Below are 64044 nucleotides of genomic sequence, written 5' to 3' on the forward strand. Positions count from 1 at the left end.
GGGAGTGAATCATCAGACGGAAGATCTTCCTCTCTGTCTCTCCTCCTCTCTGTATATCTGACTTAGTAATAAAAAATAAATAAATAAATCTTAAAAAAAAAAAAACTCTTTGATTCACTAGTTGAATCAAAAAGATGCTGTTTGGGGACCCAGCATAGTGATGCAGTGGATTAAAGCACTGCCTGCAGCACTGAGGTCCCATATAGGCATAGGTTCAAGCCTTGGCTGCTCTACTTCTGATCCAGCTCCCTGCTAATGTGCCTGGAAAGAAGCAGTTAATGGTCCCAAAAGTTTGGCATCTGCCACCCACAGAGGAGACCTGGATGGAGTTTTAGGCTCCCAGCTTCAACCTGGCACTGTCCCAATGTGTTGCTACCATTTGGAGAGTTAAACAATAAATGAAGCTCTCTCTCTCTCTCTCTCTCTTTCACTCTACCTTTCGAAGAAACAAATAAGGATTTTTTAAAAGGTGGTGTTTGGAGGGAGAAAAACAAACTGATAGTAGGATGAAGATCACCAACAGAAGAATAAGGGGGAGGGGAATAAGAAGGAGGCAGGTGTGTGATGCAGCATATTAAGTGGTTGCTTGGGACACCTGCATCAGAATACTGGTTCTTGTCCCAGCTACTCCACTTCTGACCCAGCTTCCTAACAACGCACCTGGGAGGCAGCAGGTACATGGATTCCTACCACCAGGATGGTGCGCTAGACTCCTGGTTTGGCCTGGTCCAGTCCAGGCTGCTGTGGGACACTGGAGAGCAAACCTGAAGATGAAAAACCTCTCTGTGTCTCCCTCTCTCTCATCATTCTGCCTTTCAAATAATAAATAATTTTAAAAATAAATAAGCAGAGGGCAGGCCTTTGCCCTATTGGTTAAGGTACATGCATCCCATATTGGAGAACCTAGGTTAACTCTCCAGCTGTGACTCCTGAGCCCAGCTTCCTGCTAATGCAGACCCTGCACAGACAATGATTGAAGTGGTTATGTTCCTGCCATCCATGGAGAACACTGTTCCTTGATCGTAGTCCAGGCCTGCCAGATCACCACCACTGCAGACATTTTGGACATAGACCAGTAAACAAGAGTCCCTTCTCTCTGCCTGTTTGTCTCTGTGGCTCTCAAATAACTTTTTTTTTTTCTTTTTCAAAAAACAGTCAACATCTTAAAAGTGATGCCATTCTCCAAACAGTACTTCTGTGCTTGGCTGGCAGAACAATTCAGGATGGCACCTGGGAGGAGGAACTGAGTCACGCAGGCCTTCCTACTGCCCTAGGAGGGCAGCTGGCAGTGTGTGCCTGCCGATCCTCTTGAAGATCCAGGGGCTTTCACTGCCAGAGCACAAGGGCAGGAGTTTGTTGGCTTTATACTGGAATCTGCCACTGACTTGGCCTCCTTTGGGATATCCATTTCCGGAATGGAGAGGTTCCAGCCACCTGTAGGATCTGTTGTGGCAGGTAGTTTCCTTCTACAATCCGCTTAGGTGGGACTTCCAGAAATTCTTTAACCACCTTCACATCAGCACTCACAGATTCACCGCCCACATTCACATTAAGCAATGAGTGACATTCTCAAACCATGTAGGCCATCCAGAGCTAGCAGTCAATTCCATGTCACAGTCGATCTAGCCCTTTCTTTCAACATGGCAAACCAACTGTCTCCTGGGTCTGACTGTTGCGCCACCAGGAAGGTTCTGCTTCCATGCTTGGTCTCCAGCCCAGGTCAGTAGAAGCCTTTCCATATCTAGTATAGGTCCTTCTGGAAAGTTGTTAGTGTGTTTTTCCTCAATGAAGTGAATCCTTTGACAGCTGCTGTCACGTTGTTCTTATTTTTTCGAGATGGTTGCTGTGGTGAAATGGAACAGGCCCAACTAGTGTGCAATCGTTAATATACAGATGATTCTCAGCGTTGTAGGACTTACTCACTTTCAGCTTAACTTCTGTGTCATCCACTCAGCGTTCCCCCTTAAGGGCTACATCAACAGTGAATGCTGTACACTTATGGCTTGTGATAAAACTAAGAACAAAATTAAATCAAGTACAACAAAAAATAATGCAATCGAGACCTGGTAGGCATGAGATTTATGAAGCTGCTGCTAGTATAATTTGGCACACTGTTATATAGTAAACTCATTTACTTTAATTTAAAAAATGTTTTTGGGGCCCAGTATGATTAGCCTAGTGGCTAAATCCTCACTTTGCATCCACTGGGATCCCATGTGGGCATCAGTTTGTATCCTGGCTGCTCCACTTCCCTTCCGGCTCTCTGCTTGTGGCCTGGGAAAACAGTCAAGGACGACCCAAAGCTTTGGGATCCTGCACCTACATGGGAGACTCAGAAGAAGCTCCTGGCTCCTGGCTTAGGATCAGCTCAGCTCTGGCCGTTGTGGCCACTTGGGGAATGAATCAGCAGATGGAAGATCTTCCTCTCTGTCTCTCCTCCTCTCTGTATATCTGGTTTTCTGATTTTCTGATTAAAAAAAAAAAAACAGTAAAAATTAATCTTTTAAAAAATTTATGTGTAAATAAACAAAAAAAATTTTTTTAAGAGAGAGACAGAGAATCTCATTTTCTAGTTCACTCCCTAAATACCTGAAACAGCCAGTGTTGGAACAGGTCAAAGCTGGAAGCCAGGCCCTCAATTCAGGTCTCCCATGTGGATGGCGGGGACTCAACCACTTGAGTTATCCTCTTCTGCTTCCCAGGACTGCATTACCAGGAAGCTGGAGTCAGAAATACAGCAGGAACTCAAACCCAGGAATCGTATTATGGGATGTGAACATCCCAACCAACTGCTTAACTGCTTAGCCAAACACTCACTACTCACTTCGTTTTTATGTTATTATTTTTATGAAGATGAAACAATTTTAAAAGTATAGCATAGCAAACACACCAATAACAAAGTCATTTATTACATTATCAAGTGTTATCCACCATATGGAACCATATGGGCTAGTAGCACAAGTTTGTTCACACCAGTCCCCCTATGTGTCACCACCAAGCTGCCACCCTAGGTGAGTCTTCAAAAGGCTGTTGCATTATTCCCACCCAGCTGCTTCAGGTTAATGAAATGGGTAAAACTGTGGGGTTTAGCTGTGGGTGTGAGCCTAATGCTGCACTTCATACACTAAGAGATGAATTCCTTGACCAAAAGTAATGGGTGGGGCAAGGGGCAATGCCATAGAAGAGTAGGTTAATGGTAATGTACCTTATGGGCACCAGATCGTGTCCCAGCTGCTCCACTTCCCATCCAGCTCCCTGCTTATGGTTTGGAAAAGCAGTGGAAGATGATTGAAATCCTTGCACCCCTGCACCCACATGGGAGACCCAGAAGAAGCTCCTAGCCCCTGGTTTCAGTTCAGCCCAACTCTGGCCAACATGGCTGTTTGGGAAATGAAACCGCAGATGGACGGTCTTAATTTCTGTCTCTCCTCCTCTCTGTATCTCTCCCTTTTAAAACTAAACTAAAACAAAAGGTAATGTGTGTGAATCATGAGGGGATAAGACATTCCAAAAGTTTATAGATAGTGGTTCGGGCAGAGACATTGAGGGTAGGGAAGATAAATTATAATCAGAATGAAATGTCTGTTCCCTTGAGAACAAAACTCTGTCCCTTCCACAATGACACTGATCCTGTGTAACCAGTGATCACTGACTGACAGTCGCCTGGGAGATGAGGCTGTACTTGATGGTCAGTGTTCGTCTCTGCTCTTACTGGACTGAGCACCCAGGGCTGATGGCACTTGAGTAGTTGTTGGAGTGTGAAAGTCCACATTGCGGAGCTCATGCAAAACACTGATCCCTCTCATTTCAGCCACTTTGCTTAAGAACCTTGGCGCGAGGACAGGTGTGGTGGGAGGAAGGGGTTGACATCCATGCACAGAATGAATCCACCTTGCCCATCTGCCTGCTAAAGCCTCAGGCAGGGGTGGAGGCTGCTCGCCCAGGAGCACTGGAAGATGCCTTCACAGTCTCTGCCCTCTGGAAGACATCTGCGCACAGGTCTCTTCCTTAGACCTTCTTGTCAGCAGTCTTCCGACTGCTTCTATCTGCTGCCACCACGTGCCACGACTTGAATACTGCCCATCACCTCTGAAGCTTCTAAGGGGCTAAATCCTCACTGGGGGATGTTAAGAGGGTGAAAACTTAATCCCACTGTAAAAAATTCAGAGGTGTGGTCTTTGGGAAAGGATTAGGGTCATGAGGATCATCGGGGTGGAGCTCCCCAGGACTCCATGCTGGTAGCTTCATAAGAAAAGAGAGGGGGCCCAGCATCATAGCCTAGTGGTTAACATCCTTGCCTTGCGTGTGTCAGAATCCATGTGGGTGCTGGTTCATGCCCGGCTGCTCCACTTCCAATCCAGCTCTCTGCAGTAGAGGATGGCCCAAAGCTTTGGGGCCCTGTACCCATGTGGGCGATCCGGAAGAGGCTCCTGGCTTCAGATTGGCTCAGATCCAGCCATTGTGGCCATTTGGGGAGTGAGCCAGCAGATGAAAGGTCCTTCTCTCTATCTCTCCTTCTCTCCATAAATCTGCATTTTCAATATAAATAAATAAATCGGGCCTGATGCAATAGCTTAGTAGCTGAAGTCCTTACCTTGGACGTGCATGATCGCATATGGGCACTGATTTGTATCCTGGCAGCTCCACTTCCCATCCAGCTCCCTGCCTGTGGCCTGGGAAAGCAGTCGAGGACAGCCCAAAGCCTTGGGACCCTGCGCCCATGTGGGAGACCCGGAAGAGGCTCCGGGCTCCTGGCTTTGGATCAGCACCATTGGGCTCACTTGGGGAATGAATCATTGGACAAAAGAACTTCCTCTCTGTCTTTTCCTCCCTATATATCTGACTTCCCAATGAAAACAAAATAAATCTTTAAAAATAAATGTTTAAAAAAAAAGGAAAAAGAAAAGGGAGAAAGACCAGGACCCTGACATACATATTTGCATGTACTTCCCAAATCCTGCCATGTGATGTCCTGGGCTGCCTCAGGACTCTGCCAGCAAGAAGGCCATGATCAGATGTGGCCTCCTGACCTTAGGCCAAACTCCTGAGCCAGGACAACCCTCTTCTCTGCAGTATTATGTTCTCAGCCATAGAGAAGGGACTAAGGCGCCATCCATCTTGGCCATTAGCCACTGTGCAGGAGTTAGAATTAATTTGCTTTTTTTCTGTCCATCTCTCCCACGCTAGAGGAACCAGCAGGCACCCTGCTCCTGGGAGGTTCTCCTTCATCACTGTCCATCCTAGAGGGAGGCCGTATGCTACAGGCATACACTCCTTGGTAGTGTCCGTGTCACGCACGGTGCTGCTTCAGCCAGCTAAGCAGAAGGTCCTTCCCAGGAGGCCACCGGCACATGTTGCAAAGGTGACAACGCAGCAGGAGCATAGGTCTCAGGTATCAGGGCCCCTCCTCCGCTGTTGGCGGCATGTGTGGTAATACTTAAGGATATCCAGTACAATGACACAAATAAGATATGTGACTTCCAAATCAGTGAACAAGAAAAATGAAATAAGGAATTAAAATGCTACATGAATCCTAAAGAAGGAAAGGAAGTTTCTTTGTTCAGCCTAGGGATGAAGACCCCTGAAGGTCACACTGGAGCACGTGCTCAGTTCCGGGCTCCAGCTCCACAAAGGTGACGTGCCTGGGAGGCAGCAGTGATGCTGAAAGTGTTTGGATTCCTGCCTCCCATGCAGGAGAATTAGATGGGCTTCCCAAGCCCAGGTTCTTGCCCCAGCCAAGCCTTGGCCTTTGTGGATGTTTGGGGAAATAAACAGGATTCTCTCCTCTCTCTTTCTCTCTCCTCTCTCTCTCAAGTAAATAGTATTTTAAAGTTTACAGTATGCCCATCGTTTAGAAACTTAGACATGAGAGTGAGAGGTGAAAGCCCTGCACTCCCCACCTACGAATACTGGTTTTGAAGTCTTCTGTGGGAGTCCGCCCAAGCAGATCCATGTGCCTTCCCTCCAAGAAGGCCATAACTGCTCTGAATTTTGCATTTATCACTCTTACAAACTGTTTTTGCTGCATATGTACACATATTTTAAGCAATGTGTTGTTAAAATATGCATAATATTATAAATTACTATAAATACTATTATTCATATTGTATATTAAATATGTATACTATATATTAGAACACCTCTATTACATAGACTCATTCTATGTACAAGGGGTTTCAAAAGCTGATGGGAAATGAAAATTTAATTTTATTGTAGAGAAAACACAATTTGAAATTCATGCATAATTTTTCAAAGTATACATTTTTTTTTATTTTAAAGACCCCTTTTCTATATTGTGGAACTTCTTTTGTTTTGTTTTTTCATTGTATTTGAAAAGCCGGCAGTCAGGGAGATAAGGAAAGAGAGATCTTCCATCTGTTGGTTTACTCCCCAAATGTCCACAACAGCCAAGACTGGGCTAGGCTGAAGACTGTAGCCTCAGACTCCAAACAGGTCTCTCATGTGGGCAGTGGAGACCAGAGCACTTGGGTCATTTTCTGGTGCCTCCGTGGGTACGTACCAGCAAGAAGCTGGACTGAAAGCAAAGTAGCCGAGATGACATAGACCAAACACTGGGACAAGAGATGCAGGAATCCCCAGAGCACCTTAACTTGCAGTAAACTGCAGTAAAAGTCACCTCCTGTAACCTGTTTCCTCAAGTCAGTATCAATGTTACTAGCTTATGTATTACTGCCACCACATCATTCTCTGCAGAAATTTTGTAGCCACTAGGCACATGTGGCCACTGGAAATGTGGCTATTGCTTAGAAGAGCTGAATGTTCACATTTATTTATTTTGAGTTTTAGTGACAGGTAACTAGATACTGTGTGGATTAGTGCCCAGCTGGCGTCTACACCCGGAAGTGACACCGCTGAGTCACGCAGTATGTGCATCCTCATCAGAGGAGGCCATAGGGCATTGTTTTCTCAAGTGTTTTCATCGTCATTGTAGCATGTAAGCGTTCTTGTGGCTCTATAACCCCAGGCTCACTTCCATTATCAGACTTTTCCACTGTTGCCACCTGTTGGGAATGAAATAGGATCTCCCTTCAAGTAACTGATTTTGCTTTCCCATAATTACAAATCAGGCTGATTCTTGTTATAAGTCTATTGATTGCTTGTATTTCCTCTTCTCTAGAATGCAAATTAAGCATTTTTGTCCATCTTTCTAGTAGATAGCATCTCTTTGCTACTGATTTATAAACTGGCTCTGGTTTTCTTCTATTATTCTTTCATCAGTTACATTGTGAACACATCTCAATTTGTGGCTGGAATTTTCAAATTTCATACCTCTACTGGACAAAGTTTAAAATTTCCAACTTTTTTTCTTCTGGCTATGATTACTATGTTTTAGGAAGTTCTTGCTTATCCAATATTCAGTTTTGAAAATGCAAAGAAATTGGATCAGTCACGCATTGCTAGTGGGAATGTAACATGATACAGCCACTCTGAAAAAGCATGCTGCAGTTTCTTTAAAAACTGAACACTGATTAGCATGCAATCCAGCAATTAACACTTCTGGGCATTTATGTACAAGGCATATATTCACACAAAAACATATCGAAACAATGCTTTAGCAGTTTATACATAGTAGTCCAAAACTATAAACAACGTAGGTGTTCTTTCTCAGCAATAAAAGTTGAATCTCCAGAGTATTATCTGGTGTCCCAAAGCCTCCGTGCTGTATCACTTGGTTTCTAAAACATTTTTGCAGTGACAAGATTAAAAGCAAGGAGGGAGGAGTTGTGTCTGTGAAGGTAACAAGAATCAGCTTGATGTTGATCATTGGAGTCAGCTGAGTCAGCGTCAATGCTTTGGTGGTCATATTGCTTTAAAGACCAGCCCAAAGGTGTGGATCAAGGGAGTGTGAATCACCCGGGGGACTTTAAAACACATACGCATGCATGCACCCATGCACAATCCTCAGGGTGGGGCGGCGAGAGGGAGGGTGAACAGGTGTCTAAAAGCTCCCCAAACAATTCTCTGCTGACCCACTTCCTGATGTTCCCAGGGCTGTAGGCTGTTCGAGATATTAGATAAGAATGGGGGTTCAAGAGAATGCCACTTCAGGAAACTGACAAAATGAAGAATTCAGTTGGAGAGAACCTGGAGTGAGAACGTCTAACAAAGAGGTTACTGCAACAGTGCAAGCAAGGAAGGAAGCAAATCTGTGCTGTGGCACTTGCCATGGGAAGAGACCCCGTAGGGTTCACATACCAAAAATGCAGCTAAGGGCCCGGCGCAGTGGCCTAGCTGCTAAAAACCTTCACCTGAACGCCCTGGGATCCCATATGGGCGCTGGTTCTAATCCTGGCTGCTCCACTTTCCTTCCATCTCCCTGCTTGTGGCCTGGGAATTCAGTAGAGGATGGTTCAAAGCCGTGGGACCCCGTACCTGCGTGGGAGACCCAGAAGAGCTCCTGGCTCCTGGCTTCAGATCAGTGCAGCACCAGTTGTTGCAGTCACTTGGGGAGTGAATCATCAGACAAAAGATCTTCCTCTCTGTCTCTCTTCCTCTCTGTATATATTTCTTTGCAATAAAAATAAAATAAATCTTTTTTAAAAATGCAGCTAAACTTCTCAAACCAGTTTCTTCCTCACTCTACATTGACAATAATCTTCAATGACGGCTGTTGGGTACAGCGTACTCCCCCTGCCCCCAGGTCTGCAGCAGAATTATTACATGCTCTTTGCTTTGCAAGGTAGCAAGGTCCCTTGACCAGACAGCATAACCATTCCTTTCCTGACAGCCACACACTCTCCTTGAGGAACAGTTAGCACCACAAAGATGTCAAGAAGATGGCAACTGTGGTCTCCCTGTCTCATCTCTCAAGTCCTGTTTCCTCTTGTAGGAACTGGAAACACAGATTTTATTTATTTATTTAAAGATTTATTTTTATTATTTTTTATTGGAAAGGCGGATATACTGAGAGGAGAGACAGAGAGGAAGATCTTCCGTCCGATGATTCACTCCCCAAGTGAGCGCAACGGGCCGATACTGTGCCGATCCGAAGCCAGGAGCCTCTTCCGGGTCTCCCACGCGGGTGCAGGGTCCCAAAGCTTTGGGCTGTCCTCGACTGCTTTCCCGGGCCACAGGCAGGGAGCTGGAAGGGAAGCGGGACTGCTGGGATAGAACTGGCGCCCACATGGGATCCCAGGCGTGCAAGGCGAGGACCTTAACCACTTGCGCCACCGCGCCAGGCCCCGAAACACAGATTTTAAAATCACCCCTCCAGATAGGCCTGCAAAATGGATGTTTCTCCCTTTGTCTGGTCTAAATGCCTGCTCACCAGCAGCCTCCAGAGCACACCCAGGCTCATCCATGACCTCTCTGGCCACAGCGTCCCAGCAGAGTATGGCCATCTGATGTGAGCGGGACTCAACAGTGGAACCAAGGTGTGCTTGGAGCTCCTCTAAGTGTAAAGCCTCTGCTGAGACCCCAGGAGAGTCCAGAAAAGGAGAATGGACGGCAGTGGCTTCTTTGTGAGGAGTCCTCTGCCACACAGTCAGCCTTCTGCTTTCAGGAAGAGTTGGGCAAGAACAGGGAAAGATGGGAATGCTGTTCGTCCATTCTCCAGAGCTACAGGACATGTGATTACAATCTTGGGCTTTGGCTTCCTTTTCGAGACAGATGAAAACCCAATCCATCATGCAGTACGCCCAGCCCCTCTCCTTGGCTCACAGAGATCTCCCAAATTGCCTGTCCAGCTGTCCCATCACCTTTCCAGTTTCACCTGTGTGTACCAGGCAACTTTGCCCTTCTGCTGAGCTGTAGCAGCTGTGATAGGGTAGTGTGGCTCCTGCTGGAGACACCTTGCTTCCTCTCCTGTCCCACTTGGGAGTAAGGGGTGTGGTAACAAGGAAGGGAAGTGCAGTGGTCTCTCCCTGGCTTAGAGATCAACTTATGTATCAACTGGAGTGGAAAGACAGTTCAAGCAGCATACAAGAGGACCCCTGGCTACAGTTACAGGAATTGCCTGTTCCATGGTTACCTGGGATTGAGTGTGGCTGATCAGGACAGGAGGGCTTTCACACAGTTCCACCACCAACATGGTATGTAGTGAGCGAGATCTTTCCAGGGTGACAGTTGTGAAATGGCCCCCACACACCCCAGAAGTCACTGAATTTCAGAAGGGTGCAGAGTACAACACACGGTGGGTATTCAGTCAGCTCACATGGGAATACAGCACAGCAGAGGTCCCCATACTCACACCCATGTATCAGGTCTTCGTTGTAAGAAGCAGGAAAATCTGAAGGTGACAGAGAAAAATGAAGGAAAGCTATTTTAGGAATTTCTTGTTAAGACTATCAGTATCGTGGTTTTCTTTCTTTTTTTTTTTTAAGATTTGTTTTATTTATTTGAAAGGCAGAGTTACAGAGAGAAGACAGTCTTCATCCACTGATTCACTCCCTAAATGGTCACAAGAGGTGGGGCTGGACCAGGCCAAAGCCAGGAACTAGGAACTTTCACATGCATACAGAGGCCAAAGCACATAGGCCATCTTCCACTGCTTTCCCAGGGACATTAGCAGGGAGCTGAATCAGAAGTGAAGCAGCTGGGACTTGAATCCACTCCTACACAGCATGCTAGTGCTGTAGGAAGTAGCTTTACCCACTATACCACAATGCCAGCCCCCTAAAGAATCATTTTAGAGCTGGAGAAGAAATAAAAGCCAACAGTTATATTTTATCTGATTGAAAGTTAGAAAGACAGAAAGAAATCTCTCATTCCCAAATGCCTAAAACAACGAGCGCTAGACCTGGTTATAGCCCAGGAGTCCGAAACTGCATCTGGGTCTCCCACATGGATGGCAGGGACCCACATATTCCCATCACCACAACTTCCCAGGGTGCACATCACCAGCACGTTGGAATCTGGATTTGAATCCAGGTGTTCCAATACAGATACAAACATTGCAGGTTGCATCTTAACTACCAGACCAAAATCCAGGCCCAAGTTCAAAACTTCAGGGTTTCCGGGATGAAAGCAGTAGGGCTCCTAGAGTGGTTATTTGCATACAAATTTGGATAGGCTTACTTGGGAGCAAAAACACAGGAAGAAATCTCTGAGTCCCTACTCCACTCACCACAGCAGCTTCCACCATTTGCTTATCAGACCTGCCCAGTCTCCTGGCACTGACACAAAGAAATCTTGGCTCAAAGGGGTACCATGCTTAAGTGTTCATATTTTCTTTCTTGCAGAGAGAGACCTTAGGCCTGGAATTTCTCTCCCATGGGAAACAAAAGCCATGTCCCCACCACATGGAGTCTTGTCTAGCAGAAGGGCAAGCACTTTCTTCATTGACTGCTCAGACCATGACTTTTGTGTGCTCTATCTAGGCTGTACTTAACCAGAAGGCTCCAACCCCTGTTACCAACTATGGCCTCCTCACTCACATCCAATACCCTGTGTGCCACCCTGGAAGTGGTAAGTTCAGACTCCTGCATTTTTCCAAAGGCTTCCACTAGTGAGCAAAAAACAAAACAAAAAAAAAAGAATCTTTATGTTGTCTGCCCAATAGGGTCCTCATCCTGTGACAAGCAATGTGTAGTACCCTGAGCAATTTTTGCACAAGACACATCTCCACTCTATGGGTGGGAAGACAGTTGGGAGTGCTGCAGCACTATTTCTGCAGGGAGCCTTGGTCCATAAGGACTGCTCTTGTGAGAACATTCTGAAAATGCTTCCCAATGGGCTCATGTGCTGTTTTTCACCTGCACTGTCTATGCGTCTTATATTTTGGGGGCCCATCTTCCTTCTGAGATTTGTGATTGAAAAGTTGAGTGGCCATAAGGATCATCACTTATGAAGCACAGCAGGAGGCAGCCTCGGACTTGATTTCATAGCATAATGATCCTACATGGGAATCTGGATTTTATGGTTGCACAACTTCTGCTGGTGTTGTCATTTCTGTGGTTAAATATGGTTTGTGAAATTCTGCTTCTTCTTTCCTTCTTTTTTTTTGGGGGGGGGGCGGAGGGAGCTTACTTACAAAAATCACATTTGTTGAAATTATCAGTTCCTGAGAGAATACATAATCCAACCCAAATTGAGCCAGTGTTGGTGGTAAATAATGTTCTGGGCTGCCAATCAACATTGAAATCAAGGATGGAAAATACAGGGAAAAGGTAGATATAGAATTAGAAAACCCTGAGAAAGCCCAACGATAGAAAGTGAAAGGCCAGCAAGATTTCGTCATCAGGTTCACTTTCCTGGCACTGCAGGTTAAGCCACTTCCTGGGATGCTAGTATTGCAGTCACTGGCAGAGTCAGCCAGTGGATGGAAGCTCTGGGTGATCCTGAGCAAATGAATGTTGGATGAACAGCATATCACTGGACACAAACAGGAAGTGTGGTAGACTGTGCAGATTGTATATGACCCAGTCTGCACATAAGGGGAAGAGGACAATTCCTGCCTTCACAAAGCCATGTCTAAAGGAGTCTGTGATTTCCAGTCATTTTCGACATATCATATTCTACTGAAGCCCTGAGATTGGACGTGGCTGTCCTCCTCATCACCTCCTCTCTCATCAGACCCTTGTGGGTCTCTGAATCAGAGCCTCTCACTTCTTTTCCCACGACCAAAAAGCCCCTGGACACAAGACTCCTCACTCTGTGTCTCTCCTCTCTGTATATTTGACTTTGCAACAATAAATAAATAAATCTTTAAATATATATATTTATTTGTTTATTTCAAAAGCAGCATTACAGAGAAAAGGAGAAACAGTGAGATTTTCCATTAGCTGGCTCGCTTTGCAAATGTCCAGAAAGGCCAGAGCTGGGCCAGTCCGAAGACAGTAGCTGGAGCTTCTTTGGAGTCTCCCACATGGGTGCAGGGGCCCAAGGTCTTGGGCTATCCTCTGCTGCCTTCCCAGGCCATAAGCAGGGAGCTTGATTGGAACTGGAGCAGCCAGAACATTAATTGACTCCTATATTTGATGTCAGCGTAAAGGCAAATGCTTAGTCGACTCCTCCCAAACCTCTTCAAACACACACACACACACACACACACACATATTTATTGAGCACCTACTTATGTACCAGACCCTGCTCTGATTGCTAGTCATAGCAGTGAACTTGCCCAACAGGGTGCTAGGCCCTCATGGAACTCATGTGGGAGGTAAAGGGAAACTGACAGTAACAAAGATAAACACACGTAGTGTGTGACAAGCAGTGGGGAAGCAAGGGACGAGAGAAGTCAGTGCAAAGCCCACAGGGACAGTAAGAGTAAGGGAAGGAGTGACACGTGCAGCTTGGGTGACCGGGGCAGAGCAGGCTGGCTGCAATGCATCATTTCACAACACAGCTGTTTTACAAGAGGTGCAGAACTCTTGCAAATGGCACTGTTTTTAGTTCTTTTTTAAGGTGAGGCTTTAGGTATGCCTTTAACAAGTGCTTAGGCAGCACGGGTGATGGACAGCAAGAACGGGTGATATTTGGCCAATCCTTTTACAGGCTTTAGTAGGATGATGTCTTGTCTATCTGGGAAAGTAAAATAAGTATATGAAAGAATTGCAATTAAATGTAGAATATGCTTGTAAGATTTTGCTGAGTGCCGTTAAAGACAAAGTTCTGACTGTAAATCTCACAGGAGAGCGTATGCTCTTAGCTGCAGCACCGATTGTTATTTTTCCCTTAATAAACAAATTAGTTCTTTACTAAACAAGTGCCCAATATTTAGTTCCTTTTTAATGTTGAAATACCATATTTTATTTTTGTTTCTATCACTTTTTTGTTAACAAATTTTTAAATTATTATCATTTTATTATATAGTTCCATAGGCCCTGACATTTCCCTTATCCCTGCCCCAAGTCCGCTCCCCGCTGAGTTCGCCTATGTTATTACTATAGAATAGTTCTTCGTACACAGTCACATGTCCATCATTGCAGGCATGGACAATGGCAGAGAGTCCAGCATCCTATTGTCAAGATACAGTAAATAGTTTCATTTGCAGTCCATCTTTATCTGGAAGTAGAGATGCATACTGCATTGTATCCTCACATGTGGATATGATAGTCCCCCTTACACAGTTACTATACATCCCCTTAAATGAAAAGCCACAATACAAAATCAACAACAGGAAGAAAAATAGGAAGTAACAACACCATGAAGATCTCAAGAGGTTTTGATAATTCAAACAGTCCTGAATTGTTATCGATCCCACCACTCCAATCATGATGAGCTCTCTCCAGGATCCACTGGCTGCTATGGTCCAACTTTTAATTTCTGTCTGCCCTGATAGTCACTCCTAACACTTGGTTGAAGTAGCTGATCAATCTGTTCTGTCTTCCATCCTCTGCCATAATACCTCTGGAGGCTCCAATGCACTGCCATATCCTTCATGTGCAGTACTGGTTCTTAATCCAGGCTCCCCCTTAGGATCATCTGAGGTGCTTTGTTTAAAGATTTATTTTTATTTATTTGAAATACAGAGTGATAGAAAAAAGAGAGTAAGAGGGAGAAAAAGAGGGAGGGAAAGAAAGAGAGCGATTTCATCTATTGGTTTACTCCCCAAATGGCCACAGTGGCTGGGACCAGACCACACCAAACCTGGGGCCACATTTGAGTCTCCTATTGGATGGGAGAGGCTCAAGTACTTGAAGCATCATATACTGTTTTCCCGGGTACATTAGCAGGGAACTGAATCAGACGCAGATCAACCAGGACTCAGATAAGTACTTGGATGGGGTTTGCTGGCATCACAAATAGCAGCTTAACCTACTGCACCACCATATTGCCCCCCTAAGAAGCTTTTCAAATAGGGGCGGATGTTTGGCCAACTGATTAAGACACCACTTATCACCCACCCCATCAGAGTACCTGGGTTTGAGTCCCAACTCCACACACAGTTCCAGCTTCCTGCTTGCTCATACACACACTAGGAAGCAGCAAGTGATGGATCAAGTACTTAGATCCCTGCTTTCCTGTGTGAAACTCAGACTGAGTTCCAGCCTCCTGGCTTTGACCCAGCCTAGTTCTGGTTGTTACAGCATTTAGCAAGTGAACTAAGCAGATGAAAGAGTTCTCTTTCTTTCTGCCTTCCAGATAAATATGCTTTGATAAATAAACCATCCTAATGCTCAGGTCTAATCCCAGATCAATTAAAGCAGAATCTTTGGGGTAGGCATAGAGTTAACAAGTCTGAAAACTCCCCTCATGAATTCTAATGCCTGCATGCACACAAGACCATCATGACCTCAGAGATGCAGAATCATGGTAGTGTTAGGACTTGCTGGGTCCCTGGGATGGTGAGCTTTATACCTAAAAGACTAAGCCCAATTCACAATGCTGCCATGACAGAATCGGCCCTGCTAGCTCAGACATGCATGCTGCCAAGACCCCATGTTGTAAATGGTTGATTGCAAAAAACACCCATCCAGGGAGTACCCTGCCAGGTCAGACCCACCTTGCCACTATACACATGGGTTTCTGGATGTCTTCGTGTCCCCCTACCAACAAACGATATAATTAGGCTGTTGTCCACTGCCTCACAGTCTGGATCTTTTCTCGGACCCTGACCTGCTGTCCGCTTGGACTACAACGTTACTTTCCACCTGCCATGCCTCTCCTATCATACTGTGCTGTCTTCAGTCCCTTCTACCTGTAAATGGCAACCTCCAAGTCTTCTCAGAACCCTAAAACATCCTAAACCTAAGCAGTACAATCCCCCTATTTGAATCCTAAAGATACTCTAGTGTGTAAGTTTTAGCTTACAAATGCTTCATGGTAGCAACCCTAGATCAGCAGTTTATCAGAAATGTCCTGAGTGGCAACAAAGATCGAAAGAAAGACCTGGGAAATAACATAGACTTATTGGTTCTCTGGGATACCCTTGCCACCCCTGGGGAGAGACTCCAATCAGATTTCTCTGAGGTCATGGGTCACCTTAGGGTACATATAAAAGAGAATCTATGCCTAGTATACCTGCATTCTCCACATTTCCCTGGCTAATTTCTGGATGCATTATTTTTTATTATTAAGTACATTGCATTATGTAAGTACATTGCATTATGTAACACAGTTTCATGGGTTCTGGGATATCCCCTACCCCTCCCCGTACCCTCCCCATGGTGGATTCTTCCACATTGTTGCAATATTATAGTTCAAATTTGGTCAAGATTCTTTCATTGCAAGCATATATCAAGCATAGAGTCCAGCATCTTATTGTCCAGATAAATTCAACGGTTTCTTGGGGAGACCATCTCTGGTCTGAAGGCAGAGCTGGCAAGCTATCATCCCCTCCAATGAAAAACCACAACATAACATCAACAACAATTTGCAACATTATGGAGTTTTTTGACATTGTATTGAGTGTCCAATATGTTAGAAAATGCAAGTTCTTAACCACATCCTGTGACCACTTCATTGACATTTCAATTTTTGTTTATATACAACCGGCTTCTATACATCTCAAAATGGCTTCAGGGTACTATTCAGCTATCTCGTGTCTATTTTCATTTTAGTATTTAGCAGCTTATAGTATTGAAGCATAATTTTACTGAACTTGTCAGATTTTAGGATAGTCTAAACTGGCTTATAACTCTAACAAGACATATGTCAACACTTGAGGCGCAGAACAGTTTTAGGAGGGGTGTGCAGGGAAATCTTCAATACCTTAGTGAGGAGTAACCAATCTTTGTGTCCTACCTAGTAAGGAATATGTGTGAGTCCACGCTTACCGTTTTCTGTCTGGTTCTAAGCTTTTCTGTCTGGATGCACTATAAGATTCATTATAAGATTCATTTTTTGAATTGTAGAATTATTCATTCCAACAGCCTTTTCTTTTGTTTTTTGTGTTTTTTTTTAAGATTTATTTATTTTTGTCTGAATGGCAGATTTACAGTAAGAAAAAGAGAAACAGAAAGTCTCCTGTTAGCTGGTTCACACACTGAACAGCCTCAACAGCTGGAGCTGGGCCACTTCAAAGCCAGAAGCCTGGAGCTTTTTCTGAGTCTCCCACATGGGCACAGGGACCCAAGTACTTGGGCCATCCTCTGCTGCCTTCCCAGGCACATCAGCAGAGTTTTGGGTCAGAAGTGCAGTAGCTGGGATTTGAACCAACGCCCATGTGGGATTCACTGCAGGCAGGGGCTCAACCACTTATGCCAAAATGCATCCACAGCCCCATCCACAGCTTTTTCTAAAAATCAATTAATAATAAGGGGTTGGTACAGTGGCATAACAGGCTAATCCTCTGCCTGGAGCAATGGTATCCCGTATGAGTGCTAGTTCTAGTCCTGTCTGCTCCACTTTCAATCCAGTTCCCTGCTTATGACCTAGGAAGACAGCCACTGAAACTGCATGGAACACCCAGAAAGAAGCTCTAGGCTCCTTGCTTCAGATTGGCTTAGTTTCAACCACTGTAGTCATGCACGGAGTTAATCAGCAGATGGAAATCCCCCCTCATTATTTTTTTTTAAGATTTATTTCATTTTTATTGCAAAGTCAGACATACTGAGAGGAGGAGAGACAGAGAGGAAGATCTTCCATCCGATGATTCACTCCCCAAGTGACCGTAACAGCCGGCACTGCGCTGATCCAAAGCCAGGAGCCAAGAACCTCCTCCAGGTCTCCCACATGGGTGCAGGGACCCAAGGCCTTGGGCCACTCCTAACTGCTTTCCCAGGCCACAAGCAGGGGGCTGGATGGGAAGTGGGGCCGCCAGGATTAGAACTGGTGCTATTCTATGCATTGTGCTATTAAGAGCTAGTTTCAGTGCTAGTGCTCTAGTATAGCAGGTAAAGCTGTTGCCTGTAGTAGCTATATAGACATCTCATTTGGACCATAAGAATCCTGGCAACTTATAATCCAGCTCCTTGCTAATTACTTAGTGAAGTAACAGGATGGCCCACCCACTTGGGTCCCTGCACCCACATGGGACACTCAGAGGAAGCTCTAGAATCTTGGCTTCAGACCAATCCAGCCCTTGCTGTTGCAGCCATTTGGGGAGTGAACCACTTGATGGAAGATCTCTTTCCCTCCCACCCTCTCTGTAACTTTGCCTTTCAAATAAATTTTTTGTTTTTTAAAAAAAGAGCCAATTATCAGAAAAAGGCAAAAATAATAACTCTTCACATAAATGTCAAAAGGAATATGTGTCCAATAATCGGTTAAACTCCTACAAACTTATACCTGATGCCACAACAAGTTGAAGGGAAAGGTCAAGATGCACCAATTTAGATAGTGTAAATATATAAATTGCAAAACTGCTATTTCCTGTGGGGGGGAGAGAGAAATCAATTGCAACATCACAGGAAAATATAAGAGGTCTGTATAGTGACAATATCAAACTGTACCTGTTCACAGAAACGGCCATGGATAAACCATCACCCTTCCCTTTTCTGCTCTGGGAAATATGCAAAGAACCACCTATCCCAGTACCCATAAAACTTAGCTGTGCTCCACTGTTCACCTTTCTTGTGGCTCCTACAGAACTCACAGGCGACTCCCCTTGTCCCTGTGACAAAGTCAAACGTAGACTTTCTCCTTTTGCTCAATCCTACTGACAAGGCCAGACTCAGAATATCCAGTATCCCATTTTTTTATCACACTTTTAATTGAGATCTGATTAACTGAGATGAGAACTCCTTATCTCCTAGGCATGAGGTAAACATTCCCCATTCAACTACTGAGCTTTCCCTTGAATGCAAAATAATCCCAACTGCCAATTATCCCACCTATAACTTGTCTACTCTTTCCTATGAAGGTCTAGTACAAAATCAGCCTACTGGGGCCAGTACTTAGCAAGCTAATCCTATACCTGCAACACTGGCATCCTTATGCGTGCTTGTTCGAGTCTCACCTGCTCCCCTTCAATCTAACTCTCTGCTCGTGGCCTAAGAAAGCCACAGAGGAGAGGACTCAAGTTCTTGGGTTCTTGCATCCACATGGGAGATCCAGAAGAAGCTCCTGACTTCAGATTAGCTCAGTTCTGGCCATTGTGGCTATTTGGGGAAAGAAGCAACAGATGAAAAATCTCTGTGTGTTTGACTCTCCTCTCTATAAATCTGCCTTGGGCCCAGCGGCGTGGCCTAGTGGCTAAAGTCCTCACCTTGAACGTCCCAGGATCCCATATGGGCACCACTTCTAATCCCAGCAGCTCCACTTCCCATCCAGCTCCCTGCTTGTGGCCTGGAAAAGCAGTCAAGGACAATCCAAAGCCTTGGGGCTCTGCACCCATGTGGGATACCCGGAAGAAGTTCCTGGCTCCTGGCTTCGGATCGGCATAGCATCGGCCGTTGCGCTCACTTGGTGAGTGAATCATTGGATGGATATACAGATATACAGACTGCACAGATATACAGGCTGGACCCTGTATTGTTGGCAAGCACACACAAGAATCAGGTCTGGGATTATATCAGGCAAAGTTTCTTTGGGGATCCCTCCAATTGAACTGCTGATCTCACAACACCAACCATGGAGAGAAGCGCAGGTCCCATGGTCTGATCGTAGGTGAATGGGTCAAAGCTGGCCTCCTCAGAGGCTCAGATGGAGCAGTGGACAGCATATCCAGGTGCACATGGAGGATATGGCAGTCCGTTGGAGTCTACAGAGGACACCTGGTACCATAACAGAGGATGGAGGACAGAACAAGTCGATCAACTACCCCAGCTAAGAGTTGGCAGTGAATACCTGGGCAAACAGGGATGCTAAGGTGGACTGTATCAATCAGTGGATTCTGGAGAGATTTCATTGTGATTGGAGTGGTGAGATTGTCAGCAATTCAGAACTGTTGAACTATCAAAAGCACTTGAGCAGGACCTTCAGAGCATGCCACACATTGGGCACCCTAGGATGGGTGGGAGGCTTGGTGGAGCTTCTCCTTTTATCTTCCCCTTACCCTAGATACAGGGGGGGAAAAGAGAATGTGGAAACAATGTTCTCACCCTCTTGAGTGCATAATCTGGGAGTGGGAGAGGCCTGGGAGGGAAATCCCTGGGCTCATCCCCCTTGGGTTACCACTTCCACGGGAGGACATAAAACTAAGATAGCGGCGGGGTGGAATGGGGTGTGGGACAGACTGGATTACTGCTACACATACTGACAAACCAGGGTGGGGGGCGGGCCTGGTGGGAGTTATTGCGGGTCGCTCCAACTAGGCTGCAGCTCCCACTGCTTTATGTGAGGGCCACATATGTGCTGGGCAGAACCAGGCTGGACTGCAACACCCATTGATTCCAGTGGAAGTCGGGAGTGAAAACAGAACCAACCCAGCAATTACAACTACCAACTGATGGGGCGATGGACTGTGCCAGGCCCTGTACTTGCTAGCACATACAAGAATCTGGTTTGAGAACACCTCAGACAAAATTTCTTTGGAGATCTTCCTAATCTAAAAGCTTTACTCAGAACCCTTACCAAGAAAAGAGAGAAGACAGAACAAGTCAACCAAGCATCTCAGCTATGATGGACTATGTCAATCAGTGGATTTTTCGAAGACTGCATAGTGCTTGGAGTGGCAAGATTGGCAGCGATTCATAACTGTTGAAATATCAAAACCACTTGAGCAAGATCCTCAGAGCATGCCCTACATGCGGGACCTGGGGAGGGTGGGAAATTGGGTGGGCCTTCTCCCTTAATACCCCCCTTTAAACATGAAGGAAACAATATGGAAAAAATACTAGTCTTATCCACTTTCCTGTAGCCCTTGAACCTTTTTACCTTAATTAACTATGTAAAGATTGTCAAAAAAAAAATTTAAGTAACAAAAAAAAGAAAAAAAAAACAATGTTCTTATCCTCTTTCCTGTAGCCCTTGACCCTTTGTGCCCTAATCAACTATATAAAGATTATCAAAATATAATAACAATAATAATAATGAAAGTACTGTGGCCACTGGTGGGGCATAGTAGGTTATGTCTCCATCCACCCTGACATCTCATATGGGCACTTGTCCATGTCCTAGCCTTTCCATTTCACATCCAGATCTTTGCTTGTGATATGGCAAGGCAACAGCGGTGAATGGCTTAGTCCTTGGGACCCTGCACTCACATGTGGTCTGGGAAGAAACTCCTGGATCCTGACTTTGGACCGGCCCTGCTCCATCTGCTGTGGCCATAAGGAGAGTGAACCAGCAGATTAAAGATATTTATCACTATCTCTCCTTCTCTCTATAACTGTCTTTTAAATAAAAATATTTTTTTATTAATTGCATTGCATTATGTGACACAGTGAGGGTGTGTTGTTTGGGCTTTGCCATAGCATTAGTTGGCAGAGGCTGGCACTGGGGGTTAATTCTATCAAGTTAAACTACAGAACCACCTGTAGGGATCTGTAGGGATCAAGCAAAGAACGAGGTGTCATTGTTCAATATTTCATATCCGCTTCCAAAAACACAGCCTAAAAGGGAGCTGACACTGGTTTAGTGCCCCCTGTGACATTGGCAATCCACATAGGCACTGATTTGAGTCCTTGTTGCTCCACTTCCAATCTAGCTCTCTGCAAACAGACAGGGAAAAGCAGTGGGAGATGGCCTAAGTACTTGGGACACTGCCACCCAGCAGAAGACCTAGATGAAGCTCCTGAGTTTGGTCTGGCTGAACTGAACACAAATACATTTCTATCGCCTCTCATCTACTCATTCTGTGGGATTCTGTTACAATACAGAAGATGGACAAAACCCTGTGACCTGTGGCTCACTGTTGCATTTCCACAAAAGCACTAAAGACAAAACCATCTGTAGAAGACCAAAGACTTCAAATAGTTGAGGTCAGCTTCCTAACCCACCGATAATTCTCAAAAGTGGAAGATCAGACAGTAATTCATTACAAGAAAATGTGGTTGCTTTGGTGGAATGCAAAACAAGATAATAAAGCCTGCCAATAAAGTCAATCCAAAAAGCTTTAGGCAAATTATCTATACAAATATAATAATTAAACTTTTTTTCAAGGAAGACAGTGAGCATACAGTACACTTAATTCATTAAAAGGGTACAAACATATTTAAAGAAGAAAAAATGGTGATGCACAACTTACAGTAACTCTGCTGTGATACACCATGTAACATGGACTCATGGCTAGAACACAGCAAGGCTGTCAAGCAGAGATAGGCATCTTGAACAAATCCCAAACATCTGGATACTAACAGAGCTATCTAGATATTGATCTCAAACTCTAGTTGAAATTTACAGGCCTGCAAGTTACCAAATTTAAAGTTAAGAGGTCAAAACAACCACATTAAAATTAAAAGGAAATAATAACTAAAATAATGCCACAGGCTTCGGCCACATGGCCAGAGGTCTGCTGCCCTCTCCTGGAAGCCCATTCGCAGGTCCAAAGGGAAGTCAGGATGCTGCAGGAGCTGCATCTTTCACTTTGCTCCTTCCGTTTTCCTCCCTCCCCTCTTCCATCTCCCTCTGCCTTCATCGTTGTTTCTTTCCCTCAAATATCTATTTGAAGGGCAGATTGATAGAGAAAAGCAGAGACAGAAATATTCTATCTATGGATACACTCCCCACATAGCCACAACAGTTAGCACTGAAGCCAGGAGTCTAAAATTCCATCCAGGTCTCTTCCACGTGGGTGACAGGAGCCCAAGTATTTGAACCATCTTCTCCTGCTTTGCCAGGCACATTACCAGAAAGCTGGATTAGAAATTGAGCACCAGGGCCCGGCGCGGTGGCGGGGTGGTTAAGGTCCTCGCCTTGCACGCCCGGGATCCCATATGGGCGCCGGTTCTATCCCAGCAGCCCCGCTTCCCTTCCAGCTCCCTGCCTGTGGCCCGGGAAAGCAGTTGAGGACGGCCCAAAGCTTTGGGACCCTGCACCTGTGTGGGAGACCCGGAAGAGGCTCCTGGCTTCGGATCGGCATAGCATCGACCGTTGCACTCACTTGGGGAGTGAATCATTGGACGGATGATCTTCCTCTCTGTCTCTCCTCTCTGTATATCCGCCTTTCCAATAAAAAATAATAAAAAAATAAATCTTTAAAAGAAATTGAGCGGGAGTTTTAAGATGGCCGACGTAGGAGGAAGGCTGTGAGGGAGCGTTCAGCGAGATAGGGATAAAACGCTACAGAAGCAGCAAAGAGGAACAGCAGGGAACCGCAGGGAGAGGTCTGTGAAGCTCCCTGGGACAGTGTGGAGCCAAAAAGATCCACACAACTCGGAAGAACAACGAGAACGGAGCAGGACAAAGGTAGAGAAACCGACATCCCACTCCAGACCTGCAGAGTCACTTTTGAAAACGGCCTGACGGGAGACGCGGCCAGCTCGGAGGCAGGGAGATCGGGTGGATCGTCGCCGGCGGGAAGCCTTTGACAGCGGCGGAGGCAGACTGCAGCAGCCGGACGTTTGGTGAGCGGGGGGGGGGTTGACGTGGCAGCCTCCGCATTCCTCGCCCCCTACTGAGGTTCCAGCCTCTGAGAAGGCGGGGCAGGCAGCCTGAAACGGTTGGGTCTGTGCCTTGGGAACTACGCGCAGTGGTGTTGGTGGTGAGGGAAGGCGCCTCGGATGTTCCTGCGCTGAGGGGGGCCAGTGCGTCTCGGTGCGCAGAGGCTGCTGGCGAGGATCTGGAGTCCCCCACATCCTGCCTGGTGGATGCGCGAGAACACCAGGAGGATTCTGATCGCTGCCTGCAGCAGCCGCCTCCGCAGCACAGGTGTCAGGTGTCAGGTGTCAGGAGAGCTCCCAGTTTTGGGAAGTGTAGCGCTGTGTGTCCCTGGCACGCAGGTACCACTCCCATAGGGTGAACTGCTCACTCCTAGCCTCCCACCCCGCAGTTCTGAGCGTGGGCGACCCACCAGGAGAGCTCTGAAAACTCCTGCATCACACTGACACGGTGAGAACCTGCCGTGAAGTCATTATAACAGGGCGCCTGGGTCACTCCTCCGCTAAGGGCCTGTGTGGGGGAGCCACACGGGAGCAGGGGCTCTGAACACCCACACACCACGAGTGGTGGATTCACTGCACAAGAGCCACGCCTGGAAAGTGCCTCACCCACAGTCCCGTGTGTGGGAGACGCAACAGGTGGGCCCTGAAAAACCCTGCAGTCCCTGACACGGAGAACGCAGGGAGAAAGCACATAAAACCTTCTAAGCCCTGGGGATTCCCGCACAGGGGGCACACCCAGAGAGCGCCTCCATCCCTCCACGCCCTGGGGTGTCACACCTGTAGAAGAGGTGCCCAGAGTGTGCCTGGAATCCACTGGGCCCCCAAGGTGGTGCTCTACAGCCCCGGGCCCTGAGAACGCACCAACGGTGCCTTGAAAATTACCACGCCCGGCAACACCACGCCTGCAGGCTCCAATCTCTACAGGAAAGCACCTGACAGCCCCTCAACACACGGGTCCATTTGCCCCACCAGAATACACCAACGCAATGGGAAAAACCACCAGAAAGAGTTGTGCTCCAGATGAAAGAGCCAGCACCCCACCAAACAAGGGCCAAAAGCCATTATCAATATCGGCGATGCGAGATGAAGACATGGAAGTGTTACCAACAAAGGAATTGATGAAAATAATGCTAAAATCTCTCAGAGACGTGGACACAAAGCTGGAAGACCTCCAGAACCGCATAATCACCGAAATACAACAAATCAAAACCAAACTGGATGCCCAAGAGAATAAAATTGAAAGCCTCATCAACAGAATAAATGCGGCAGAGGAAAGGATCTCTGAAACAGAAGACACACAAAATGAAGGTGTCCAGCGAATTAAACAGCTGGAGACAAACCTCAGCAAAACTAATAAAATGATGCAAGAGATGAAAGATTACCTTAGAAAACTGAATATTCGGATCATCGGCCTCCCCGAGGGAGTAGAAAGAGAATCTGGGATGCAAGCAGTGCTTGATGAAATTATACAGGAAAACTTCCAAAACACTTGGAACACAAATCCACCCCGCATACAGGACGGACAGAGAACTCCCAACAGACATGATCCAAAGAGATCTTCACCCAGACACACGGTGCTCAAGTTCTACTCCAATGAAGACAAAGAAGGAATCCTGAGACAAGTACGAAGTAGAGAAAAGATCACATACAGGGGAAAACCCATCAGAATCACTGCTGACTTCTCCGAAGAGACCCTACAAGCAAGGAGAGAATGGACAAAGATCTTCCAAGTCCTGAAACAAAACAACTGTCAACCAAAAATAATCTACCCAGCAAAGATCTCATTTGTATATGAGAACGAAATCAGATACTTCAATAGCAAAGAAAAACTAGAAGAATATGTCTACACAAAACCAGCTCTGCAAAGTCTCCTTAGAAATGCGCTAGTCCCGGACAAAAAGGAGGCAAATCACAAACAAAGTTGGCAAATAAGAAGGTCTCCAAACTAAAGGCCACACAAACAAGACAATTACATAGGCAACAACACACACACAACACAATCACATGGCAGGGCAAAATTGCAACCTCTCAATTTTAACTCTCAACACAAATGGTCTAAATTCACCAATCAAAAGACAGAGATTAATAGAATGGATCATCAAACAAGACCCAACCATCTGTTGCCTACAAGAAACGCATCTAACCAGAAAGGATGCAAAGAAACTGAAAGTGAAGGGATGGAAAAAGATATTTCACGCCAATAGACGAGAAAAAAAAGCTGGGGTAGCTATCCTAATTTCAGACGAAATAGATTTCATTCTAACTAACATCAAAAGAGACAGGGAAGGCCATTTTATACTGGTGAAAGGAATGATCCATCAAGAAGCAATCACCATCATTAATGTTTATGCACCGAATCTTAATGCACCTAGTTACGTAAAGCAATTACTTACAGACTTAAGGGAAGACATAGACACCCGCACAATTCTTGTAGGCGATCTCAACACACCTCTAACAACAATGGACCGGTCTACGAAACAAAAACTCAACAAAGAAACAACAGAGCTCACACAAACAATAGAACAACTGGACTTAGTAGACATATATAGAACTTTTTATCCTAAGGCCACAGACTATACATTCTTCTCAGCGGTGCATGGCACCTTCTCCAGAATCGACCACATGATAGGACATAAAGCGAATCTAAACAACTTCCAAAACATTAGTATCATACCATGTACCCTCTCAGACCACCATGGGATGAAACTGGAAATCAACAACTCAAAACTCCCCAGGAAGTATAGGCACTCTTGGAAATTGAACAATATGCTATTAAACGAACAATGGGTCAGAGAAGAAATTAAAGATGAGATCAAAAAATTCATGGAAACCAATGAAAACTCTGATACTACATTCCAAAACTTGTGGGACACCGCCAAAGCAGTGCTACGAGGTAGATTCATCGCAATCGGAGCGCATGTCAAGGCCCAAGAAAGACGCCAAATACAGGAACTAACCACACACCTCCAGGATCTGGAAAAACAGCAGCAGAAGAGTCCCACGCACAATAGGAAACAAGAAATCATCAAAACAAGGGAGGAGATAAACCAAATAGAAATCAAAAAAACTATACATAAAATCAACAAATCAAAAAGTTGGTTTTTTGAGAAAATAAACAAAATAGACACTCCACTGGCCCGATTGACCAAAAAAAAAACAAGAGAAAGTGAGAATCAACAGCATTAAAGATGAAAAAGGCAACATAACAACAGACACTGCAATCATTAAGAAAATAATTAGAAATTACTACAAAGAACTGTACTCCCACAAATTTGAGGACCACCAAGAAATAGAAAAGTTCTTGGACTCCCACCATTTACCAAAACTCAGTCCGGAGGCAACTGCAGAATTAAATAAACCCATAACCGAGGTAGAGATTGAAACAGTCATCAAGGATCTCCCAACGAAAAAAAGCCCAGGCCCAGACGGCTTCACTACAGAATTCTACAAAACATTCCGAACAGAACTAACCCCAATCCTCTACAAGCTCTTCAAAACAATAGAGGAGGAAGCAACCCTCCCAAACTCATTCTATGAAGCCAACATCACCTTAATCCCAAAACCGGATAGAGAACCATCAGAGAAGGAAAACTACAGACCTATTTCTCTGATGAACATTGATGCTAAAATTCTCAACAAAATCCTAGCCAATAGAATTCAAAAAATCATCAGACAGATCATTCATCCGGATCAAGTAGGATTCATCCCTGGAATGCAGGGATGGTTCAACATTCGGAAATCCATAAATGTTATAAACCATATCCAAAAACTGCAAAACAAGAACCACATAATAGTTTCAATAGATGCAGAAAAAGCTTTCGACAAAATCCAACACCTCTTCATGCTAAAAACTCTAGCCAAAGTAGGCATAGATGGGAAAATCCACAACATAATTAAAGCAATTTATGAAAAACCCAACGCCAGTATCATACTGAATGGAGAAAAGCTAGAACCCTTCCCACTGAGATCTGGAACAAGACAAGGGTGCCCACTATCACCACTGCTATTCAACATAGTCCTAGAGGTACTTGCAGAGGCCATAAGACAAGAAAAAGAAATCAAAGGCATACGTATAGGAAACGAAGAAGTCAAGCTTTCACTATATGCAGATGACATAATCCTATACATAGAAAAACCAGGAGACTCAATACAGAAACTGCTAGAACTTATACGAGAGTTTGGCAGAGTGGCGGGGTACAAAATTAACGAACGAAAATCAACAGCCATAGTGTACGCAAATAACACCAAGATGGAAGAAGATCTAACCAACAGGATACCATTCAAAATAGCAGAGAGAAGTATGAAGTATTTGGGAATAAATCTAACCAAAAGTGTAGGAGACCTATTCGAAGAAAACTACAAACTATTTAAAAAGGAAATTGAACAAAACCTCAAAAGATGGAATAACATCCCGTGCTCCTGGATAGGCAAAATCAATATCATTAAAATGTCTATACTACCACAAGCAATATACATTTTCAACGCAATTCCAATCAAATTGCCCAAAACATTCTTCACGGAACTGGATACAATGATTCAAAAGTTCATCTGGAAACACAAAAAACCACGAATAGCTAGAACCATCCTGAAAAATAAGAATTTAGCAGGGGGAATCACAATCCCGGACCTCTGGACATACTATAGAGCAGTGGTTATCAAAACAGCCTGGTACTGGCACAAAGACAGAAAGGAAGATCAATGGAATAGAATAGAAGCACCAAAAGGGAATCCACACAGATACAGCCAATTAATCTTTGACAAAAAGACCAATGACAGCTTAAGCAAGTGGGAAGGACTCTTTAGTAAATGTTGTTGGGACAACTGGCTGATAGCCTGTAGAAACAAAAAGATAGACCCACATCTATCACCATACACTAAGATCCAATCTACATGGATAAAAGACCTAAACCTACATCCAGAAACCTTCAAACTCTTGCAAGAAAATGTAGGAAATACCCTGCAAGACCTAGGAGTAGGTACCGACTTTCTAAGAAGGACACCAAAAGCAATAGCAGTTGAGAACAGAATAAACAAATGGGACCTCATCAAACTAAGAAGCTTCTGTACAGCAAGGGAAACAATCAACAAAGTAAAAAAGCAACCCACAGAGTGGGAGAAGATCTTTGCACACGATATAGGCGATAGGGGGCTAATTTCCAGGATATACAAAGAACTTCAAAACAACCAAAAAACCAAAACAAACAAGCCACTCAAGAAATGGGCACGGGAAATGGGCAAACATTTCACAAAGGAACAAGTCCAAATGGCAAACAAACATATGAAAAAATGTTCCAGCTCCCTAGCAATAAGGGAAATCCAAATTAAAACATCGATGAGGTACCACCTAACACCAGTAAGATTGGCCCACATAAACAAGAACACCAACGACGCTTGCTGGCGAGGATGCGGGGAAAAGGGAACCCTACTCCACTGCTGGTGGAGCTGCAAATTGGTACAGCCTTTATGGAAATCAGTCTGGAGAACACTCAAACAACTCAAAATCTGCATACCATATGACCCAGCAATAGCACTCCTAGGAATATATCCAAAACACCTGTTTTACGACAAACCAACATGCATCCCTATGTTCATTGCAGCACAATCAGTAATTGCGAAAACATGGAAGCAACCGAAATGCCCATCAGCAGAAGATTGGATAAGAAAGCTTTGGTTCATCTACTCCATGGAATACTACTCAGCTATTAAAAAAAACAAAATGCAGTTCTTTGTGGCTAAATGGGCACAACTGGAAACTATAATGCTAAGGGAAATGAGCGAATCCCAAAAGATTAGATACCACATGTTTGCCTTGATTTAACCTGTAATTTTTTGTTTGGTTGTTTGTTATTTTTTGAACCTGTCATTGATACTGTCTCAACCCAGATGTTTCGAAGAATGGAACTTGCATTATTTTTAACATATTGTTTACCCAATACTATGTCAATTAATTCCATAATGTTGTATAATGATACTGAGGCCTTGTTGGGGCTTTTAACTGACTGGATCTTTACTCTGTTAGACCTATCTTCAGACCATAGAAGGTCTCCCCAAGAGGCCACTGAACTTATCTGGACAATAAGACGCTGAACTTTATGCTAGGCATGTGTTTGCAAGCAATGAATCTCAACTGAACTTGAACTATGGTTATGCAACAAGATGGAGGAATCCACCATGGGGGGAGGGGTATGGGAGGGGTGGGGGGGATCCCCAGCGCCTATAAAACTGTACTACATAATATAATGTAAGCAACAATAAAAAAAAAAAAAGAAAGAAATTGAGCACCAGGGGCCCGGCGGCGTAGCCCAGTGGCTAAAGTCCTCACCTTAAAAACACGCCGGGTACCCATCTGGGCGCCTGTTCTAATCCCAGCAGCTCCACTTCCCATCCAGCTCCCTGCTTGTGGCGTGGGAAAGCAGTCGAGGACGGCCCAAAGTCTTGGGACCCTGCACCCATGTGGGAGACCCGGAAGAAGTTGCTGGCTCCTGGCTTCGGATCGGCATAACATCGGACGTTGTGCTCACTTGGGGAGTGAATCATCGGACGGAAGATCTTCCTCTCTGTCTCTCCTCCTCTCTGTATATCTGACTTTCCAATAAATAAATAAATCTTTAAAAAAAAAAAAAGCTTCTACCTCTAGCACCAGCACCCAAATGGGTGCCAGTTTAAGTCTCAGCTACTCCAGTTACAATCCAATTCCCTGCTTCTGGCCTGGAAAAGCAGCAGAAGTCAGCGCAAAATCCTTAGGCCCCTGCACCGATGTGGAAAACCCACAAGAAGCTCCTGGCTTCATATCAGCTCAGCTCTGGCTGTTGTCGCCATTCAGAGAACAAACCAGCTCCTTACTTGGAAGATCTTTCTGTCTCTCCTTCTCTCTTTGTAACTGTGCCTTTTGTTGTTGTTGTTATTTGTTTTATCACAGTTTCATAGGCTCTGGGATTCCCCAGACCCTTCCCCATGGTGAATTCCTCCACATTGTTGCAGTAGTACAGTTCATATCCAGTCATGATTCCTTCATTGTGAGCATGTACCATACAGAGAGTCCAGCCTCTTATTGTCCAGATAAATTCAACAGTTTCCTTGGCAGACCATCCCTGATCTGAAAGTAGAGCTGAAAGTATCATCCCCTCCAATGAAAGGCCACAACATAACATCAACAACAATTTGCAACATTATGGAGTTTTTTGACATTGTATTGAGTGTCCAATATGTTAGAAAATGCAAGTTCTTAACCACATCCTGTGACTACTTCATTGACATTGCAATTTTAGTTTATACACAACCAGCTAATATACACTGTAAAATGGTTATAGGGTACTATTCAGCTGTCTCGTGTCTATTTTCATTTTATATTTAGCAGTTTATAGTGTTGACGCATGTTTTTTACTGATCTTGGTGAATTTTAGGATAGTCCAAACAGGTTTATAACGAGGCATATGTTAACACTTGAGGTGCAGAACAGTTTTAGGGAAATCTTCAATACCTTAGTGAGGAGTAACTAATCTTTGTGTCCCACCTAGTAAGGTATATGTGAGTCCACGCTGACAGTTTCTTGTCTGTTCTAGGCTTTCCTTATTGGTCTATGTCTATTTAATTTTTTTGGGGGGGTACTCCAGAACGACCCTGATGGTCATTATAAGAGGGTGGGGATCCAAACTTGGAACTAAGTAAGGACCAGAGAAAGCTCCTCTCCCAAGTCCTGAAGGAAGTTTACTGTTTTTCTGTTTCTGAGGACCATTCAGGGTTCCTGGCTGTTGTTCCAATTACATTGGATCCTGCGAGGAAGGATGTGGGCTTCTTCCATCCGGTGTGGGAGATCTGAAAGGGAGTGGATGACCTCAGAGTTCTTGGCCTATGAGGGCACTCCAATTCCCCGTGGTCTCCTTGGCAGCTGGGATATAACCCTTGGTGCCCTTACTAATAGTCTTGTAACTGTGCCTTTTAAATAAAAACAAATAAATCTTTTCTTAAGAAGCATAATGAGTGGTATTTTCTATATAGACTTATTTTAAATATATATATATTTTTTTAAGATTTATTTATTTTTGTTGCAAAGTCAGACATATAGAGAGAGGAAAAGAGACAGAGAAGAAGATCTTCCGTCCAATGATTCACTCCCCAAGTGACCGCAACAGCCGGAGCTGCGCCAATTTGAAGCCAGGAACTTCTTCTAGGTCTCCCACGTGGATGCAGGGTCCCAAGGCTTTGAGCCATCCTTTACTGCTTTGCCAGGCCACAAGCAGGGAGCTGGATGGCAAGTGGGGCTGCCTAGATTAGAACCAGTGCCCATATGGGATCCCGGTGCGTTCAAGATGAGGACTTTAGCCACTAGGCCACTGAGCTGGACCCGGATTTATTTATTTTCATCAAAAGACAGTTATACAACATGAGAGACAGGGAAAAATCTTTCATCTGCTGGTTCACTTCCCAAATGGCCATAACAGCGGGGGCTCAGCTGATCTGAATTCAAGAGCCAGGAGTTTCTTTCAGATCTCTCATGGGTGTGTAGGGGCCCAAGGACTTGAACCATTTTCTATTGCTTTCCCAAGTCATAATGAAGGAGCTGGATCGGAAGCTGAGCACTCAAGACCCATGAACCGGCGCCTTTCTGGGATGCCAGAGTTTGAAACTGGAGAAACTAGTCTGTTAAGCCACTGTGTGGGCCCCATATATAGACTTTATTGAGATTGGTTTGTTCGATGTTTTCCTAAAGAAGCACAGAACTTTTTTTTATGTGGTGTTTAGGCTAGGAAATCACGGTATGCACCAGATTTCCCTTACAGTATCCATAAATTTATAGTAAATATTAAATTTGGAGAAAAAGTATAAAATCTGTGGGCTTGCGAGGAAATTATTTTTTGTGTATTCATCTTTAAATCTGGGAATTTGCACCACTGGAGCAGGTGTGGAGTTGGGCTTGGGCGGTCCAGGCCGGCAGAGGTGGAGGCGTCAGGCTGAGCGACGGGTCGGCCGGGAGAGGGCGCCCTCGGGTCTCAGGCGGACCCGCCAGGCTGCCAGCGGCGCGCAGACGCCTGGTGACAGCGCATGCGTGCGCGTCTCTTCATGGCGCCGGCTCCGGGTTTGCGGGTCGGCTGAGGGTGCGCGGCCTTCACGCTCCAGGCACCGCGCTCTGGGGTGACATCGCCAGCGACTCCAGCCGCTTGAATCAAGGAGGCTGAGATTTTATTTCCTTTTGTTTTGCTTCCCAGTCGCAGCCTTTGAGTCCTGCTCCAGTCTCCGTGGCCACTTCCGCTGTGGGCCGGCGCCGGTGACCTCGGCCGCCTGGGTGTCCGCGGGCCGGCCCGGTTGCCCGCCCGGCGTGGGGGCACCTGGCCGTTTGAGGCTGGCTGCTGTTGAAGCGAAGTAGTCAACCCGGGAAACAGGCTCATTTTCCTCAGTATGTCGCAGAAGGATCCGTGCCAGAAGCAGGCCTGTGAACTACAGAAATGCTTACAGGCCAACAACTACCTGGAGTCCAAGTGCCAGGCTGTCCTTCAAGAGCTGCGGAAGTGCTGTGCCCGGTACCCCAAGGGAAGATCTGTGGTCTGTTCAGGATTTGAAAAGGAGGAGGAAGAAAACGCAGCGCTGAAGTCCATGCCAGAGTGAAGCTGGGAGAAGTTATTCCCTGCTCTCTGTTGCCACCGCTCAAGTTTGATTTATCCTCCTTTCTTCAGGCCTGACAGCTGGAGGAACGTGAAAAAATCAGAGGAAAACATGTTGTCTGCGCAGAAGCAAATTATTAAAAGACGAATGTGTAAAGTTAAGAAACCTAAGCCGCAAGGAGAAGCCTACTTAGGTGAACATTTACTTTGCTATTAAATGTATTTTAAGAAGAAGGAAGGCTACATTTGTCTGTGATCTGTTCATTCAACCTGTATAATTCCTGCTTCATTCGATGTTGGGTTAGTAGATCTTACCCTGATGCCTCATGAGCCTAGCACCTTTTTTTTCTCCCTAACGTGTTTATTTTTATTGAAAAGGTAGATTTACAGAGAGAAAGAGAAATAAGGAAAAAGATCTTTCATCCATTGGTTCACTCTCCAAATGGCTGCAATAGCTAGAGCTGAGCTGATCCGAAGCCAGGAGCCAGAAGCTTCTTCCAAATCTCCCACATGGATGCAGGGACCTACAGCCCTGGGCCATCCTCTACTGTTTCCCCAGGCCATACCCAGGGAGCTGGCAGAAGTGGAGTAGCCAGGACACAAACTGTCACCCATATAGGATTCTCGTACTTGAAGGCAGAGGTTTAGCCAGCTGAGCCATTTGCACTGGCCTTCTCTTCCTTTCCCCCCTCCCCCACCCCCAAAGAATCAGCTTCTTTAAGTATGGTTTCAAAGTTGCTTAGGCCCTGCCTTCAGGAACCTGTGGCCCAAAGTGTTTGTCATAGTCCTTTTCCATGCCATTCTAAGAAAACTTTGTTGAAGATAAAGCACTCTGGCCTCCAGGGGGCACTGAGCTTTCAGGAAAGCATCATAGTAAAATGAAAAACTCTGTACACCAAAAGGCTTAAAAGGAGTGTGGTTAGCTTATACTTATTACTTAGCATTTGTTAAAATGGAAGTTCATTATTAGAGTTACGCAACTTTTAAGCTACCTCCTGTGAGGCTGGTTTCCCATATGGGAGCACTCTTAATATCTCAGCTTCTGAGCCTGATCCAACTCCCTGCTAATGTGCCTGGGAAAGCAATAAAGGATGGCTTAATGTCCTGCCACCCGCAGGGGAGACCTAGATGGATTCCAGGTTGTTCACTTCAGCCTGGTGGGACCTGAATTGGTGTGGCCACATTGGAGGAGTGCACCAATGGGTGAAATATGTCTTTATCATCTCTGACTTTCAAAGAAAATAGCTATTAAAAAAAAAATAACTGATGAAAAATTTCCAGTGCTTCTGTTACTTGCAAAGCAGGAAGTCCAGAGAATTTGGCTACTGAATTTATACCAAGCAGTGAAGGATATTAATCCTTCACACACTTACCAAAATCAGGAGAGGAGGCTAGACTTCATATATATTACATAAGGCCAGTGTTACCAGAAAAACAAGTCAAAGATGTTACACACAAACAGAGAGAGAGAAAAACCACTGCAGACCAGTATCGTTTGTAAATAAATACAAACATTCTCCACAAAATACTAGCAAACCGAATCTACAACAAGTGAGATTTATTCCACAAATAGAAACTTGGTTTAACATCCAAAAATTGATATAACAAAATATTCAGAGTAAAAGACAGAAAATAACCCATAATCACAAATATTTCAATATGTGAATGAGGAAAGGCATCTAACCATACCCAATATTCATTTGGGGTAGGAATGAGAGGACAAAATAAGAGTGAAAATGGTTTCCAGGACAGGTGTGATAGTGTAGTGGTTAAAGTCCTCGCCTTGAACGTGCTAGGATCCCTTATGGGCGACGGTTCAAATCCCAGTGACTCTGCATCCCAATCCAGCTCCCTGCTTGTGGCCTAGGAAAACAGTTAGGGACAGCCCAAACCATTGGGACCATGTACCCACGTGGGAGAGCTAAAAGAGACTCCAGGTTCCAGGCTTTGGATCAGCCAGCACCAGCCATTGTGGATACTTGGGGAGGGAATCATCGGATGGAAGATCTTCCTCTCTGTATAGCTGACTTTGCAATAAAAATAAATAATTATTGGGCCTGGCATCATGGCCTAGTGGCTAAAGTCCTGGCCTTGAATGCCCAGGATCCCATATGGGCACCAGTTCATATCCCAGCAGCTCCACTTCCGACCCAACTCCCCGCTTGTGGTCTGGAGAAGCAGCAGAGGATGGCCCAAGCCCTTGGGACCCTGCACCTGAATGGGAGACCTGGAAGAAGTTCCTGGCTCCTGGCTTCGGATTGGAAAAGCACCGGCTATTGCGGTCACTAGGGAGTAAATCATCAGATGGAGGATCTTCCTGTCTCTCCTCCTTTCTGTATATCTAACTTTGTAATGAAAATAAAATAAATCTTTATGAAGTAAATAAATAAATCTTTCAAAAAGTATTACTTATTTTTGTTCTTAATGATTTTTAAGTAGTTGATTAGGGTGATTAGGGACAAGGGCTATAGGAAGGTACATGAGATCACAATTTCCACAATCTCTTTTTCTTCTTCCTGTATCTGGGTGAAGCAGGAGACAAGGAGAAAAGCCACAGCCACATACAGCCTCCCAAATGCCTCTGCACCATGGGATGGAAAACAGCCACCCAACATCACCCGGGGTCCCCAGTGTGGGGCATGTGATGAGGGTCCTGCCCATGAGGTCTCAATAGCTCAGCAGTTCTGAATTGCTGACAATCTCACCACTCCAAGCACAATGAAATCTCTCCAGAATCCACTGATTGATACAGTCCACCTTAGAATCCCTGTTTGCCCAGTTACTGACTGCCAACTCTTGGTTGGGGTAGTTGATCGATTTGTTCTGTCCTCCATCCTCTGTTGTGGTACCAGGTGTCCTCTGTAGACTCCAATGGACTGCCGTATCCTCCATGTGTACCTGGATATGCTGTCCACTGCTCCATCTGAGCCTCTGAGGAGGCCGGCTTTGACCCATTCACCTACGATCAGACCATGGGACCTGCACTTCTCTCCATGGTTGGTGTTCTGAGATCAGCAGTTCAATTGGAGGGATCCCCAAAGAAATTTTGCCTGATGTAATCCCAGACCTGGTTCTTGTGTGTGCTTGCCAATAATACAGGGTCCGGCACAGTCTGTTGCCCCAATCAGCTTTTGTACATGCTAGTGGTTTCATTTGTGCGTCAGTTCTGTCTCCAGCCCTGTCTCCAGCCCTCTCTTTCACGCAAACCAAAAGGTGCTGCAGTCCAACCTGATTCTGCCCACCACACACTCGGCCTTCATGGACACTAGTGGGAGCTGCAGCCTAGTTAGAGCAACCCACGGTAACTCCCACCAGGCCCCCTGCCCTTGTTCCAGCTTCCAGTATGTACAGCAGACTGGTCCAGTCTGTCCCACGTTTCATTCAGTTCTCATACATGTCAATGGGAATTGAAACCTAGTTCAACCCAACCAGCCCCACTATCAAGCCCACACACCTGCCAGTGAGTGCCACTCCCTAACTGGCCATGCCTTGTCCCAGTCTTGGTTTTTATGCTCACCAGTCAGAGTAACAATGCAAGAGGGAGGTGCCCACTATTTCCCTACTGGGCCCACACCCACTTACGCTTTCTAATGGAAGTGGTGATCAGGCAGGGGAGCCGTCCAATTTCCCCTACCAACTTTGCCTCCTTCCCCACTGGGTCTCACATATGTTGGCTGGGTCTTGTGACCCAATCTGGCATGGCCCACCTCTCCTCATCATTTGCCACTGGGTTTTGCAGCCTGGCCTTCCCCAGCCCACCTCCAATTCTAATTCATGCTCATGGGGGCTACGGATTAGCCCTGCCCAGATGGCATCCAGTCCTAGCTGTAATGTGTACTGGTATGTGCAATGACCCTACCTCGCCCGAGCCACACTCCATTCTGGTACTCGGATTTGCCTGCAACTGATATGAACTGGCCCATCTTGGTTTGCCCCTGACCTGTGCCAAATGTATGCCAGTGGATACTGTTGCCTGGCCTGGGCTGGCTGCTCCCTATTGTGGTTCTTGCAGTCTCCTGCAGGGACTGTGTCCCCAACAGAAGAGTTGCTCAAGCTCCTCCATCAGAGCCTCTCCCAATGTCAGATCTTGCACACACCAGTGAGTCCATGGGCCAGCCCTACTTAGTCCACCTCCTGTCCTAGCAGGATTAGTGGCCTTTCCTGACTGGCCTTCACCCATTCCGGTTTTTACTGTTGGGTGTTTCATGCCAGCCAAGGCACACCCAGACACAGCTCACACATAACTTAGTAGGGACAGAAACCTAGCCTAACGTGGCCTATACCTCCCTGGTTCTCACAAGTGTCAGCGGGTGCTGGAGTCTAGACCAGGCCACACTTGTGCTGAGGGACACTGTATCCATGCCCAGACTAGACAGCAGCCCCCACTGCAGCCCCCACACTCACCAGTGGGAACCACAATCCAGCCAGGGTTTCTCCTTTGCTCCCCAGCCAGACCTGTTACCATCACAGATCTTGTGCATGCCAGTAGTTGCTCTGACTCAGCTTTGCATAGCCCCTTACCAGTCCTGGCCTTTGCCTTTGAATGCTGCAGCCTGGCCTGACTGGGCCTGCCCCCAGTCCCAAATCTCACTCGCGGGTGCTGGAACCTAGCTCTGTTCAGTCTGATCCCATCCCTGGCTCATGAATACTGGTAGGTGTGACAGCTTTGCTTGGCATGACCTATGCTCCAATCTGGTGTCTGTACTTTCCAGTGAGCAAAGGTTTGCATGGCCCTGCCAGGTCCTCTCCTTTCCTAAACTAACCCACATATTAGCCAACAGTTGGAGCTACCTTGTCCAGACTGCCTCACTCCCAGGCCTGGACCACGTGCTCACCAGCAGGAGCTATGACCCACCAGGGGAGTTTTCCAGGTCCCCCCACTCAGGCTACTCTCAGACTCAGATTTCACCCATGCCAGCAGGTGCTAGGCCCTTGCCCGCCATAGCTTGCTCCTCAATCTTGGCCTAGTATGAGCTGGTGAATATTGAGGCCTGACCTACCCCACACCCTCTTTTAGGATGCACATGTGAGCACTACAGCCTGAACATGGCCAGACTATTCCTGTAGCCATGAGTATTGTCAGGTTCCATAGCCACACCTAGCTCAGCCCATCACCACCCCCAGCTCTTGAGCTAACCAGCAAGACTTGCATTTACACAAGATTTGGCCTACACATCCTCCACAGAATCTACCCCTGGACATGGTTCTCTTGTGTGCTCATTAGTGTCCTGGTCTAGTCTAATGTATCTGTCCCCTGTTCCAACATTCAGTCAGGTACTGGGATCTAGTCCTACTAGACAGGCCCCCAGCCCTAGCTTTCACATGGACTATCGTGTGTTAGTCAGCAATGTTCCATGCTAACAAGCCCAACTCTGGATTCCCATGTGGGCTGGTATGAGTCTGACCCACACAAATATTTCTGTCTCTCCCCTCCAAACCACTAGTTCTCAGTCCCCTCACTTACCTGCAAGTACAGTGGCCCTGTCTTTGAGTGTCCCTCCAGATTCATTCCTCACCTACACATACTGTGGCCCTATCCATGGACGTCCTTGGGCAGTAATTCCTCAAGACCCCAGAACTTGCCTCTGGGCAACCAGTGGGTAAAATTCAGCACCAGTTGGCACTCTAGCCCCACAAGCCAAGAACCACCACCCACCACCACCACCACCCAACAGTGATGGATGGGGAACTAAGACTCCATTAGGAAGCCTGTCCCAGCATGGGTTCTCTCAGCCACAGCCACATTGTTGGGAGATTTAGATATCTGCACCTCTGATCAGACTTATCTGAACTTCACCCACCAATGTGTTTGCGGTGGGCAGAGCCATGATCCTGAGCATGCCCAGTACTGTCCAAGATCTGCCTACAACATCATCATTGTGGACAGAGGAAATTCTCAGGTCTCAGGCTTGGACAAGTTCAGGATTTGCCCACTGCTTGGCAATGGTGGACAGCCTGGCTTGGCACGAGTTCTCCCAGCCATAGCCAACTGGCTGGGAGATTCAGAAACCCACACCTCTGAGCAAACTTACCCGGACTCCCCCAACTGCTGTCTTTCACAGAATGAATATAAGATCCCTGAAGGCCTCAGAACAAGAAAAGAAGGTCAGAGCAGGCATAAGAACCCATATGGGGACCAGTGCCATGGTGTAGTAGGTTAAGCTTTTCAGTTAAATAATAAATCTTAAAAAAAAAAAAAGCAGAAAAACAAACAAACAAACCAAAAAAGCCCATCTCTATCTAATTGTTCTGTCAGTTTGCTGCTGCTTTAGTAGCACAACATTGACACCAGCAAATCTGGAAAAGGCCAGTCTTTGTGCATGTATCCAGGGTGTAGTGAAGGGGACAGAGCCTAGCACTATTCTGATGTACTTACAGATAAATCTGGGGAGAAAAGAAGGTGTCATTCAAAACTTAAGAAAAGCTTCATGACATTGGACTTGGCAACAATTTCTTATATATGACAACAAAGTCCAGGCTCCATCAAAGCTACAAACTTGCACGTTAAAAGACACTCTTAATGAAGTCAAAAGACAGTTCCCAGAACTGTAAAAATATTTTTAATCATAGATATGAAATGGGCTGGATGCCCAGAATTATGAACAACTACAACTCAGCAAAAAGTAAATAAAAGTAAACAATTTAAAAAATGGTCCAAGAGGGGCAGACACTTTAGCATGGTGAGTTTCACTGCTGTTTGGGACACCACATCTCACATTCAAGTGCCAATTTGACCCAGTTGCTCCATTTCTGACCCCGCTGTTTGCACTTGGTTTCCTGTCACCACATTGGAGACCCACAGGGAGCCCTGTTTAAGGTCTGGGAAAGCAGCGGAGAATGGCCCAAGTCTTTGGAACCCTGTACCCGTGTGGGAAACTCAGAAGAAGCTACTGGCTCCTGGCTTTGGATAGGCTCAGCTCTGGCTATTGTAGCCCTTTGGGGAGATGGCTCAAGTCCTTGGGCCCCTGTATCGCATGGGAGACCTGGAAAACCATCCTCGCTCCTGGCTTCTGCCTGGCCCAACCTTGGTTATTATGATCACTTGAGAAGCAACCACCGATGAAAGATATCTTTTTCTGTTACTGATTCAAATTTTTATTTAAAAATAATCACAATGGACAACTGACCCAACAAATAATCCTGTAGCAAACAAAATGATGTCCAACTTCACTCAAAATAAGAAAAATCCAAATTTATAATACATTGTTTTTGCCTTCTAGATTGGTAAAGACCCAGACCACTAACATAGCACTCTGTTGGTTTAGTTGCTGAGAAATAAGTACTCTCACATTCGGGTGGTGCAGGGACCAAATGGCACCTCGTCTGTGGACAGCATCTAAGCACTATCTCTGGGAGTCTCGCCAGTGCCAAGCAGATTGCCTGCGGGTTTAACATCACATCCTGCACCATAGGAACTATATCTAATTCAAACCACTCTCACCCCACTTGGAGAACAAATTCTAAGAAATCAATCTAGAGCCTGTCACAATAGCCTAATGGCTAAATCCTTACCTTGCATCCGCTGGGATGTCATACAGAAGCCGGTTCATGTTCCAGTTGCCCCACTTCCCATCCAGCTCCCTGCTGGTGGCATGGGAAGGCAGTAGAGAATGGCCCAATACCTTGGGACCCTGAAGAAACTCCTGGCTTCAGATTGGCTCGGCTCTGGTCTTTGCAGCCACTTGGGGAGTGAACCAGTAGACAGAAAGTCCTTCTCTATCTGCTCTCTGTATATCTGCCTTTCCAATTAAAAAAAAAAAAAAAAAACTTTAAAAATCAATCTGAGAGAGAGAGAGAAACAGCACATTTGACTAGTCTTCCACCTGTAAGTACCAGCATCCTGTATGGGTATCAGTTCACATCCCGACTGTTTCACTTACCACCCAATTCACTGCTTACAATAGCCTGGGAAAACCACACAGGATGACCACAGTCCTTGGGCCCCTGCATTCACATGGGAGACCCAAAAGAAGTTCCTGACTCCTGACTTTGGATTGGCTCAGCTCTGGCCATTGCAAATCATTTGGGGAGTGAAACAGCAGATAAAAGATCTTTCTGTCTCTGTCTTTCCTCTCTATACATCTGCCTTTCCAATAAAAATAAATAAATCTTTTTTTTAAAAAAAATCTATATAGAAAGGACACCTGTTGCTGCAGTACTCACAATTGCAAAGAATTTTTTTTTAATCTGAATATTTATCAACAGTGACCTAGTTGGGAAAAAAAAATGTTACAGAACACTATGGATCGCTTCTCGGCCTTTTGGCTAAGATCAAGCGTAGAAGACTATGAAATAACTGAAAATAGCTGGTTGTCAGGCCCAGCATAATGGCTCAATTGCCTAATCCTCCCCTTGAAAGTGCCAGAATTCTATATGGATGCTGGTTTATGTCTCAGCTGCTCCATTCCCCATCCAACTTCCTGCTTGTGGCCTGGGAAAGCAGCAGAGGATGGCCTAAAGTATTGGGACCCTGCGCCCACCAGGGAGACCTGAAAGAGGCTCCTGGCTTTGAATCGGCTCAGCTTTGGCTGTTTTGGCCACTAGAGGAGTAAACTAACAGATGGAAGACCTTTCTCCCTGCTCCTTCTCTTTGTAAATTTAGCTTTCCAATAAAAATAAATAAATCTTTTTCTAAAATAGCTGATGTTCTACATTTCCTCATATGTAAAATAAAAATCAAGTTGTAGGGCATTGTGATGGAGCACATTAGGTTTCATCCCATGTCAGAGTGCCAGTTTGACCCCAGCTGCGCTGTAAATATCTACCCTGGGAAAAAGCAATGGATGCTGGTCTGAGTACTCGGGTTCCTGCCAACCACATGGGAAACCTGGATGGAGTTGCTGGCTCTGGGTTCCAATATGACTCAGCCCTGTCATGGCCATGTGGGCAGTAAACCAGCAAATGAAATATCTTTCCCTCTCTTTCTGCCACTTTGTCTTTCAAATAAATGCAAAGAACTAACATTGACTGCGGTAAATGCTATTCCAAACAAGGGTTTTTCCTACAGTACTAATTTCATCCTCATGACAACCTTTTGAGTACTATTATCCCAATTCAGAGCTGAGATTCAGACAGAGGTTGACTAACCTGCCAATGGAAAATGGCTGGCCTGGGAGTTCCAGCACATCCTCACACAACACAGCCTGCAGAGACAGACAACTCTGTGTGAATGTGCATACATGTGTGTGTTGGGGTGTACTTGTGTGTGTAGGCATGTGCTTGTGTGTATATCTCTAGATCCAGATATACACACTAACGAAACAAATGAAAAGAATATCTGTCAAATCATAAGGAAGGGCTAGACCGGGGAGAATCAGAGCTACAGGGACAGGGATTCTTTACCTCCTTATCTAGTTTGTGTCTAATCTTGTACATGTGGTTTTCACTAACTTTCTGGCAAAGTTAGAAATAAACTAGGCTAAAATCCTCATCTTGCATGTGTCCTACTTATTGAAAAGGGCACAGTAGTAGACATAGGCCCTGTTGTAAAAGCAGAATATGGCAGCTCATTTGGTGCTGTAGCAGAACAGAACTAACTGAACAACTACCCCAAACAAATGATGACAGCAAAAAATCTCGCTGAATGGAGCCAATGGACACTGGGAGGGTGACATCATCCATGGATTGGTGAAATTGGTAGCATTTCAGAACTATCCAAGCGACTTGGTCAGAACCCTTGGAATATGTACACATTGAGACTCTGGGTTGATAGGAGGTGGTGGTTCCTCATCCCTGGGTACAGGGTCATGTGGAAAGTCATGAGTGGTTTCCCCTTTGTCTCTCTCCTTCCTCCAGAAATAACAAGAAGAAATAGCAAATTTGGAAGCAATAAGTTCACCCAATTTTCCCTAAACCTCAATCCTTCCACCATGATCAACCATATAATCATTACAAAAAATAAAATTTATAAAAATAAAAAAGAATAGAATTTGTTGCTTAATATAGCATCTGATATCTGACAAGAAGTTTGCAATAAATTATTAAGCAGCAAAAAAAAAAGACAGACTTTTTGTAAGGGGCCCAACACAATAGCCTAGTGGCTAAATCCTTGCCTTGCCATCTGCCAGGATTCCGTATGCGTGCCAATTCGTGTCCTGGCTGCTCCACCTCCCATCCAGCTCCCTGCTTATGGTGTGGGAAAGCAGTCGAGTATGGCCCAAATCCTTGGAACCCTGCACCTGCATGAGAGACTGCAAGAAGCTCTGGCTCCTGGTATCAGATAGGCTCAGTTGTGGCTACTACAACTATTTAGGAAGTGAACCAGCAGATGGAAAATCTTTCTGTATCTCCTTCTCTGTGTAAATCTGCCTTTCAAATGAAAATAAATAAACCTTTTCAAAAATGTCAGAAAGCAGAGTTCCATACAGAGAGAGAGGAAGTGAGGGTGCTACATCAGGCAGAAGCCAGAAGCCAGAAACCCAATCTGAGTCGCTCATGTGGGTGCAGGGACTCTGCTGTTTTCCCAAAGGCAGCATATCCAGGACCCTAACCAGAGCCCACATGGGATGCCAGTGTCCTAACCCACTGCACCACAACTCTTAGTCTTGTTTACAAGATTTTAAAGCCTAGTAGGCTCACCATTCTTACTGATGCTTTCAACTGGAAATTCACCACCTTCGGGGTCCCCAGAATCCTCAAAAATTTCTAAAATTAGGGCAGTTGTTGTGACATCTGGGTTAAGCCACTACTTAGGAATCCTACACTCCGTATAGGAGTGCATGGTTCAAGTTTTGGGAATCCACATGGTAGGAGGCAGCAAGTATCTGGGTCCCCATCACCCACATGAGACCAGATGCAGTTCTGCGCTCCTGGATGTGGAATTGCCCAGTATTTGGGGGGTAAAGCAGCAGACAGATTTGTTCTCTCTCTCTGTTGCCCTGCTGTTCAAGTCAATGAGAATAAACATTTTCCTACAACTGGGCTCATTTTTCCTTCCTTCTTGCTCATACCCCATGTATCTGTGCATGGTCCCGGTTAATGCCCTCCGCTTCCTCCTTCTTCTGTTTGTTTCTGATGTGCCTGTTCATTTACAGAGTACTCGAGCACCTGCCTATACCACTCACATTTATTAATCAAAACCGTGAGCTGCCCGTGTGGATGTGCTTCGTGTCCCAGCTGTCCCACTTCCCATCCAGCTCTCTGCCTTTGGCCTGGGAAGGCAGTGGAAGATGGCCCAACACCTTGGAACCCTGCACCCGCATGGGAGACTCAGAAAGAAGCTCCTGGTTCCTGGCTTCGGATTGGCTCAGCTCCAGCCATTGGGGTCACTTGGGGAGTGATGTTGAAACAATTTGGGTAGTGAACCAGCAGGTGGAGGATCTTTCTCTGTCTCTCCTCTGTGTATCTGCCTTTCCAATAAAAATAATAATAATAATAAATTTTCCAATCCATGAAAATGGAGTTTCTTTCAAAAAAAAGAGATGCCTACAGCGAATGGCGTTTGCTTTAAGTGGGAGCAGGAAGAACTACTAGCACTCCTAGTCCAATCACTAGGGAGCGGTAGCACGGCTGGGAGCGTGGGGCATGCCACGTGGAAACTACGAATCTTGGCCCCGCGAACTACAAGTCCCGACGTGCACCACGGTCGGGAGTGGCAGTGGGCGGCATGGCAAGGGTGCGGCCTGGCTCCCACGCTCCGTCACGTCCTTGCCCCTTCTGCAGCCCGCTGCTTTTCCCGAAACGTGCTGCGCCCCTTCAGCCCCTTCAGGCCGCAGAGTCTGGAGAACCTGCCGCTTGCCTCCAGTCTTGCTCAGTTTGCTGGGAGTTCCCAGTATTTGCGGGATGAGCAAGATATCTTGCACACATACGTGATTCACCAGACTGGTTGCTTCGTGCCGGCCCACAAACAGCAGCATTCCTACTCTCCCCACTACAGCACTCCCTGTCTTAGTGGGAGCCTCCGCGGGGTGGCGGGGCGTGGGGAGGGGAATATCTGACTTAGCTCCGAATCCCCCGTGGCACCGGGTCCACGAGGTGATCAAAACGACGCAATAGCCCCCTGGCTCCTTGGCGGCCACGCACGGCGCAGGAGTCTCAGCTTGTTGGCGGCCCGATAAAAGCCTGAGAGGACACCGGCGACCCACCTGCGCCTGCACTGGCCAGGGCGGTTCTCGGCGGGCGCCACGCCTCGAGCCCTCCCGGCTGGGAGCGCCAGCGCAGGGGCACGACGCATGCGCGTCCCTCCTTTCCCCGTCTCCTCCCTCTCTTCAGTCTAGCGCGTTTCGAGTCTTGGGACCTTTTTGTCCCCTCCTGCTTGCGGTGTGTGCGTGTGTCCTCACGGAAGTGCGAGAAGAAGATGGCGGCCACTGCGGTGGCGCCTCCCGGTGCGGTGTCGGGTCGAGCCCCGAAGCGCGGCGGCGGCGGCGGCGGGGGAGCCAGAGGGACGGAGGAGGAACCGCCGCCGCCCCTCCAGGCAGTCCTGGTGGCCGATAGCTTCAACCGCCGCTTCTTCCCCATCTCCAAGGACCAGCCTCGGGTGAGCAGCGTTGCGCACGCGATCTGCAGGGAAGGTGGAATGCCGCTCCTGTGGGCTGCGTGGCGAGGCGTGCTCTGGAAGGCCCCGTGTCCCCCCGACTTTCCCTGTCTCTGTGGTCCTAAAATCGGGGGTTCCCTGGCCAGGCGGTGGACGGGGGCGACTGGCCACAGCTGCGATCACGGCCTGAGCAAGCGAGCGGCTGACAGGCATGGGCTCCCGGGGTGGGCGAGGCCGCGCTGCCCTTAACCTTGTGTAGGAAAAGGGACGTTTCAATGGAAAGGATCTGTTTGCCTATGAAAGGGGACGGCCTTGTGCCTAAAAGGGAGCAGACCAGAACCCCGGCCAGGTACCATTTTTCCTTCCAAGTGCCATCTGTCAAAAGTAACGCAGAGCAGGTTTGGTGGCGGGTTGCCATCATTCCTTAGATTGTTTGGACACGTGGGGAATTGGGCCGCGCCAGTCCTGGGTGTTGCTGGCTCGGTTCAGAGAGAGAACCGCATTGGATTTAACGGGAAATTTTCCTTAGCTGTCTTCCTCACCTCCCACCCCTCCGAAAGTCTCATGGCAGTTCATTTTTGACAAGTGATTTCCCAAAGAGGGGTAGCTGGTCCCTGACTTTTAGAAAAGGCTCAAAGAAGGCGATATGATGGGCAAAGGAAGCCCGCGTGCTGCATAAGTTTGGAGAGGTCTGTCCGATTTCCTAATTGTCTTTTGTTAGCAGTGGTCTGGTGCAGGGCAGACAGATTCCTTGCCTGCCACTGACTCGAAAAGGCAGAAAACAGTTTTATCTTTGAATTGGAAACGTGAAGCCAAAGTGTAGTGTTTGTAAATACTGGCAGAGGAGTGGGGATTGTTACAGTGGGGAAGCCAGAGGCCCTCATGAATTCAAGATCTCCAACCTGTATCTTATCTCACCCTCTAGGTCCTCTTACCCCTGGCTAATGTGGCGTTAATTGACTATACTCTGGAATTCCTGACTGCCACAGGTGTACAGGAAACCTTTGTATTTTGTTGCTGGAAGGCTGCTCAGATCAAAGAACATTTACAGTAAGACCCTGAAAATTATTTTACTTTTTCTGTTCATTTCAAAGTGAGGAAGAAAATCTTTATGGGTAATAGGTGGGGGGTGGTAGAATGTGCCTAGTTAGAGCTCAGTGGGATGTTTTCTTCATTTATCAGAATGTGAATACCTGAAGCTGCCTGTCCTGGGGTTCCTATGAAAAACTTTTAACAAATTCATGTATTTGAAAGGCGGAGTTACGGAGGGGGGGAGACAGAAAGGTCTTCCATCCACTAGCTCCCTCCCCGGGAAGTTAAACAGGCAGGACTGGGCCAGGCCAAAACCAGAAGTCAGGAGCTTTTTGGGGTCTCCCACTTTAGTATGGAAATTAGAAGAATAGCATCTTCGTTTTTCCATTGAGTATCTGAATATTGTGTGTTCTGATCCTCACAGACAAGAATGGGCTGGTTTTCATCTTATTGCCACCAAGCACAGAGTGAGCACTTAAATATATGTTGAAATCTTCTTGGAAAATAGTGAAACTCAGGTCTTATGGAACTTTAGGAAATAAATATAAGATGATAGCAGTCTTCATCAGACAATTCCTAAACTTAGTAGGGACAGTTGGGAAAAGGTGGGACCATGGCGTGAGGTGCAGGCATCCCGTGTGAGTGTGGTGTCCCAGCTGCTGCACTTCTGATTCAGCAGGTCCTTAAGACTCGTGCAACCAAGTGGGAGACCCAGAAAGAACTCCTGGCTTCAGATCAGCCCAGCTCTGGACATTGCAGCCATTTGGGAAGTTAAAGAATGGGTGGAAGAGCTCTCTCTTTCTGTCTCTATCTTGTTGTATAACTCTGCCTTTCAAATAAAAATATTTAAAAGAAGAAGGGGAAAGGTGACAAGAAGTGTACTATGTATATTCTCAGTTTCAGCAGGATTTGGAGTTTAAGTACATGTTTGGGGACAGGGATCAGGATATTGAGAGGAAATAATCATGTTCCTCTGACCCATAAAACAAGACTGGTAACACAGGATGTTAAAAGTGTTAATTACAGACCACAGGTCTTTTTTTGAAGTTGAGGACGCTGGCAGGAACCCAAAGAAGCCCTAGAACAGGAGTGTGAATGCTGAATGAGGGCGAAAGGTACGCACGGTGCACATGCTCTTTGTGTCTGATGGATTCGTTGCCCTCACCGCCCTCCTCCTCCAGGAAATCCAAGTGGTGCCGCCCTACATCCCCCAATGTGGTTCGGATCATTACGTCCGAGCTCTACCGGTCCCTGGGAGATGTCCTCCGGGACGTCGATGCCAAAGCCCTGGTGCGCTCCGACTTCGTGCTGGTGTACGGAGATGTCGTCTCCAACATCAACATCACCAAAGCCCTCGAGGAGCATAGGTAGGGCCGGGAAAGTGGCAGGGGCCAGGGACCCACAGAGCCCAAGGGTTGCTTTCCAACAGGTATCTCCTTCCTGGCCTTTCCAGGTTGAGGCGGAAACTAGAAAAAAATGTGTCTGTGATGACAATGGTCTTCAAAGAGTCCTCCCCAAGCCACCCAACTCGCTGCCATGAGGACAACGTGGTTGTGGCAGTGGATAGCACCACAAACCGGATTCTCCATTTCCAGAAGACTCAGGGCCTCCGACGTTTTGCTTTTCCTCTGGTGTGTGGCTGGCTTGGGTCCTTGAGGTAGGAGAGTGACAGGCCTTCAGCACCAGAGTCTGGTTCAAGTGTTTGGAATTTGTTCCCACAGAGCCTGTTCCAGGGCAGCAAAGCAGGAGTGGAGATTCGGTACGACTTACTAGATTGTCATATCAGCATCTGCTCCCCTCAGGTGAGCTCCCCAGCACTGCACATTCACAGCAAAACTCTTGAGGGTCTATTGTTGCCCACTTAGAGGGCTGGCCAAGGGGTGGGTGCTAACAGTTAAGACCTGGGTTGGGGCAGCTGTGTCACATTTGAAGGGCCTACTCCCAGCTCCACTTCCAGTTCCAGCAGCTGGAAGAGCAGTGAACAGCTTAAGCAGACGGATCCCTGCAACCCAAATGGGAACCGTGAATTGAGGTCCCAGCTCCAACCTTTTTTTAAAAGATCTTTTAATTTTATTTTTCATTAAAGATTTTTTTTTTTTAATTGGAAAGTAAGATGCACAGAGGAAGATCTTCCATCTGATGAGTCACTCTAATAGCCACAACAGCTGGAGCTGATCTAAAGCCAGGAGCCCAGAGCCTCTTCCAGGTCTCCCATGCAGGTGTAGGGCCCCAAGGCTTTGGGCTGTCCTTGACTGTCAGGGAGCTGTATGGGAAGTGGGGCTGCCAGGATTAAAACTAACACACATGGGATCCCGGTGGATGCAAGGGAAGGGCTTCAGCCTCTAGGCTACTGTGCCGGAACCCAAGATTTGTTTATTTGCACAAGTGAGCACAGATAAAAAGACAGAAGGAGAGAGAGATATTCCATCTACTGATTCACTTCCCCAATAGCTAGGACTAGGCCAGACCAAAGCCAGGAGTCTGGAGCCTTTCCTGGGTCTCCCGCATGGGTACAGGGACCCAAGGACTTGGGCTTTTTTTCAATGTTTTTCTGGGCACATTAGCAGGGAGCTGAATCAGAAGTACAGCAGTTGAATCAAACCAGCATCCATGTAGAATTACTGGAGCCACGAGTGGTATCTTCAACCCTTATGCTACCGCCCCAGCTCCAGCTCCTAGCTTTGACCTGGCCCAATCCCAATTGTTACAAGCACTGGGGGATTGAATCAATGGATAGGCATATGTGCCTGTGTACATGCTCTCAGATAAATTCTTTAGTGACCAGGCAATGCTTCCTTCTTTGTCTTTTACTATCTGTTATAAAGCAGAGATGTTGTCTTCATCTCCTTGTTCACCTACCATGACCTTTGGGATTCAGTCCTTATCCAGTTAACACCGGTTTGTCTGGCAGCTTATCTTTGCTTCCAGCAAGTCATGTTGCCTACGCTTTTCACCTGACAGGTGGCTCAGCTATTCACAGACAACTTTGACTACCAAACCCGAGATGACTTTGTGCGAGGCCTGTTGGTGAATGAAGAGGTGAGGAAAGGCTGTCAGTGCCTCTTTGGAGAGTAGACACTGTAATTTTATCTTGTGCTGTTACATTTGGTCCCATTTTATGTTTTATTAAGGCTCAGGAGGGAGGAAAAAAATCTAAGGAAGAGGGAAACTACACACACAAAAAAAAACAAAAAAGGCTGTTTTGGCTGTTTGGCTGTAGCAGGGAGGAATTGAAGAGGCTTAGAAAGGCGTTGTACGTGGGAACATTCTTCATAGCTTGCTGGCATGGCTGACCTCCCTCTCCTTTTCTCATTCAGATCTTAGGGAACCAGATCCACATGCATGTAACAACTAAGGAATATGGTGCCCGGGTCTCCAACCTACACATGTACTCCGCCGTCTGTGCTGACATCATCCGTCGATGGTTGTACCCTCTCACTCCCGAGGTGAACTTCACTGACAGCGCCACTCAGAGCTGCACTCATTCCCGGCACAACATCTACCGAGGGCCGGAGGTCAGCTTGGGCCATGGCAGTGTCCTGGAGGAAAATGTGCTCCTGGGCTCGGGCACTGTCATCGGCAGCAACTGCTGCATCACCAACAGCGTCATTGGCCCTGGCTGCCACATTGGTGAGCACCGGCAGGGAGATCAAGCCAGCCATTCCAGGGACAGGAGTCTGGGGCCATGTGTCTCCAGATACAAGGATGTATGTGTAAGAACAGTTCCTGGGAATGAGGAACCAGAATGGCCATCCTTAAGGAAGGAGGGAAGAGGGAGTTGAGAGTAGTGAGACCCTAATTTGGGGCTTGTGTATTGGGTGACTCTTCACATTCCAGAGCACCCTATATTCGTAATTAGGACCAGGTGGATAAATAGCATGCAGTCATACATCTGTGTAAGTGCATGACCATTTACAGAGGGGCTTTTACATACACTATTTTGTTTAGCCCTTACAAAAGCCTTGCAAGGGAGTTATTATTTATCTCTTACTTATAGGTTCAAGGAGGTTGTTTTGCTGATCACAGGTATTAAGAAGTAGTGCTAGGACCTAAACCTGGATAAGTGGTGGCATTCAAAGTCCAGTGTTGATTTTACTGTTCTGTAATTGACAGTTTCACCTCTTGGCAACTCACTTTGATTGTAGGAATAGTAAGGTTCAAGTTCACTGTAAAAGAAGAGATGGAATAATTTTACTTGATTCTGTTAGGCATGGATAGGATTCTAATAATGTTCTTAAATTGAGAAGAAGTCCCCTGGAAGAACCCTGGAAGGATCTCAGCTTTTGAATCTGTAGATTGTAATGGTAGTCTGCTGTGGGGAAGACAGAGCAGCCAAGCAGTGTTGCACTCACAGGTGAAGGGGTGCTTTGCTGTACTAGTAGGAGAGGAGGGGATCAGAACTCTAAGGAGCTTGCTGGGGTCTGGCAGCCCTGTGCTCCCTGAAGGGTTCTGGTCTGTTGTTGGAACCCTAAGTGACCAAGAGTCCTTCCCATCCTGAGCCAGGTGATAATGTAGTGCTGGACCGGGCCTACCTATGGAGAGGTGTCCAAGTGGCCTCTGGGGCACAGATCCATCAGTCTCTGCTCTGTGACAATGCTGTGGTCAAGGAACAAGTTACATTGAAACCACACTGCGTCCTCACTTCCCAGGTGAGACACCACCCCCTGCTGCACAGGCCCTAAATTAAGTGATGATCACAGTGAGCCAGGGGGCAGGGGTCCTTATCTCCACTCACAGGCCAACCAGAATTGAAAACCCAAGTCACTGGCTTAGTAAAGGCAAGTTGCTCTCATTGTCAGGATGTGTCTTTCCTCCATGTACTGTGGGTCCATGCCACCCATGCCTTTTTTCCTCCCCCAGGTGGTGGTGGGCCCAAACATCACGCTGCCTGAGGGCTCGGTGATCTCTTTGCACCCTCCAGATGCAGAGGAAGATGAGGATGATGGCCAGTTCAGTGATGATTCTGGGGCCAACCAAGAAAAGGAGAAAGTGAAGCTGAAAGGTGTGAGGCTCAACAGGTGTGGGGCATCTGCGTGTCTCTCTGCCCCATAGGAGGACCAGGGATTATACCTGGCAAGGAAGGGGTGCTGGGTATCTCCATGGGCCCTCACTCACAGGCAGCACCCTTCCAGGTTACAATCCAGCCGAAGTAGGAGCTGCTGGCCAGGGGTACCTCTGGAAAGCTGCAGACATGAACACCGAGGATGAGGAAGAGCTACGGCAAAGTCTGTGGGGTGAGCTCAGCCTTCTGCCTGCCTCCTCCACTGGCTCGGGGTCTTTTAAAGGAAGCTGAGTCCTTGAGACTCAGGTTATTTGTTCGTTTTATTCACATGGAGAGGACAGACATGTGAATGAATCTTTCCTTCCTTATTTTTCTGTCTTCTCATCCTTTCTGCAATGGCAGGACTCACGATCGATGAGGAAGAAGACAGTGAGACAGAAAGTGAGCGGAGTATGGATTCTGAAGAGCTGGACAGCCGGGCAGGCTCCCCTCAGTTGGATGACATCAAAGGTGAGTGCCCAGGACACTGGCATGCTGGACAGTGAAGGAAGCCATTTAATCTGTTTATCCTTGACCTAGATCAACTAGCCAAAGGCATGTGTTCCTCCCATGAAGGGTTTGATGTGATTTCAGGGCCAGTGATGTCAACAAAGCACTTCTGAAATGATGTTGGCCCATGAACTTACTCTTGCTTTGATTTTCAAGTGTTCCAGAATGAAGTCCTAGGCACACTGCAGCGTGGCAAAGAGGAGAGCATTTCTTGTGACAATCTCATTCTGGAGATCAACTCTCTCAAGTAAGAGCAGCCCCTCCCTGCTGTGTCCTTCCTGAGGGAACTCAGGCTGGAAATGTTGGTGCAGGGTTGGGGGCAGGGCATCAGGTCCAGCCTCACCTCAGCACAGACCTTCCCCTTCCCAGACGCTCTCATCTGACTCCCCAGCCAGGCTTTTGTCCAAGTCCTAGTCTTGCAACACATGGATGGGGCCAGTGAAGGCCCTGGTGTCACCCCAGTCTCCCCACAGGTACGCCTACAACATCAGCCTGAAGGAGGTGATGCAGGTCCTGAGCCACGTGGTCCTGGAGTTCCCCCTGCAACAGATGAACTCCCCCCTAGAAGCCAACCACTACTCTGCCCTGCTGCTTCCCGTGAGCCAAGGCTGGGGCTGGGTAAACGGGGTTGGGTGGTGACACACACACCTGCTCTTGCTCTGCTTGACTTCAGAGGAATTCAGGTTTTGTATTGCCTCTATTTCCATTCCCTTTGCCTCTGGACGCCAATAGGGGTGTGTTGAATGGCCTTTGAGACCACACAATTCAGACTCTACCAGGCACCCAAAGGTGTACTCAGGATAGACCTGGGCTTTCAGACTCGAGGCTGGGAATAGGTGCCTTGAGGTGGCACAGTGCCTGGCTTCCTTTCACGTTCCCTGGGGAGTCTTCAGGGTTCCCCTTCCACACTCCGGCTGTCAGACTTCTAGGTTCTTCTAACATGTTTCCACAACACCTATATCATTTTTCTCTTGTTCTCCCATATCACAAAGGGTCAACTTGTTTTGATGTTCAGATAAGTGAGTACCCTCAGGAGTGCATTTCATTTCTTTCTCCTTTCTCCCACAGCTGCTCAAGTCCTGGAGCCCTGTGTTTAGGAACTATATAAAACGTGCAGCTGACCATTTGGAAGCATTGGCAGCCATTGAGGAGTTCTTCCTGGAACATGAAGCTCTCAGTACTTGCATGGCCAAGGTAAATACTTCAAACCCCATGCTTCTTGGAAGACTTCCCAGGGAAACACAGAACAGACTAACATGCACCCAGTCTGGGCTTCGACTGATAGCACTGGCCATTCCTAGTGTCACACTTGTTGGAATGGTAAAGCTTGGAGCTATAGGCATAGGGAGGCAGGCATTTGGGAGTTGACATGGAAATGTGCCTGAGTTCCAGAAGTTATACCTGCCCTGTTACTAAAATGAACAATTCACTCTTTTCTGTTACTCATTGTATCTTGCTGGACTTTGTGAGGTTCCTGACATCCCCTTTGCTGGCCTTCCACAGGTACTGATGGCTTTCTACCAGTTAGAGATCCTGGCGGAAGAAACGATCCTGAGCTGGTTCAACCAAAAGGATGTAACTGACAAGGGTCGGCAGTTGCGTAAGAATCAGCAGGTGAGGAAAGCCACCCTCTTCTCACCCTGGGGCCTGGCGCATTCCCCAGCCTTTGACCCCAGATTCCAGGGTGGCTGGGCTTGGGGTTGAGCTGCTTATTTGCCAAGGGAACAGTGGGATTGTCTACCCCTCCCGCAGTAATTCTCCCCTCTGTGTGCTTACAGCTGCAGAGGTTCGTGCAGTGGCTAAAAGAGGCAGAAGAGGAATCATCTGAAGATGACTGAAGTCGCATGCTGCCCACCCCTGTGGGTGTGACTGAGTGTCGTGGTTCCTGGGCCAGGGCAAGCAAGGAGCCAGTTGCAGGAAAAATGACCACTGTCCTGTGACATACAGCGCTGAGGCTGGGACTGCAGTGTTCTTCACACTACCAGGAACCATCGAGATGGGGGAGCTGGGATGAGGGAAGCTGGACTGGAACAGAGCGCCTGCCTAGAGCGAGCTAAGCAGGCCCTGCAGTTGGAGAAAGGCCAAGGGAAGCTCTTTGTGCTCTGGCTTTCCCTCAGGGAACAGCAGAGAGCAGCTGGCCCTCTCTGCTGCTTGTGCTTGTTCATATTAAAAAGAGAGGGGTGTATTTGCTTTCTCTTCAGCTTTGACTGACCAGCCATGGGGGTATGTGACTGGAATTCTGATCCTTTGGTGTGGCTGCCTTTCCCTCACACCTGAAGGAGAGGGAAAGGGAGGTATTATAGCTGCTAGGGGAGTACTGTAGTTCCTCCCTGGGGAGTGAAGGATGGACCTGCATGCTTTTCCAACATTTGCAAACCAGTTTGTGGTTCTGGGGTGATGGGCTAAACCTGTTTCCATAGAGGACCCTAGTCCAGCCTCCTCTGCCCGAGGGTGACAATGTCAGGCGGATGTAAAGACCAGTGCCACTTGCTCGTCTGTCTCATACTTCTTTTGAATTGATACAATACTCGCCTTGCCATGGAGGCTGGACAGATCTTTGTCATAAAGATGAGGAAATCTGTTCAAGGTCCCACAGCTCTCGATGGGTAAAGCCAAGGACTCGCTCCTCAGAATCCAGAACACTGAGCACGTTGTGTGCTCATGAAGAGGAATTCCAGCCCCAACCCCAAGAGGAAAATAAAACCGAAAGCCAGTAATGGAATCCAGAGAACACGGGAAGATCCTGTGAAATGTTTTCTCAACAGGAAGAGAGTGTTTACTGTTTGACAGGCATTCTGCTATGTGTTAAAAACTTACCACCTATTATTCCACTTCAGCCCCGTATTGAAGTCTTCAGCTTCATTTCTAGATGAAGTGCCTGAAGCTCGAAGAAGCCCCGAGAGTAGTAATCAACAGAGGCAGGGTCTGGTCCTGGAGTCGAGCTGCCGTTTGTCACCTGCCCTGTCGCCTCCTTTAGCCTCAGCCAGGAAATAAGCCCTTTCGGCTCATCTTTGGAGCTCTGTTATTGCCTTCATGTTGACATTTCTGTTGATACTTAGATTGCCAATTGTCGCTGTGTAGCAAGTGGTGTGCAGAGAGAGAAAAAGTGGTCCTCTTCATAGCATCTAGGTGGGAGGACAGAGAACTCTATGGGCACATGAAGCATTACTGAAATGTTTCAGCAGAAGAAAAATTAGGCTGGCTAGAGTTTGGCTTAGTTTAATTTTCCTTTAGTTTTTCTTGTGCAGGGAATCTCAGTTTTGATCTAAGTACCTAGAGAGCACATGAAAGTTGTGGCATGGACCTAATGAGGCAGTTAGCCACAGGTGCCTGTAAGCATCTTCTCTGATCTGTACCAGATGGCTGGCAGAGGATCAGCAATGGCCTCTGGAACCTTTCAGGAAAGGGAGATTGCTCTGGTTGGAGTGATTAGGGAAGGCCTTGACAGATGGTGATGCTGAAGTGTCCTGCGAAACAGGAAAGATTACAAGGGCACAGCCACAGCGGGGTTACTTCAAAAATGCACCTGACTCAGTGATCAGGAGAAACAAGATGATGGTGAATGAGAGACATCAGTGTTTTGGTGAAGTGAAAAACTAGATTAGCAGAGTAAGCTGGGTTCTGCCCTGCCCAAATGGTTACAGACTTGAAGCCAGCATGCCATTTGCAACCCAGAGAAAAGTGCAGCACCTGCAGCAGGGTAGGAATTGGAGGTGGGGTGGAGGAGAGTAACAGGCTGGAATAGGAAGCTGGTTGCAGGTTCCCATCAGATCTGACCACGCAAGGTGATAACCTCCTCTGAAACGGGAGCTTCCATCTCAAGAAATACTTAAGGTATTCTAAACCCACATGTCAGAGTTTCTGGACGGATGATTCACACTCCTCAGTCACTGGCATCCTCAATGGAACAGCCCATGCATTTATTTAAATACCAGAGCCTCTGACCTCAGCAACCAGCATAGTGAGGCTGGGAATCGGGGGTTTAGAACAAAATTAAGGAATTAGGTGAAAGTACAGGGGCAGTGGGAATCTGTACACACCACGTTGAACCCCTTTAGGCAAAAACAGGCTGGACAGCTGCAGGAAAAATGGCCTATGAACGCTGAAATTTTTTATTTTCTTGACAAGATTTCCCACCTTATGCTCTCTAAGGCCTTTTAATAAACCTTGTACATAAGCAACTTCCAATTAGCTTTGTAGTATATTACTCCTAAATGTCAATAGTTAAGGGCAGTCAAACATCAAAATTTCAAATGTAAAGGTCAGACACCAAAACAAATAAATGGAAAAATTGAAACCAAAGAATCAATGGCAAAGTAGAGAACTTTCTGGAAACCTCAAAAGGGGTTCTGGCATTGTGGCTCCATTTGTTAATGTGCCTGGTAAAGCAGCAGAAGGATGAGAGTTTCATGTTCCTGCCTTAAGCCTAACCCAGCCCTTACTGTTGAGGCTGTTGGGGCAGTGAACCAGTAGATACAAAATTCTATCTCTGTCTTTCAAGTAATAGGTACATCCCTTAAATTAAAAAAAAAAAAAAAATAGGGACCTGCTTGATGATTCAGAAGCTAAATCTTCACCCTTGCCCATGCCAGGATCTGATATGGATACTGCTTCTTGTCCTGGCTGCTCCACTTCCCAACCAGCTCCCTGCTTTTGGCCTGGGAAAGCAATAGAAGATAGCCCAAAGCCTTGGGACTTTGCACCCACATGGGAGACCTGGACGAAGCTACTGGCTCCTGGCTTCAGATCCACTTACCTCTAGCCGTTGTGCCCACTAGGGGAGTGAACCAGAGGATGGAAGGTATTTTTCTCTCTCTTTCAATCTGATCTTTCCAATAAAAAAGAAATAAATCTCTTTAGTAAATTCATTTTTTATGATGTTTACATAGTTGAGAGGGATGTATGCCCATGTGGACCACTGATTGGCCTATGGAGGGTCAAGAGACAGGAGAAAGGAAAGCAACTGCCTCCAAACTACTTTTTGATTCCTGTATCTGTGGAAAGTGGGGAAAGGTCAGTATCTTAACTGCATCACTACCTGGGAATGGGGGGCAGCCACGCAGAGCTATCCCAGGGTCCCCAATGTGGAGCATGCTCAGGATACTGCTTAAGTGGTTTCAGTAGTTCTGATATGCTATTGATTTCATTGCTCCATGGTTGAGGAAATTCCTTCAGGGTCCATTTGCTGAAATAGTCCACCTTAGAGTCTACATTCACTCAGTTATTCATTGTCAAAGTTTGACCGATGGCTTGGCGCAATAGCCTAGTGGCTAGAGTCCTCGCCTTGCATGCATTAGGATCTTATATGGGCACTGGTTCATGTCCCAGCTACTTCGCTTCCCTTCCAGTTCCCTGTTTGTGGTCTGGGAGGCCAGTAGAGAACAGCCCAAAGCCTTGAGATCCTGTGCCCATGTGGGAGACCTGGAGGAGACTCCTGACTTTGGATTGGGGCAGCTCCGGCCCTTGCAGGCACTTGGAGAGTGAACCAGCAGGTGGAGGATCTTTGTCTCCTTCCCTCTGTAAATCTGACTTTCCAATAAAAATAAATAAACCTTAAAAAAAAAAAAGAAAAGCTTGGCCCGGAAAGCTGTCCAATATATTTTACCCTTCATAGTACTTCTGCAGGCCTCAATGACTGGTTGTCTTGTCCCCCATGAGCATTTGGGTATGCTGTCACTGCACCATCTTCAGGAACTAAGGAGGTCCAGTTCTGACACATGGATTCCACAGTTAGACCACAGATCTTGCAGTGTTCTGCATGGTTGGAGTTCTGAGTCTAACAATCCAGTTGAGGAGCTCCCCAAAGAAACCACACCAGAGGTGACCCCAACCTGACTTCTGTGTGTGCCAGCCAGTGTGGGGTGCAGCTCAGTCCATAATGCACATCAGCCTAGGCACACACTGGTGGCTGCAGTCAGACCTAGTCAGTCTGTCCCCAGCCCTAGCTCATGCACAAACCAATGGATGCTGACCCAGCCACCCTGCCCACACATACTTGGGCCCCATGCACACCAGTGGGGATTGTAGACTATTGGGAGCAACCCCTAATAATCCCCACCAGGTCTGCCACCAGCACTGGTCCCTTATACACATTTCAGTATGTGCAACAGACTGATCAAGACTGTCATGCATCCCATTCAGCTCTTGTATACATCAACGGACATTGGATCCTAGCTCAAGGCAACGGATCCCACTACAGCCCACACTCACACTGGTAGGTACCACTGCCTGTTGAGCCAGCCCCTCCTCCAGCCATGGTTCTCATGTTCACTGGTGGGAGCTGCAGACCATCAGGGCTGCCCACATTTTCTACATTTTCCCTACAACATCCACTCCCAGCCCCATATCTTGCACTTTCCTAGGTGGTTCTACCTGACACAATTTACCCCAGCCCAACCCGATGTTGTGGCATTTGGGGAGTTAACCAGCCAAGGGAAAATCTATCTTCTCTCTGTAACTCTGCTTTTCTAACCAAAATAAATAAATACTTAAAAAAAAAAAAACAAAACTAAAGAAGGGAGGCAAGTAAGATTTATCTTAGAACTAAATTTATAGGGGCTAACACAATGGCTCAATTAGCTAGTCCTCTGCCTGCAAACACCAGCATCCCATATGGGTACTAGTTCATGTCCTGGTGTTCCACTTTCCATCCAGCTCCCTGCTTGTGGCCTGGAAAAGCAGTGAAGGATGGCCCAAAGCCTTGAGACCCTGTACCCATGTGGCAGACCCAGAAGAGGCTCTGAGCTTATGGCTTCGGATTGGCTCAGCTCTGGCTATTGCAGAGCTGTGAGTGAATCAGTGTATGGAAGACCTTTTTGTACTTCAAATAAAAATGAATAAGTCCTCAAAAAAAAAAAAAAGAATATGTGGGGGATGGCATCATGATAAAAGCAGGTAAAGCTGCGACCTGTGATGCCACCACCAAGTTCAGGAAACAGTTCCGGTCCCAGTTGCTCCACTTCTGAACCTGCTAATGGCATGAAGAAAGCAGTGGAGGATGGCCTGGGTGTTTGGGTCCCTGCCATCAGTGGGAGACTCAGATGAAGCTACAGGTTTCTAATTTCATCATCCTGACCAAGCCCAGGCTGTTGAGGTCATCTGAAGAGGGAACCAATGAATGGACTCTCCCTCTCTCTCTGATTTTCAAACAAATAAATGAACCTTATTTTTTAAGATTTGTTTATTTTTAGGGTCAGGTGTGGTGGCCTAGTGGTTAAATTCCTCACCATGCACACGCCAGGATTCCATATGAGCACCGGTCTAATCCTGGCAGCTCCACTTCCCATCCAGCACCCTGCTTGTGGCCTGGGAAAGCAGTTGAGGACGGCCCAAGGCTTTGGGACCTGCACCACGTGGGAGACCTGGAGGAGGCTCCTGGCTCCTGGCTTTGGATCGGCATAGCACCAGTTGTTGCAGTCACTAGGCCCTGTTTGTTTGTTTTTGAGATTTATTTATTTATTTATTTTTATTGGAAAATCAGATCTACAGAGAGGAAGATCTGTCTGCTTATTCACTCCTCAAGGGGCTACAATGGCCGGAGCTGAGCCAATCCTGGTTTTGTTGTTGCTGTTGTTTTGTTTTTGTTTTAACTGATTTGCTTATTTTTGTGCCCAGCATCATTGCCTAGTGACTAAAATGCTCACCTTTATTTGTATTGGAAAGGCAGATTTACAGAGAGGCAGAAAGAAAGAAGGAAGAAAGAAAAAAGATGAGAGAAGGAAGGAATTAAAGAGAAAAGAAAGGAATCTTAACAACTGGAGAAAAAGAAAAATTCTTAGAACTTTTTAAAAGAATTACTTCTTTCCATGGAACTGGCAGACTAAACCAGATGATTATATACTTGCTTATATACTCCTTCAAATTTGAATCGTGACTAGCTTATCTATCTAGTACACATAGAAATAATTATGATACAAGTATATGCAATGCATAGATACAAAAAGTATATTGGATAGGTAAAATGAAAGTACTGGCAATGATAAAAATCTTACAAAAAGGTGAAGTTTTTTTTAAAGAGAAGTTAGTGGGAAAGGAGGCAAATGATAACCAAATGATTGATCAGTCCAACATGTTAACATATGATGGAATTACACAAAGAAAAGGAAAAGTAATGGACCCGGCAGCGTGGCCTAGAAGCTAAAGTCCTCACCTTGAACACTCCGGGATCCCATATGGGTGCCGGTCCTAATCCCAGCAGCTCCACTTCCCTTCCAGCTCCCTGCTTGTGGCCTGGGAAAGCAGTCGAGGATGGCCCAAGGCTTTGGGACCCTGCACCTGTGTGGGAGACCCAGAAGAAGTTCCTGGTTCCTGGCTTTGGATCGGCACAGCACCGGCCGTTGTGCTCACTTGGGGAATGAATCATCGGACGGAAGATCTTCCTCTCTGCCTCTCCTCCTCTCTGTATATTTGACTTTGTAATAAAAATAAATAAATCTTTTTTTAAAAAAGAAAAGGAAAATAAGATATTCAGTTAATATTAGCTCTGAGTTTTTTCATGGAAAGGTACCACCAGGTGCTTAGCACAGTGAATGACGAAAGAGCCAAAACTAGTCACCGTGAAATTTTAGAACCCTCAAAACTTTTTCTTAAAGATTTATTTTGTTTTTATTACAAAGTCAGATATACAGAGAGGAGGAGGAACAGAGGAAGATCTTCCATCCAATGATTCACTCCCCAAGTGAGCACAACGGCCGGTACTGCACCGATCCAAAGCCAGGAACCAGCAACTTCTTCCAGGTCTCCCAAGACCTTGGCGTCCTCATCTGCTTTCCCAGGCCACAAGCAGGCAGCTGGATGGGAAGTGGAGCCGCCGGGATTAGAACCGGTGCCCATATGGGAGTCCAGTGTGTTCAAGGTGAGGACTTTAGGCACTAGGCCATGGTGCCGTGCCCTGAACCCCAAGAACTTTTCAAAAGTTTCCAGAGAGACTAAAAGCCAATGTACAACAAAATGGGGAACACCAGTTATTTTCCAGCTTTCTTAAAACCTTTACAAAAATTGAAGATACTGAGTGTTGATAAACAATTCACAACAACTTTTAACATTGAACTCACATAGAATACATTCACTGACCATAATGAAAATTAAACTTTGTAGGCCAGTGTGATCGCCTAGTAGCTAAAGTCCTTGTCTTGCATGTGCCAGGATCCAGTATGGGTGCAGGTTGTATCCTGGCTGCCCAAGTGGGTAAAGCTACCACATGAAGCACTAGCATCTCATAGTGACACCACGGCATGTTTCAAGTCCCAGCTATTCCATTTCAGATCCAGCTCCCTGCTAATAGCTTAAGAAAAGCAACAGAAGAGGGTCTGCCACTCACCTTGGAGATCTTAAAGAAGCTCCAGCCTACTGGCTTCAGCCTTGCCCAGCCCTGGCTGTTGCAGTCATCAGCAGATTGAATAGATCTCTGTGTGTATCCCTCTCTTGTAACTCTGACTTTCAAATAGTCTAAAAAAAAAAAAAAAAAAAAGATTATATTTAGGGTCTGGCGTGGCAACCTAGTGACTAAAATCCTTGCCTTGCACATGCCAGGATCCCTTATGGGTGCCAGTTCTAATCCAGGCAGCCCCGCTTCCCATCCAGTTCCCTGCTTGTGGTCTGGGAAAGCAGCCCAGGATGACCCAAGGCCTTGGAACCCTGCACTGCATGGGAGACCAGGAAAAGGCTCCAGGCTCCTGACTTTGGATTAATGCAGTTCTGGCCGTTGTGGCCGCTTGGGGAGTGAATAATCAGACGAAAGGTCTTCCTCTTTATCTCTCCTCAGTATGTCTGACTGTCCTATAAAAGGTTTTTTGTTTGTTTGTTTGTTTTTAAAAGATTTATTTTATTTTTATTGGAAAGGCAGATATACAGAGAGGAGAGACAGAAAGGAAGATCTTCCGTCCAATGATTCACTCCCCAAGTGAGCGCAACGGACAATACTATGCCGATCCGAAGCCAGGAGCCTCTTCTTCCGGGTCTCCCACGCAGGTGCAGGGTTCCAAAGCTTTGAGCCATTCTCGACTGCTTTCCCAGGCCACAAGCAGGGAGCTAGATGGAAAGTGGAGCTGCCGGGATTAGAATCGGCGCCCATATGGGATCCTGGCAGGTTCAAGGAGAGGACCTTAACCACTAAGCACTGCGCCACCGCGTCGGGCCCCCAATAAAAGTTTTAAAACAAGATTATTTTTATTGGGGCCCAGCACAATAGCGTAGTGGTTAAAGTCCTCGCCTTGCACGTGCCAGGATCCCATATGGTCACTGATTCTAATCCTGGCAGCCCTGTTTCCCATCCAGCTCCCTGCCTGTGGCCTGGGAAAGCAGTTGAGGACTGCCCAAGGCCTTGGGACCCTGCACCTGCATGGGAGACCTGGAAGAGCTCCTGACTTCAGATTGGCTCAGCTCTAGCTGTTGCGATCACTTGGGGAGTGAATCATTGGACGGAAGATCTTCCTTTCTATCTCTCCTCCTCTATGTATATCCGCCTTTTAATAAAAATAAATATATTTTTTAAAGATTATTTTTATTGGAAAGGCATATTTATAGAGAATAGGACAGACAGAAAGATCTTCCATCTGCTAGTTCACACCCCAAAGTGATCACAATGGCTGGAGCTGAGCTGACCCAAAGTCAGGAGCCAGGACCCTCCTCTGGATCCCACGTAGGTAAAGGATCCTAAGGACTTAGGCCATCCTTTACTGCTTTTCCATGCCACAGGCAGGGAGCTGGATGGAAAGCAGAGCATCTGGAATTAGAACCAGCACCCATATGGGATGCTGGCGCCTGCAAGGTGAGGACCTTAGCCACTAGACTACTGTGCTGAGCCCAAAGATTTGCCTTTCTGAAACAAAGGAATAAAATATCCAGGTATCAGGGACCCAACAGACAAAATATGTAAGTAGAATTCTAAGGATGATTAGAAGTCTTAGGGTGACAACCCTGTCCAGGTAGAGATGAATGGAAGAATGCAGGGAAAATGTGACAAGTATTCCAATAGAGAATATGTGCTTTGAGAAATATGTGCTTTGAAGAATATGTGCTTTGAGAAATTATTAACTTACATGAGAACTACTGATGAGTACCATACATAAGAACCAAAATGAAAAAGTAAAGCAGTAATGGATGCCAGGAGAAACAAAAAGTTGGAAAGGTAAACACAGCTTAGCAGGGAACATTTACTTGTCAAAATAATGCCAATGCTATTAAGTACTCTATTGATTTAGCTAAAAGGTTTCATTTTACCATTTTAAGGTGCTAGAGATTGTTAGACTCGGGGAGAGTCCAACCCCATGGAGGGGAGCCGCACCGTCATTGGCAAAACAAGTCAAACACAGAGGCTGCAATAAGCATGAGGGTTTTATTGATCATTCGCGAATGGGCAACAGAGTCTCTGGAGGCACCCAGGACTCTGCGCGCCCCAAGCAGGTTAAAGCACCTTTTTAAAGGACAAAACCGCAAACTTTGCATAACAACTGGCATTTTTTAATTGTTGACAGTCTGCATTGCTCGTCTTAGGACTAGGTGACCCGGTACTTTCTCAAACTTCTTATCTCCCTGTAACTGTCTCACTTTCTTATTTTTTATATTCTTGCATCGGCCTTGTTGCATTGGCCTTGCTTCTTTATCTTCTCCATTCTTGCAGCTGCCTTGTTCATGTCTGGGAAACTGAAACTTTTACTCGCTTCATGAAATGACTTCTTTACAGTTATTCTAACATGGCTCTACTCTTGCTCAGCAGAAAGCAATATACAGAAGCAGAATCAAGCAGTTATTCTAAACTCTTACAAGATCAAGAAATCAGCCTGATTCAGAATTGCAAGTCAATAAGCAATGTCTGGAAACCATGAATCTAGAAATACTTTGAACTTTTAAGATTTATTTATTTTTATTGTCAAGTCAGATATACAGAGAAGAGGAGAGACAGAGAAGAAAATCTCCTGTCCAACGATTCACTGCCCAAGTGGCCACAATGGCTGGAACTGAGCCAATCCGAAGCTAGAATGAGGTGTCTCCTTCAGGTCTCCCATGCAGGTGCAGGATCACAACGTTTTGGGGCCATCCTGGGCTGCTTTCCCAGGCCACAAG

The 64044-nt window shown here is 46.4% G+C and overlaps 2 protein-coding genes across 2 annotated transcripts; both read left to right on the forward strand.

Annotated features, from left to right (window-relative positions):
• The first annotated feature begins 32495 nt into the window (after positions 1 to 32495).
• LOC121171237 (cx9C motif-containing protein 4) lies at positions 32496 to 33304 on the forward strand. The gene has a single exon (XM_041002850.1). It carries the CDS (start codon positions 32724 to 32726, stop codon positions 32928 to 32930), a length of 207 nt encoding a protein of 68 aa, XP_040858784.1. The 5' UTR covers positions 32496 to 32723; the 3' UTR covers positions 32931 to 33304.
• Positions 33305 to 45139: 11835 nt separating this feature from the next.
• Positions 45140 to 54166, forward strand: EIF2B5 (eukaryotic translation initiation factor 2B subunit epsilon). Its single transcript, XM_041002779.1, has 16 exons — positions 45140 to 45401; positions 46324 to 46448; positions 47612 to 47797; positions 47884 to 48061; positions 48152 to 48232; positions 49392 to 49469; positions 49748 to 50060; positions 50934 to 51079; positions 51291 to 51432; positions 51563 to 51664; positions 51835 to 51942; positions 52138 to 52228; positions 52455 to 52578; positions 53050 to 53175; positions 53485 to 53595; positions 53760 to 54166. The coding sequence occupies exons 1-16, from the start codon at positions 45222 to 45224 to the stop codon at positions 53817 to 53819; spliced, it is 2151 nt and encodes a 716-aa protein (XP_040858713.1). The 5' UTR covers positions 45140 to 45221; the 3' UTR covers positions 53820 to 54166.
• Positions 54167 to 64044: the final 9878 nt, after the last annotated feature.

Source organism: Ochotona curzoniae, unplaced genomic scaffold (assembly GCF_017591425.1).
Source record: "Ochotona curzoniae isolate NIBS_2020 unplaced genomic scaffold, NIBS_Ocur_1.0 scaffold_2587, whole genome shotgun sequence".
NCBI classification, from domain to species: domain Eukaryota; kingdom Metazoa; phylum Chordata; class Mammalia; order Lagomorpha; family Ochotonidae; genus Ochotona; species Ochotona curzoniae.

Bases quoted from the DNA above. Each gene is read 5' to 3' on its own strand.
- EIF2B5 (XM_041002779.1), top strand. From the start codon at position 45,222: ATGGCGGCCACTGCGGTGGCGCCTCCCGGTGCGGTGTCGGGTCGAGCC. The intron at 50,061-50,933 runs GTGAGCACCGGC...ATCCTGAGCCAG, and splicing joins TGGCCCTGGCTGCCACATTG to GTGATAATGTAGTGCTGGAC. The intron at 51,080-51,290 runs GTGAGACACCAC...TTCCTCCCCCAG, and splicing joins ACTGCGTCCTCACTTCCCAG to GTGGTGGTGGGCCCAAACAT.
- LOC121171237 (XM_041002850.1), top strand. From the start codon at position 32,724: ATGTCGCAGAAGGATCCGTGCCAGAAGCAGGCCTGTGAACTACAGAAA.